We start from the raw sequence: 72,089 nt of genomic DNA, 5'->3' as shown, positions 1-72,089 counted from the left end.
AAGTTCTAGTTTCTTGATATCACTATGAATATTGGTCGCTTGTCCTTCAAAATCATCTACTTTACAAGATGGATATTAGATCTAGCTGGATAGAGCTTCTAGCTCACCCATCTTTCCTTCTATCTAACTATCAATGTCTTTAGTCAATTTTTATGATAAAGTACACTTGACATACAAAGTTTTCCCATCATGTTGGCATTTCCAAAGTTCCTTGATACAAGTATCAAGATTAACCAAGTCATTTTTAATATTTTGATAGATGGTGCTAAACAAGTTAGCATCATGGGAAATATGTGCCTTTTCTTCTGCAATATTTAACAAGTTGGTAAACTCTTCATCAAATGATTTCAGCACTACTTGTGCCCTCTATTCAATATCTGATTCGGTGTGTTGCACTACCAAAGTACTATGCAGTCTATTAGTAACTTCCATTAAGGTTTTCTATAAGCTTTTCACTTTCCTGATCTTCTCAATAAGCTTTGTCAAGGATGAGATCAAATCTATTTTATCATCATCATCAGTAACTAAACTGGCAAGAGAGAGCAAAGTGGATGAACTAGATGGTTTAGAGTCATCCCCTCTTTGTTTCTTAGCTGCTTCTTTTTCTCTTCTCTCTTCTTCTTCTTTCTTTTCTCTTTCCTCTTTTTCCTTTTCTCTCTTCTCTTCCAATCTCTTCTTCTCATCTTCCTCTATTATCTTTCTCATTTCTTCTTCTACTATTCTCTTCATTTCCTCCTCTTCCTTTCTTTTCTTCTCTTCCTCAAGCAATTTTGGCTTGGCCTCCTCTATTTTCTTCTTCAAGTAGCCTCTTCTCCTCTTCAATCTATCTCAGTTTGTCTTCAAAATCCTCGGTATCTGGTTCATTAAATTCAAAACCTTCAAATGGATTGGTATCATCAATGTTAATGGTAACATTGGTTTGATCAATTTGGATAGTTTCATCACTTACTAACACTTCTAAGGTTCTAGGTGCTAGAGGAGATGCTCCCTTTGACTCTGTCAATATTTGACTGATTGATATCGCACTCTCACTTCTTAGTTTATTTTTTTCACCAACCATAAATAGAAATGGTGTCAATTTATTTCTCAAATATGGTGCGAGCTAGATTATTCAACAATATTTTAATCTCTTCTTCATCATCGATCTTGCAAATAGTTCTAAGCATAGACATCTAAAATTCTAGATCTTCTTCCCTTGCAAGAGCCTTCTTCTAGATGAGTCTTTCGTAGACTTTTTGGTTAATTAAGCTCTTAAGATCCTTCAATTTCATATTGTTTGCTATAATATATCTCACAATAGAGATATCAATCTGATCCTTCTCAAAACTATTATACAAATCATTAAATTTGTTCATCTAAAAAAAGTTACCTTCATTAGCAATAGTTGTGTTGATTTTCTCTATCTTCGGCTTCCAAGGTTGTCGAGCTTTGCCTACTTATTGCTTTGATGGAGTCACTTTTTCTACTTTATTGATCTCTTGTTCTTCTTCCTCTTCATCACTAGAATCAACAATTGTCAAAAATGTTTTTTGTCTCTTTCCTGGTCTGGTAGCTTGTTGTTTTACCCTCTTTGTCTTAATAGTTATTGCTTCCACCAATCTCTCATATTTTCTTTTAGGCTCGTCGGGCTGCACATTTGACACTATTAGATAAAAAATAATTTGTTCCAAAGATTTTTCTATAAAAAATACTTACAAAGGTTGAACATTTAGTATTCCTTGCTTCATAGTTTTCCTTATAGCCTAAGACTCACTCTTAGTCATTCCAGCCTCTGATAGTGCTTTCTTCATTATAGATTATATCTTTTTGTGTGATTCCTTCTCCACAAATGCCTAATGAGTTGACTATGTGATCTCATCATATACACCAAATCTATATTATACTTTATCTTTCTCTGACTTCAATAATAAATCAATATAACTAACTATTGTATCATCATTCAGCTCATAACCCAAGGGATCAAGAAATGTTTCCTGAGGTTCCACTGCTTAAATATAGGTAAAGTCTATATCAACCAAAACACAAATTTCTTCTTTAAATCTATCTACAATTCTAAGTGCAATTTTGAATCTTTGTTTCATTTCATTCTGAAATGTTCTCATTATCAAGTTGCCACTATCCAATATCTTATCTGCAGGATGCCTTTTGCATAATTTTGTAATCTTTTCCATTGTCCATCTGTCACTTCTCATTATCTTGGTGATTGATAAATAAGGGAATATTTTAAGTACATGAAAGAATATATGATTGATCAATGAATGAAATCTAAACACACCATTCTTTGTTCTCTTGATCTTTTGTAGGTTTTCTAAAAGTTTCATTCTCAATTTTTCACCAAGATTCACTTGTTCCTTCTCTACACATATCTTATAGGCTACATAGATGAATCCAGTTGAAAGTTCATCAATTTTTGAGCTTGCACATATAGAATAGGCAATGATTCTACTCAAAAATCTTACATCATCTTGCTTGATGGTGTTAGTCACCATAGCCTTTCCATTATACACTACATTAGTATAGCTCTCAACTTTCTTCTTGACCATTTTCTCACCTATAGGTACATTGCCTTCTTTACTAAGACCAGTTACCTCATGAATAATGTCGGGAGAAATATCAATTACATTGTCTTGCATCCATAGTTTACCATCATGTATCCTACTCAATATGATCTATGTCCACTCATCTGTGTCTAATTCATGGTAGAAATGATATTTAAATAGGTCTAGTACCCTTACATGTTTGAAGTTGGGCTTCATAGCCATGTCATGATTGAAAACTAAATCCATGTCTTTATTCATGAATTCACTACCAATCAACTCAAACTTACTATTCAGATAATTTCCTACATCTTCAAGATATACTATGTTGTTTGGAGTGATAAATAATGTTGAGTTAGGGTTTCCTTTAGTAGGTTTTATAGAAACAACCTTCAACTTAGGTCTATCCTCATTCTCAACATTGTGCACTAGTGACATATCCATAATTCTATCAATCAAGAACTTTTATTGAACAAATTTGCAGAAAAATGATAAAATACCTCTTTCCAAAAATAGGGTTTTCTTTGAAATCACCTTAACAAGTTGCTTTTGAGTGCCCTTCACTTTGAATGAATTTGCAATGAAGTGAAAATCAATTATGTACTCCATTTATTCCATCAACTTGAAATTGCATTAATTATGTACTTTACAAACACAAAAAAGTTGTCAATTATGTTTTGTAATCAAATAACTGCTCAAGATCATCTATCTAATCTTCAGATGTCACCCGAGGTTTTCCATAGCTATTTTCCATCACGAAAAAACTCTCTGAACTTTGCATCATGAAATTCATTGCAAAAACATACTTTTCATCTTTTGTTACAAAATTAACCTTTACTATAATACCAGTAACTCTAAATTTCTTCATAACTTGTTTAGATGAGCTCCAAATTTCAAGTGAGATTAGGTACCATCTAAACATAACTGGATACACCTATTCCCAAATTTTCTACCTCTAATTCCATCTCTAGATGAAGTTCTCAAATTTTGATGTTGTGAACAAGCTTAATTCAACTTAGTTGAATCAAACTCAACAACTGACGATGATCTTCATATCTCATCATCATCTACCTTTTCTTTTGAGATATCCACTCCTTTCATAAATGCCTCATTAAGTTCTTCTCAAAGTTCACTAACAATATTTCTTTGTTCCTCATTGTCTTTGTTAGTTCCGGAGTTCCTTTCATAGTTCTTTCTATCATTTCCAATGTTTCTTCCATCGTTCCTTCTACTCCTAAAGTTTCTACCAGTGTTCCTTCTATCTCCAAAGTTTCTATCCATCCTATAGTACTTTGTTGTATGTCTAAAGTTGTTGCATAACTGAACATACTGGTGCTCTACTTCTAGGATTTTTATGATCATCAGGTGCATGACAATTCTGAGTAATGTGTCCTAAGTTGTTATTCTTATAGCACATGATATGTCTTTTGTCTTCATAAGATCTTCCTTCTCTCAATGTCCTTTCATTAGATCTTCTTCTACCTACAGGGTTAGTATTTCTAGACATTCTACTATTCCTTCTATCATTATCATACTTAGGTTTCCTACAATCAATTGCATTATGACCCATACCATGACAATTATGACAATAAAATTCCTTAACATGATTGCATGACTTATTAGTACAATCTCTTTTCATATGACCTAGTTCATTACATATAAAGCATTTAGCTCTAAATTCATGCCTAGTTTCCTTAGGAGATTTCACACACTTTGGTTCATTCAAAATTTCAACTCCTTGTTTTGCTCAATTTCTTCAGATTTATCAAAAGATTGACTAGATTCAATCTTATCATCAGATTTGTCTTTTTCTTTTGGATCTAATCTAATCTCAAGTTTCTTCGCAAACATATTAAATAGATAACCAAGACCAATCTTATCATAAGTAGGTCTCTGTATTGACATTGAATCATCAATTTTTTCTCTACTAGAATAAAGCTTCTCAAGATGTTGCTTGCATTGAGTTAATTCAGCTTTCATAATAGTATTGTACTTATGAAGTTCTTCATGATCTTCTTTAAATGTTTCAAACTTAGATGTTTTCTTTGCTAGACTTGCTCTCTATTTTGCATTCTCAGTCTTCAAATCAAACTCAATTTTGTTGGGATCATTTCTCAAAGTCAACTTCAGATTCGCAATCTTCAATTCATGCTTCAAGTTCTTGTACTCTATCTTTAACTTTGAATAATCATCATCATTAGTTCCAGATTCAGTAGATTCAAGCTTGGATTTGAGATGTTCAATCTTTTCCTTTAATTGACCAATGTATAATTTGGAGTCTTCATATCTATCCTTCAGCTTATCTCTTTATTCAGTAAGGAGATCAATTTGTTCAAGAGCTTCTTCAAGGTTCTTCATCAATTGTTCCATATCTATAGGGATCTTACTCAATCTATTAAGCCTCTTCAAAGTAGTTGTGCTTTGATACCAATTGGGGGACAAGGGGGTGTGAATCAATAATCCACAAAATTTAGTTGCCAACTGGATATTATTTCTTAATTTAAACCAAGCATAACAAAGCAATAAAGTAATGTTGAATAGTAGTAGTAACAATGCACAAAGTTAACTCATAACACCATATTTTGTTAACTAGGTAAACCCTAGCCAAGGGAAAACCCTGTTGGGGATGATACCCACTAGATAATATACTAATATATAAGTTCCTTTTAGAGGATGGACCCTATTAGGAGTCGATGAGAAAATTTTTTATAAGGACTCCCTGTTAGGAGACTTTGAATCCCTATTAGGACATTCCTACCCTGTTAGGAGTTGTGGTACAGTAAATGCAAGATGAGCCCACTGCCTAAACATGCACTTCCAATTACAAGAAGAGCTCACTGCCCAAACAAGTAATTAGACTTTTGGAATATAGGCACTATAACTTCTTCCTTGATTGATCTTTGATCTTCAACTTGATCTCAGATCACAAAATAGCTCATATAAAACTTTGCATATATCGCTTTCACAAAAGTTCACATATAGTCACAATTACAAGATAGCACTTGTAATCTGAATCACACTTCTTATCACAAAATGTCATTTGCATGAATACCATGCCTTTACACAAATTTTTTTTGGGTTAGCTAAGACCACAATCCACTTTTTCAATGTAGAGTAAACATCTAAGATGTCGGCCCTAATTGGACAAGTAATTATCTTGTAAACAAAATAATCCTTTCCTTTAATTCCACTGTCCTGTTTCATTCCAAACATGATTATCTCTGTTCCGTGTAGTCTGTACTAACTTCTAAGGTTATACACATCATCACCAACATGTGTACTATCTTCATCTAACATAATATGACATCAGGAACAAGTTATAAATAAAACAATACACCGTTGTAAACCAAATTCTATTCTTAGACAATTTCTTGATTACCAAACACTAAGTATCTTTATTTCTAAGGTTTCTTGTGAGCATGTACATCATGTGTTGTCATAAATGACAATAATTATATATCACTATTAGCCAATTTTCTACATATACTGCATAGTCCAACTTTCTTCATCTGAAGTTTGGAATATCTACCTTTAGGTAGTCTCTCTTTTCTCAAATATGCCCAAACCTTGTCTCCAACTTTGAAGTGGATTTCATTTCTTTTCTTATCAACATGTTCCTTGTATTTTACTATTGATCTCTATAATTCTTCCTTGACCTCATGTTGCACCTTTGTAATGAGTTCTATTAACTCTTCTCCTTGAGCATTGATTTTGAAATCAGATGGTACTTCTACCAGGTCCAATGGTCCCTTGGGATGAAGGCCATACACTGCTTGGAAGGGAGTCTTTCTTATTGATCTATTTGTGGAGTCATTAAATGCAAACTCTACTGTGGGTAAGAGTAGGTCCCAACTCTGAGCATACTACTTTGTGAGGCATCTTAGGAGATTTCCTAGAGATTTATTTACCACCTTAGTCTTTCCATCAGTTTGTGGATGGTAGGCAGAACTATAGGTTAGGTTAGTACCAAATTTCTTAAAAAGTGTTCTTAAAAAATGGCCTTGAAATTTTACATCCTTGTCAGATGCAATAGTTTGTGGTAAACCATGGATCCTAACTACTTCCTTGAATAAAATATGTGCAATATGACAAGCATCATTTGTGCTTTTACATGGTATAAAGTGGACCATTTTACTGAATCTATCCACTACCACAAAAACACTATCAAAACCTTGCTTAGTTCTAGGTAGCCCAATGACAAAATCCATTGAGATTGATTCCCTAGGTCTTGTGGGGATTGGTAAGGGTTGATATAACCCTCGATTTGTTGAAACACCTTTGGCTTGCTAACAGATGGTACAAGTCTCAATGAACTTCTTTATCTCATTGTTCATCTTTGGTCAATAATAGCTTCTTTTCACCATGTATGTTGTTTTGTCAATACCAAAATGTCCTCCTAGACAATCGTAGTGTTTCTCCCTGATGATATTTTTCCTCATTGAGCATTTGGGAATGCATAACTGAGATCCTTTGAATAGGAGTTCATTTTGAATCAGATATTCAAAGAAATATGTATGGTATCTTCCAACCATCTCTATGCAAATTTGAAAAATCTTTGCAAAATAAAGATCATCAACATATAAGTGCTTGATGGAATCAATTCCCACACTTTGTAGTTGTACTTCTTCAACTAGACCAACCCTTCTGCTAAGGGCATCAGTAACTTTGTTTGCAACACCTTTCTTATGTTTGAGTGAGTGTAAGATAAAAATCAGAATGAAACTAAGGATATTAATAAAGATTTGTATCAAATCATAGAGGGATTTGTTAATGTTACATCATGAGAAATTTTTTTGTATTTGCATGGTAACTAGAGGTGTTGTCATCAATACCAAAGAGGGAGATTGCTCAAAATGAAATTGCAATAATTGGTATGCTTTTATTGATGTCAAACCTATTGGATAGACATTTACTAATAGTGTAGAGTAACATATTAGTTGATTGATGAAGAGGATTTGAAAAGAGAGGTAACTAGATGAACTAGTGAAGTTATTGAGTGAAGAGGAGAAATATGTTGGAATTACAATGGACACTTGTTTAGTTAGTCTTTCACAAGATAATATGTTTTTTAATCATTATATGAAGTGAAAAGACATAGTTGAGTTGATGTTTAGAAGAAAAGACAAGAAATTGAGTAAAACACTAAGCTTGATCGAGTGACAGTTTCCTTATGTCAATGAAGGAGTTGAAATAGAAGATTAAGGAACTTAAGAGTTGGTTGAGTAAATAGTATTAATTGAGTATTAGTTATGATCGAGAAAGATGAAGAATAAAATATAGTCGTGATCAAGTGTACTGAAGACTAGGAAATCTAGTGAAATTCAAGTGAGACAGAACAATAGTGATCAAGCTACATAGTATTGACCAAGCAAAAGAACACGGCGATGACCGAGTGTCAACAAATTTATAATTTGTGAAAGAATCAAGTCTGAGGCCAACATAGTTGAATTTTTGGATTAGTCAAAATGTGTGCATGATAAGGGTTGATGAGTTGGCATATTGAATGCATGAATTGAGTTTGTTATGTGATTAAAGGCAAGGATTTGTTAAGAAGTTTCTAGAAGTATTAAGAAAGGAGTAAAGGGACAAAAACATGGATAAATTCATTGAATCTAACCTAAGCCTAAGATCTATAGTGATGTTTAAGCAGAAAAATATCAAAACTACCTATTTAAGGAGACATAAGAGATGTTTTCTAAGTTTGGTTCATTATTGATTGGTGATTTTGAGAAGAACTTGTGAAGAACAGAGTAGCAAAGGAAAAGTGTGAAGATTGGTGAAGTGCGATTGCTTAAAGGGTTGCCAAGCAAATCAGAGAAGGAGATGATAATGAATTCCAGTCAATGACTCAACAAATGAGCCAAATAGAGATCTAAATTTGCAAAGTGAATTGTATCTTAACAAATCAAACATGTTGTTATGTTTTAACCATTTTGGCAATCAAAATTCTTTAATCAAGGTTGACCTAATAGTGATTTTGTAAATCCTTTAATCAAGGTGGCATTCTAATGGAATGATCCAAATTCCTCTAACTAGGCCACTCCTACTAGGGTTATTAAATCCTTTAACAAGGTCACACCTAATAGTGTATATTGTAACCTTTAACGAGGTTATCTCTTAATCGAGCACACTTCAGAAGAGTGAAAAGTGGTAGCATGTTACTTGGTGGGTTTTCCCAAATTGGGTTTCCACATTAAATCTGGGTGTCATATATGTGTGATGTATGCTATTTATAGTGGTTTATTTACTTTTGTAGGAATATACTAAACAGAGAGTTAAATAATGAATGAATATGTTAAGTTGTTGATGAGTTGTTATATGAACCAAGTGATTTTATGAGACAATTTAGGTTGTGTGGAGTTAATAATTGGTACATCTGGATCTGAGGATAATTGATTCCTCCCCCGCTTCTCGGTCATTATAATATTCTAACACCTAAGGATAGCATCACATAGACATTTACCTATTAGAAAAATAAAAATATTTCTTTAAACTCACATTCCTCTTCACATGTTGGGGGATGGATTCTTTCCCACTCTTGACGTTGGCTACTAGAATTTACGTTAGTGTGTTATTTTATATTATAGCACTTTTACTATTGGTGTGTTTTTAATACATTTTTCGGCTCTAGGTTGTAGTTGTGTAAAGGTTCTCTCCCTTGCTATATTATTTATTTTAATCACAAACTTCTTGCAAATGTTGGCATTTTCAAATTCAATATATAAATTTCAAATGAATTGGATACTTAAAAATAGGAAGGTATGCACTATTCAAGCACTAAGGCCTCTTTTTTTCAAACTTCATGCTCCTTCCTTTCTTATTGTCCAATTGGTTTGATCTTTCTTATTTCTCCACTTTTGGTGATTTGGGCTACTAAATTAAATTGTAATTCTATTGGAAATTCCATAGATGAAACACATCCCAAAAAATCAACAAGTTTTTAAAATCTCATGATATTTTGGGCTTGTGAGTAATTTTGGCTAAGACCACCTTTTCTTATCAAGTATTTAGCAAAAAAGAGATGACTTTGAGCCAAAAATGATTTTTTCGCTTCAAATGGAAAAATAGGAAAAAGGAAAAAACTTATTGTGATTTTATTTTGTATGATTCATTTTTTTCCTTAAAAAAACCCACCTCCCAACCTTATCTATAGTCATTCGTAGTAGATGTAAGAAAATGAGTTAAGATTTGAAATGGCTTTTGATTAGATATCAAAGCAAAATTTAATTTCTTAAGAAAATCTCCTTTATCTTTGTTTATTTTTTAAAAGAAAATATTTTATGGTTCTAGTTTTTAAAAAATCAACAATAATCTTTCCTAAGTACTCTAAATTAATTTATAGTCACTTTTTAACATTTTTATTGATTTTTTCATTATTATTTTTTACTATTGAAAAAAAACTTAAAAATAATTTTTCATTTGAATCCTTTTGTTAGGATACAATTTTTAGAATTTTATATTAGATTAAATATTTTGGAATTTAACTTAGTTTAACTTAATTAAATTAATTTAGCATGTTTTCTATTTTTCTATTCAAATATTAACTTGTGTTTTCACTTTGTACATGTAGGTTAATTTATAATGACAGATAGAGAAGATTCTACAACTTGTTTAGTTTAAGATCTGACTAATTAATGTCCATGTCAATATCTAGATTTTGAGGCATTTTTTGTAAAGAACTAAACCCAAGGCTTGGAAGTATGTATATGAAGGATCAAACTTGGGTTAGTAAATTGTGTTAAATGTGAAAGTGTTTCATGAAGGTATAAAGTGCCTCAAGTCCCACCTTACAAACATTGTAAGGAAACTTGCAACCAAAAATATTACCATTTCCACATAACCCATAATGGATCTAACATAAATAAGCCCTTAAAATCCACATGCAATAGAATTGACAACATACCCACAAAATTGTGACACAAGATATACCTTGGGAAACTCTTGTTGAGGAAAAAATCTAGCCTCTAAAAGTGTCCATCACTATGTATTATTCAGCAAAAAATCCATTGAAATACAACCATGGAAGCCTTTAATGGCATAGCCACCACCAAGCAATCCATGTGAACAAGCATGAATCCACACATCCCATGCCATGCTTCCAACCTTCACAAATGCTCCCTTGGCTAACCTGTCAAACCTTTTCTTGCTCGACTTTTCTCTCTTGCCCCTTTTTACCTTTTTCCTTGCTTCTACAACTACCCGTATGGTTGCTTTTATAGTAGAAATCTCTCACAACACCATCAAGTGGTATTACATAAACCATGTGTTACCAGAACCCCATTGACCCACATTTTATGTTCGACATTTGATATTTTCCCCAGTATTAAATAATTACATAAAATATTATCACAATGTTACAATACAACTCATCAAGTATACCCCATGGGAATCTCTACATGTTGTACGTCCATCTAGGTGCTCCTAGGTGCAAAATTACATTATAAAATAAAATAATAATTAATCAATAACATTATGCAATGTGTACAACCCACATAATTTGAACTATCTCCCACTTGTTGTATCTATTTCATAGGATCAATCTATAGCCACATAAATGAACAAGGAAAAAATCCCTCCTAGAGCATCCACCATCATGGATCAAAGTACACCATGTGCTTCATACTAGTACCCGCAATAAAATCAAAGTATCCAACATCTCAAACATGAATGATCTCACCTCTTATTATGTCACTGCCACCAGACATACATAGAAGTCATCTAAAGAGAAAACCACCCAACCTGTCACATAAGAATTAAAAAATCCTATACCAACTATAATGAGAAGCACAAAAAACCTATTCCAAAGGTATCACATGTATTTGTAGCTGTTAGATATCCATATCTAAAATAGTACCCATAGTAACCATACCTTCAAAGGTATACCAAGTGAATTTGTAACCAACATATCCATATATAACCTGCATCCACAAGCCCAAAGAGCAATACATGCCACATATACCCCAAGAAGCTCCCACTACAGAAGATAATGGAAAATCTATAAGCAATCCACTCACAACATCTGATAGAAGTGAATCCATGTAGTATCAAGGACATCCACAATACATGAACTAATAACCTGCAAGAACAACTTGCATAAAAAGTCTCCAAAACTCTCCCAAATTCTTCAAAACTAAAAAAAGAAAGAGATAAAGGAACAACAATATCATCTCTCACATGACATACATGAAAACAAGCTAGTGATCACAAGCTCCAACCAATCTCAAATCCAATGTAAGTGAAACCAAACATCTAGGAAGATAACTAAGACCAAAGAGAAACCATGTAAATCATAACATGTAACATGTCCTTCTACACACACCTCTAAATGTAAATTGTGTCAAGTAAGATCTCCATAAAACCCCAACCAAGAAGCCACAAAATACCCAAACTGTACCATAGAACTAATCATGGATAGAAGCGTCTCACAAAAAAAATCAAACTCATAAACTATCCCTAAACCAAGGATTAACCATTCCTAATCAAAGGAATATGCCCATTATAAAACCATCTCCCAAACTCAACCAACACAACAACATATGCACAAGGAGATAACCAATGCTAAACCATCTCAAAAATGAACCCTCCAAAACTAACCCATGTACCATAGCTCAAGATCCATATCAATGAAAAACAAGCATAAATATAATGCATTTAAGAGAAATATTGGGCTATACCTCTCAAGCAATAAACTACCAAGTAGACCAACAATGGGGAATGAGAATGCTCATCAAGATATCCAAGTCTCCAACCAAGAATAATCTAAGAACAATCTCCTCTTAATTCATATTAGTTGAATGCCCCTCGGACCTCCTGTTGAAACTATCAACCATCTCAACAAATATATCTCTAATCCAAGAGAAATCAACATCACCATTATCTCTAAGTATCCATGAGCACCTATAACTAATTAATCCATGCCAACTCCAAATGCAATAGATCAATATCATGAAGTATCCATAAAATGATCAATGTACTCAATACTAAGAAACTAAACAAAGATCAATGTCAAAGTTCCAACCATGGCCTCGGGAACATAAACATGACAACATGATCTAACAGTCTCAACCAAAGTGATAACATGTTCTATATAAAGATATCATTACATATCACAACTCTAAACATGTATCAAGAGTATACCATGATATAATAATGAAACCATCATAATACCAAGGATAACATGTCAAATAAAAGCATAAACCACACCTGTACCAAGAACCCCATGAGTCCTCAAGGTGCAACCATCTCCATACACCATGGAGAACCATCTCCACTCACCATGAAGAACCATCTCCACATACCATGAAGAACTAAGTGCACCATGTAAATGTCGAATATGCTTCTACAACAACAAGATCTAAGACATCTTCCAACATCTTGAAATACTCAATAAATAAATCAATGCCATTAACTCTCACTCAATTGTGGTACCGAGTCACCCATGGCATCATAAACTTCATCTCCTACATGAAGATCATTTAGATCTACACACACAACTAAAGTGTCAGTAATAAGTGAAACCAAGATCTCCAAACCAAAAAATACAAACCAAATGAGGAACTAATCCTACACTGTCACAAGCTCCCACTAAACCATGTATCCAAGCTATCCATTATATCATGATGAAAAAACTATTCTCTAACCATGATAATCAACAAAGGCATCAAACCATCAAAAAACTCAAAGTGCATGTCATGAGCTCCAAAAAATACGATCTCGAATCAAGAATATATATATACCACCATAACCAAATCAAGAATCCAAACTAATGAGAACAAATTAATCACCTATACATAAAATTATGTCATGCCAAAATCCATGGCCTTATAATCACATCTATAAACTGAGCAGCTACCTCTCAAAGTGTTCAACCTATTAGCATAAAATAGTCAACCACAACCCTCCACCATAACTATACCTGGTAACAACATCGCATCCCTTCTACATGAAGACAAATCAGAAAATCATATGACCAAAGGCATAGACAACCCAAATACAAGCCACCAATCTGAATATGCATCAATAATGATAGATCAATGGGCAAAGACAACCTATATCCAATCCATTATTGCAACTTGTAAGTATAGACCGCTAACAATACTTCACAACTTGTCGACCCAATAAGTCGTCATACATATCCAAACCATATCATCATGAGACAACATGAAATATAATTTGAGTATACAATGACATCAAAACTTAAATCTCCAAAACATACAATGTCATAAACTTACAATGTTACCATAGTTAATATTATCATAAACCATTATGGATTAATATATCACCAAACAAATCATATCAAACTTGCACCAAATCTAAACCAATGTGTAGAGCTCTCCAAGATATTTTCATTGGCTATTTAAAGTCCAAAATCTAACTCTATATGCCCAAGTTATGCCCAAATTTATTCTCAAAATAAATTGTTATAATGATTTAGAATAATTGAGAGGTGGGGGTGAATCAATTATCCTCAGGTTCAAATGTACCAATTCTACTTTTAACATTCTCAAACAACCTAATCAATATCATAAATCAGCTCAGTCTATATAGCATATCAATAGCAATTAAACATTATTTAACTCTTCGTTCTATCTATGTGTGCTAACTAATAGTAAAATAAATAACTATAAAATAGCATGCATAAAACAACATCCACACATTTAGATAACACTTTTACACAAGGATTTAACATGGAAACCTAATTTGAGAAAAAACACCAAGTAACATGTTAATTTTTCACTCTTTTTAAGTGAGCTCGATTAAGATCCAACTCTATTAAAGGTTATACAACACACTATTAAATGTGAGCTTGTTAAAGGATTTCATCTCCCTGTTAGGAGTGGCCTTGTTAGAGGACTTTGGATCATTCCAATAGAATGTCACCTTGATTAAAGAGTTTACAAAATGATTTTTAGGTCAATCTTGATTAAAGGATTTTGTCTACCACAATGGTTAGAATGTAATAGTATGTTTGATCTGTAAAACTTACAACTTACTTTGCAAATTCAGATCTCCATTCACTCATCTGGTGATTCATTGACTGACCTTCATTCACATTTCCATCATGGATATGCTTGGCATCTCCTCAAGCATTCACACTTCACCTTTGTTGCTTTATTTTTCATAGCTTCTCCTTAAGATCATTAATCAATAACGAACTAACTGGAGAAAACATCTCTTATGCCTCGTTAAATAGGTAATTTTAATCTTTTTCCTCTTAAACATCACCGAAGATCTTGGGGTTAGGTCAGATTCATTGAATCCTTCCATCATTATGTTCTTTGTCTACTTATTGATACTTCTAGAAACTTTAGATGAAATCATTATCTTTGATCGCATAACAAACTCTCCTCATGCATTAAATACTCTAGCTCATCAATTCTTATCTTCCACGCACTTTGACTAACTCAAAATTTCAACTTTTTCAACCTCAAACTCAATTATTTACAAACTATAACTTTTATTTTCACTCGACAATCACTATGTTCTTCTACACGGTTGTCACTATATAGCTCAGCATACACTATTTTGTTTCAGTCAACATCAACAAGCTCACTCATCCATTACTATGCTTGGTCGCTACTAACCTTCCTTCATCAATTTGCTCGGCAATAACTATCACTCAACTTGAACTGTTTGTCCAGCTTCTACTTAAGTTTCATATTCTTTTGTTTTAGCTCCTTCATTGACCAACCAACACTAATACTCAGTCATGCTTAGAGTTTAACTTAACCCTTGTCAATTCACTTATTCATCTATTTCAACTATCTTCTTCACTTCATGTAATGATTGAAAAACACATTATCTTGTCAATGACTATCTTATCAAGTTTCCATTGTAATCCCATGCTACTTAACTTATTATCACTCATTAACATCACTAGCTCACCTTGCTATCTCTTATTTTCAAATCATCTTCATCAATCATAGATATGGCACACTACACTATTAGTATATATCTATCCAATGGTTAGACGGTGTCTTACCAGCAGGTTTGGCAACAATGATATTATAAAAATTATTCCAATTGTAATTTCCAACATAAACAGCATCTAACTTTTAGGCGCTTAAAACTTGACAAATTTTCAAAACCATGGAATCAAACTTACACCAAGTTGTGGTGCTCTAAATTAGTTGTCCAACAACTATAAAAAGTTCAAAAATTGATACCCTGAGTGAAAGGTATGGTTGCTTTACCAAGATGAATTTTTAACCATTTTTAAAGAAAAAAATTTTGTGACAAAAATTTTGACGACATTAAATTTGACGGTCATCATTGGCTAAAACTAAAAATAGCATTGCATTTTCTATCAACATGGCCAAACTATGGCATATTATATATCAAAATTTATGGAAAAGCCAACCTAGGTCTAATGGTGGGGTCTATTTTTTCCTAGGAGGTCATTCCTACAAGCTCCCCCTTAAAACCCTCATTTAAATGAAACATCCAAAAAAAAACCTTTAGACCAATAATTTCACATGCCCAAAATCTATCAATAACCCATTATAACAAAAACCTCAAACTCTCAAATCTGCAATAAACAAACTATAATACTCATTATATTCTTTCATGCATTCCTATGGATTCAATCTAGGGTTACAACAACAAAACCATAGCTCTAATACCACTTGTAAGAAAACTTGAAACCACAAATATTATCATTTCAACATAATTCATAATAGATCTAAAATAAATAAGCACTTAAAATCCATATGGAAGAGAATAGCAACATACCCACAAAAATGTGACACGAGATATACCCTGGGAAACCCTTGTTGAGGAAAAACCCAGCCTCCAAAAGCATCAATCACCATATATTATTTAGCAAAAAACTAATTGCAATACAACCATGAAAGCCTTCAATGCCATAGCCACCACCAAGAAATCCATGTGAACAAGAATGAATCCACATGTCCCATGTCATTCTTTCAACCTTCACAAATACTCCCTTGGCTAACCTGCCAAGCCTTATCTTGCTCAACTTTCCTTTCTTGACCCTTTTTTCCCTTTTGCCTTGCCTCTACAACTACTCTTGTGGTTGTTTTTATAGTAACAAGCTCTCAAAAAACCACCAAGTGGTATTACATAAACCATGTGCTACCAAACCCCCATTGCCCCACATTTAATATTGAACACTTAATATTTTCACCAGTATTAAAAACTTGCATCAAATATTATCACAATGTTACAATACAACTCATCAAATATATCCCATGGGAATCTCTACATGTTGCACGTCCATCTAGGTGCTCCTAGGTGCAATAATACATAATAAATTATTAAGAATATTATGCAATGTGTGCAACACACATAATCTCAACAAACATCAATAAGCATGATGTCAAATGTTGTCCTAGGTCCAATTAAGAAGAAAAAGAAATGAGTCATAATTTTGCCACGATAGGAAAAAAAAATTGCAAAGGGAGTGGACAAAGTTAGCCAAGGTAGCATCCATCTTTGCTTCTCAAGGTGATCTAGTCAACCTTGAAAAAAATGAAGTACTTTAGAATATAGTGAGATCTCTTCATGGCCCACATATTTTTGAATTATCCACCACCCCTGACATCACTTCAACTACTTGTATTAAAGCGTCAACATTAGTGTTGTCGTCAAGAAGTAATTGTTTTATAGCTAGAAACACTCCTTGAGCACAACCATCATTAAAAGCATTTGTGTGGAACATGAAATTCCATAAGCATTCAAGCATTGCATTGTTGATTTATGGTACATTAACATCTCTTTTTATGTGGTAGATAATCCTTCCTAGCATGATTTGGTTACCACATTGACAATTTTTATAAAATTCTCTAAGACACCTCACTTAGACTAGAATCAGAGGTTAGTCTAGTTTAATAAATTCAGTAATAGCTTATGTTGAGTTATAAAATTTAGATTGAATTTATGTTGTTCTTTCATTGAAATTGTGTATTTAATTTCACTTCATACTTGTAGGTTACTTGTAAAATGCAATTAAAGGACAAGAGATATGGTGGGAGAGCAAAGAATGGAATTACAAAATTATGTATGAACTACTTTTTTCCATGAGTATATGATAAGAACTACAACATCACTAGTTTTTTGATAGCTTGCAAAAAGTAGTGTGATTTTCTTAAAATTGGCAGATATCTCCAACAAATTAAAAATTACATAAAATTTCTCTCTAATGTTGGAGCAAGAAAATTAGTCTTGCAAATATGCTTAAATAGAGGACCATCTAGTTAAAGGATATCTAGGATTGGCTTAGCCTCGAGCAACTATAAAATCAAACAAGATCATTTCCACCATAAATCCCATTTTGGTGATCAAATAAGCTTACTCTTTGTTGGGCTTAAAAACTTGTCCCTAAAATAGGTTCCTTCTTTTGGTTAGCTTTAAGGGGCAAAATACTTACAACTGAAAGACTTATGTGCATTTGCATCACCCTTGTCTTTAATTGTTCTTTATGTGGAGCTCAGCTTGAAAAAGTTAATCACCTTTTTCTCCATTTTCCTTTTGCCTCCTCTTGTTGAGATTGGCTTAAATGAAAACTTCATTGGGTTGCCCCTTTTAGTGGAGAACTTTCTAAGACATGTGAATCTTGGATTTTTTCTCCATTGATATTTCATTATTTGCTTCCATTTGAGTGGTGGCCCACTCTAGTCTAATTTCAAAAATTTTGTGGGAGTGCATGCAACATAAATTCCAAAATGAAGTCAAATCACTCACATCAACTATTCAAAAAATTGAAGCCTCTATTTCTGAATATGTAAATGCATATTGTGTCAAGACCAAGAATACAGAGTTCTACTCCACCTCACATTCTCTTGTGTATTATATAAATGGGATCGCATCTCTCTTCCTTTCAAGTGTAGCCTTTTGAACAACAAGAAATGGATTAGTTGGAAGACTCCAAATTAAAACTTCATAAAGTTAAAGTTTGATGGTGTCTATAAAGGCAACCTAGACATTTCAGGCATTGGTGTTGCTTTGGAACTCTTAGGATGATATATTTTCTACTCTCTTTAAGAGAATCCCATATGGCGCAAATAATATTGTAGAGGCAAGTGTGGTATTGATGGGAGTAAAACTTGAAGCCATCCTCAAGGAAGAAAACTTGGTCATTGAAGGGATTCGCAAAATATTATTTCAGCTATTAAGGAATTTGAGTCCTCCAACTAGAAAATTAATTACTTTTTACATTAATTGTGGGGACTCCTCCTCCATATTTAACAATACCAAATCATTCATTGTTACACGAAAGTCAATGATGTCGATGATATCCTAGAAAGTAAAGATTGCCTACATGGGTTAACCAATTCAATCTCATTAGGCATGTGAGTTATAGATGGTCTTCTCTTTAATAATTCTATTATGTTTAACACTCCAAATTGATTCTTTATAGATTTGTTGCTTTTACCTTTCCTCCTTTTTATTCATCTTATGTTTGGAGGGCTTCTTTGATTCTTCTTTTGGGGTTTTTGGTTGTGTTGGGGCACTTAGTGGTGTTCAAATCTAGCAACAAGTGTTTTGGGGTCTAAGGGTTCTTGTAGTTGATCTAAATGATAGAGAGTTCATATATTCTCTAATTTTGTTTAGCACGCTTGTTTCTTATTTGCTCAAATTGTGTGGCAAGTGTCCCTTGCAATTTAGTTTTATCTTTTTGTCTTCGACCTAGGGTCTATTATGCTTCATAATTATCATTGCCCCTTTTGGCTCACTTTTGGATTTTTGGGTGACTTCTACCTATGTGGTCAAATTGTTAGGTCTGTTTCTTGCGGATTGGTGGGGTTGGAGTTGTTTGGTTTGCAGATGTGTTGTGTAGTGTAGGACAAGGACAAATTTGGATAGCTTTTAGTTCATACATCTCCTTCATATCTACATTATGACATCCTTTTTAGACTTGATCATACTTGGTGGTATGTACGTAGATTTTATCTTCCACTCCTCTAGATGGATCTATTTTCTAGTTGTGTGGGCTATATTTGTGCAATTAGCTTAAACATCACATTTTAACGACTCATTCCTAGGCTAAAAGTGTTAAATAGAGTTGACTATTTTTCTAGGCTTAATTTTTTCCTTAGTGTGTGATGTTTAAGGGTTGTCATATTTGTGGGATGAGTTAGAGAGCAGGGTTTATTGTTTTTTGGCAACATTTGATTTAACATGTTTTTATCATTTGCAAGAATTCTTGTCTCTTTGACATGCTCTCTATGTTGTTCAAATTATAGATATGCATGTCCTATTGATATGTGCGATGCAAACTTCTTTTTGCACTTCTAACTCATCTTGTTGAGTGTTCTAGTTGCCCCTATGTTTTATTTGTCCTGCTCTCCCTTTCCTTCTTTTTGCTCGGATTAGGAGTTATTTATTCATGTCTAGAATTGTCTATTTTTTTTGGCTATCAAGTCATCCTCTATCCTCAACCCCTATGCCTCTTCATGATGTAGTGTTTTCTCTTGGTACTCCTTTGTGGGTGGGCTCTTGTTTGCTCTTATCTTGGGTGGTGTCTTGTGAGGTCCCTCTCATTTACTTGTGCTAGTCTTTCTTTTTGTTGAGAGTGTCTTAGTTCAGAGGCAGAAATTATGGACGGCATGTCTATATTCCTTCTCAATGCTTAGCAAATCTATGGAATAGCAGTTTTCGAACCATTCTCAATTGAAGAACTCAAACAAGTTTTGATTAAGTAAAAACAAGTTTTGAAAAGCCCTGAAACCTTGTACAAAGGGACAAGAAAGATAAAATAATGAGGAACATAAAACAATTGTGGAAAACCACATGACAAACTAGAGGGACACAACCAAGTTTCCCACAAGAGGGAAAACTACCCAAGAAATCACAAACCATCAAGAATTACATTTTGGTCCCGACTTTTCAGAATGCAAAGACATCAAATGAGGGTTTGGAGGATTTTCCTTTTTTTCCTTTGATTGATGTCCAACCATCCTCCACCTTCCCAACGACCTTCTACCAATCCCCACTAACCCCCAAAACCCTCGCTGCAGGAGAAGCACTAGTAGCAAAGTTTTCAACAAAGTCAATAGTAGAAAAAGGGACAACATCAACATTCTGGCTAAAATCTGCCAAAGGGACAAATCGAATCAAGAGAGTCAGCAACAAGAGAAGTGTCAGCATTCAAAACCGTCGAAGGGACAGCATTCAAATGGCTAGAGACATCAGCATAATCCTCATCCAAATTAGCATGAGAAGAGTTATCTGACCTATCCACCTTCGTGGATACTTTCTGAACCGTATTGTGATCATCTGAAACCCCCAACCACCATGAAGATGATTTCTTCAAATGAACCTTGTCAGAGGAGCATCGAGTAGCGAGATGGTTGGTCATATGACATTTCCTGCATCTAAAGGGGATAGCCTCATAATCAAGAAGTTGAATCCAAGAACCATTTGGAGAAGCCAACTTTATCTTTTCCGAAAGCCCCTTGGAGACATCTATCTCCACAAGGATGTAGGCATACATTGTCCTATAGATATTTGGAAGAAGCTGAATCAACCATCAAAAACTCAAACAAGTTGTTATATATATTGTTCAACATAATGCTACTTGAATACATCTACATGATCACTGTGTCTATAAACTCCTCTCCTCTACCCTTCTTCAAGTAGGTGGTCATTTAGAGTGGTTTGTTATTGTTGATGATCACATTGTCATCCCTTATCACTGTGAGTGTGTCTCAAGGGCTCAAATAGTATCAATCCAAATGTAATCTTTGGCAAGCTTGGGCACATATTTGATCTAAGCAAGGATGTGAAGAGATGGGGATGGCTTAGGAAATTTTAAGTCTTATGATGCAAATGAAATCATTCACTTGTGAGCATTTTTCATGAGAACAATAACGACTTTTTCATCAACGAAGAAATATATACCATGGGACAACTTTGGGTCTGGCACATTTTGTCTCCAACATTGATGACATTTAGCTTGGGATTAAGGGCTTTAGTTACCCATTTATTCCTTCTATATGTGTTTGTTTCCTTGTGTTCACATGTCCTCGTGATTTTGTGTTTTTCTTAATTATTCTATAGTCTCTGTCGCATCATGTGATGAGAGAGAACGGACATTAACCCACCCGTGTAATGGCCTATATTGTTTGGTTTGTATTCTACCTCTGCATGTCTCTCTTCTATCTCTCTCCTCTCTCCTTTAGCTTGGGATTAAGGGTTTTAGCTACCCATTTGTTCTTTCTCTATGTGTTTTTGTCCTTGTCTTCATGTCCTCTTGATTTTGTGTTTTTCTTAATTATTCTATAGTCTTTGTAGCATCATGTGATGAGAAAGAATGGACATTAACCCACCCGTGTAATGGCTTATATTGTTTGGTTTGTATTCTACCTCTGCATGTCTCTCTTCTATCTCTCTCCTCTAGCTCTATATGTAACTACTTATTACTTAATATATTACATGCTAAGTGTTTTTCCCAAAAGAAAAAAAGAAAAGGAAAAAATTTGTCATCAAAGTGATAACTTAAAATGTGGTGCAAATAGTAATTGATAATGCAACAATGTATGTGGTGATTGATAGAATCCTCCAAGAGAAACACGAGACACTTTTTGAACACCCCGTGGTACATCTTTAACCTTCTTTTAGAGGACATGGGAAAACTAGATTAGGTCGTCCCATTGGTAGGAAATGCAAGGAGGATTAGAAAAAAATTCTACAATTGCCCTTGGACTTTTCACTTGGTGAGAGAACACCACCCAAGAAAAAGAGTAGGTAAGATCAAGAGACACAAAGTTTGCAACAATCTTCTCAATATTAAGGGGCATTCTTGGTTCATTGACATTGAAACAAACTTTCATGCCTCAAACATAGTTAAACTAAACTTATTCAAAAAAGTTTAAAGAAGTGGGTGTTGCACACATTGTCTTCCATGACCTATTTGCACAAAGCGCTTCAAAAATTGTGAAGATAAATTCTAAACTTAAATATTTCTATTTTTTTAATTTAAATCCCTCATTATAGAAAATTGTAACTTTAATATTTTTTTGTATTTTTAAAATATAAATCTCAAATCCCTTTATCCAAATACAAACCCCAAATGGACATCTTTAAAATGCTATCGATGGAGCTAGTGCTTCTATCAAAAATTATCACAAGATGAATTACCTCAAATTTGATCAAATAAAGTTGATTAGCGAAACAGAGAACAATCACCTCACCTAATCTATTCATGTGGCAAGATACTTCCTTAACCTTGATTTTCCTTCACATATCCTAATGAGAGGTCGTGGATAACATAATTGCATGCATTAGAAGATAACACTCAAGATTGAGTTGCGAAACCTTATTAATGCTAAATTGGTAAATTATCTAGAATCAAGCAGTAAGCCATTCTCTTCAGGGCTAGCTAAGGAGGAAGAACCACTCTCACCAAATATAACATTTAATCTTTCACATGCATTGCACAAGTTACAAATTTATAATTTACAACATTACAACTATTGATACATTGATAAAAATATATTTTGACTTGGTTTTTTTGCAACTCTTCAATGTGTTAATTTACATGTTCTTGGTGGAGAAATTAGAGTAGAAATACCTCAAATCTGTGAAGGTTTCCCTTTCACATTTTATGTCAACTGTGTAGTTCATCTAATTGTGAGTACAATTGAAACTAGTTTGGAGTTATCTACGCAAAAAAGATGAATAAGTTAACTCAAAAATGACTCAATGACCTTGTCTTTGTATATTATAAGCTTGAGTTGCACACATAAAAGGTAGAGGAAATATCAAATGATATAATTCATTTGGATGATATAGATCCTTGCAATGATTAGACAATGCAAGACCAACCTTCATTACTTACCATGGATGACATATGTGCTTTGGAGAAACATGCAATAGACGGTGGCTGTAGAATTGGATTCACATTGGATAACATTGAGGAGGATCAAGGAGATTGAGGATGGTGAGGAATCAGTGCTAGTGCTAACAAAATCTACTCCAAGAGGGGGAAAGCCATAACCTGCTATGCCAAGTGAGGCAGCATGACCACAATGAACTCTCAAGACTACACCCTCTAGTTCTACCTCTCCCATAGTTTGGAAGAAGAAATGTTAAATATATTGATTTACCATTTACCATTTACATTTCATTTTATTTAAAAAATAAGCTAGTTGAATATTTTTACAAACTATGAGACTATCCAAAACTTACTTTAAAATCAATCGAATATAACTAGACTCAACTTGTTTATTCTATACTCATTTATTAAACATAAAATAAATATCATTATTATTTTTTTAATATTTTAATACATTTCCAATTAAATTAGAACAATATTTTGTTGTAAAATACATTTTTGAGCCATGACAAGTTTTTGCCACTACTCTGATCTTTTCAACAATTTTATATGTTTCTTTTTCTTAACATCTACGAAGAGTAGCATGTGTTGGCCAATGTGTCCTTTGTTAGCTTAAGGCCCCCTTAACAACGATCAGATGTGCTTCTTGCCATTTCATGTGATGTTCATGGCATTATGTTTATATCAAAAAAGATGAATAAGTCAACTCAAAAACACCTCAATGACCTCGTCTTCATACAATATAATTTTCAATTGCACACACAAAAGGTAGATGAAATGTCAAATTATTTAATTTATTTGGACGATATAGATCCTTGCAATGGTTAGACAATGCAAGACCAACCTTCACTACTTACCATGAATGACATATATGCTTTGGAGATACATGCAATGGCAGTAGATCGGTTTCACATTGGATAACATTGAAGAGGATCAAGTACATTGAGGATGGTAAGAAATCATTGCTAGCAATAACAAAACTTATTCCAAGAGGGGGAAAGCCACAACCTCTTGTGTCAAGTGAAGCAACACAACCACAATGAACTCTCAAAACTATGCCCTCTAGTTCATCTCCCATAGTTTTGAGGAATGAAGATGTCAAATATTTTGATGTAGCATTTTACCATTTACATTTTATTTTATTTAAAAAATAAACTATTTAAATATTTTTACAAACTATGAGACTATCAACCATTTACATTTAAATCAATCAAATATAACTAGACTCAACTTGTTTCTTTTATTCCCATTTATTAACTTATCTCATCATTGAATTTGTTTTATTTCTTTTTTCCAATTAGATTGAAGCAATTTTTCCTTGTAAAATATATTTTTAGGCCTTGATAAGTTTTTGCCACGAGTCCAATCTAAATTATATGCTACTTTGTTTTAACATCTACCAAGAGTCGTTTGTGTTGAACAATGATATCCTTTGTTATCTTGGGGCTGCCTTCATGAAGATCAGATGTGCTTCTCGTCATTTCTTGTGATGGTCATGGCATTATACTTGTATCATTTCTGTTTTTCTAATGGCTGTGGGCTACAAGCAATATGTCTATACACTGTTCTGAACATTTTGCTGTGTGTTCCCCTCAGTGATCTGTTAACTGTCTATTTATTGTAATCTATTAATGCATTCTTTTCAATTTTAAAAAAATTGGAAAAAAAAAATAGTAATCTTTTTCCGTGAATTATTACAATATTCTTATATTCACCATTTACTATTCTCGTGGAGCACCCAGCAAAATGAAAAATTGATTTCCCTTGAGCAAGTCCTTCCTGTAAAACGTACGTAATTCCATTTTGTTTATAAGCCTTGTCTCTAATCTTGGAGATTGTGTCAGGTTTTAAATTAAAATCATTTGTAATAAATTGTTCGACTCGTCACTCTAAAATTTATAATTACTCGAGACAATTCCAACATTGATAATGCCTAACAAACCGATGTTAGTCATGCACGAATCAGTTCATAGCGAACCCATTGGACTTGAGTTCTTATGGTGCAAGCCTTTGAGGATCACGAGGGAAAAGAGATGTTTTGCGAATATTATTTAGTGCACAGAAAAGCATGACAACCCGTTCTAAGCCCACACCTGCGCCTCCATGAGGAACAGCACCCCACCTGTACGAATGAAACAATTTTAAATTATTGTGAACACTGAAGATAGCAAATCACCTCTGCCAAGTATCAAAATTTTATCCAGACTACATAAAAAGAAAATGAATCAAGATTTTCAAAATAAAAGTAACCCAGTTGATATGAGCATATCCAGACCTAAAAGAATCTATATATGTTGAGATCGTGCTGACATCAATACCGCATTCCTTTGCTCTTTTGGTTAGAAGCTCTGGGTCATGAACACGTTGGGCTCCTGAAATGATTTCTTCACCTGAACAATATGATATTAACAATAAAATACATCAAAGGATTGTTATTACTTTCGTAATAGGAACATGATGTACTCTGTCAATTGATGCCTGATAGCTCCCTCGGGAAATGAATAGTCAATATTAAAATGAGAGTGCCCAGTTGACCATTCATGTTGAAAGACGAGTTCCTGTGAACTACTACTAATAAAATAGACGCCATGAAGATTGAACCCAAATTACACAATGATGCATTGCTTTCACACAAATTGTACGATAATGAAAGATCTAGTGAGTTCAACAATAAAATAGTTTGTAAGAGTAAACCGATTGCTGAAGAATTTACAAATTTAATAGAAGTAAGCTATAACTGCTGCAGGGCACGGACAGATTTTGTTATTGTTTATATTACTTAAAAATTGTGGCGATTATGATATTGTTGAACAGTGGTTCAATAATGCTATGTTTATATTACTTTGAAATGTGATGACTATGGCATTTTTAAGATGAATAGTGGTTCCACAAAACTATATTTAAATTACTTCGAATGATAATTATGACATTGTCAAAATGATAATTATGACATTGTCAAAATGAACACTGGTTCAGTAATTACTAATTCCATAATAATGTTTTGATACGCAATTGAGTAATTTATAATTTGATGCACGTACATGTATGTGCTCAAACGTTAAACAAGTTTTCAGCTGACTACATTCTTGTGGACAAGTGGATGGATGTATCTTTTGGCTTCTAAAGAAGGGACGATGACTATCATCATGTAGAGGGCATAAACATTTGGAATGGGATCGAATTGCCATCTGAATCTTCTGGGGCCTGTAGTATCTAATACATCTAGGGTTTCTATGCCTACCATTGTGGACTGAGGTCTAGGTTTTAAGTTGTGAAACTCTAAAAGGACAAAGTTTTCTCATCCTCATGCATATTTCCATCGGTCAGCATAAACCCTTGTTTAATGAAGTTAACAATTAAGAATTAAAACATACAGATTAATGTGTAACATTTAATCTACGACTGATACTAATGCATATAAAATTAACAAATCAATACATACATATATGTGAATGAAGAATCTGTGTACCTGTGCACAATAAGAACTAGCAAGCACACGCATTATATATATCAAAATTCACAATTTAATCATTTGACTTTCATTCAATGTCAATTTGAAGCTAGTGAAGCTGGATGCTTAAACCACATTAATGATCATACTATATCAATTTTGTATGGGAACATAATTATCGGCTAATGAAACAAGTGCTCTCTAAGCATAAGTAATGATTTATATTTTGATAAATTTTGTTTTTGGCAACTAAAGTATCAACTAAACCTGATGCTCCTATTTGAGAAGGGATATTATACTGGAAACTTTATAATCGCTGCTGCCACTTTTGTTTGGAGGGAGTTATTTATATCTCAATGTTCTGATATTGGTTATAACAGTAAAGAAATGGAAACCAAGCTTATATGAATGACAAGGAGATAACCATTTCTGAAATGAAACAAAATGAAGTGAAATGAAAAGGAATTGTACAACATAAGAATTGAAACGACCACTTCAAGTTAGGTATCAAGTAAAAGAGGAATGATAGGTTTTTATTTTGGTCATTGTTTTTGGTTGTGTTTTGATGGGAAATAACTTCTTGTTGAAAAAGGAAGATAGAGGGAGCTCTGGAGATAGCTCGCAGCTACCAAAAGGAGATGAAAGAGAGACAACAATTGCTTTCATCCATATCGGGCATGGTTTAATCTTGTTAAAATCTGTCATTCTTCTTGAATACAAATAGTTTGGCAGAAATAAGATTGTTTGAAATGAATCTTTTCTTAAATGGCTAAAAAGTATGGGTGTAAATGTAGCAAAGTTCAAGAATGAGATTCTTGAAATCAACAAATATATCTTTGAATATGCAGTCCACAGTATTCTGGAAAAATCTTCACCTTTTTGGTGCTATGTCTCATTTGTTACCATTTCATTTCATTAAATGCATTATAGCTCTTGAAATTTGAAAGTTCTGTAGCTTTTCTTGAATCTGTATCAATGAAAAAGAGTAACCATAGAGGGGCAAGGTTTAGAACATTAAAAATGTATAAAAATTAAGTATGAAAACATCCTTAATGCTGTTCATGGGGAATTGGTTATTTCTTTTCATTCTGTACCATCTTCATGATTATGACCTAAGTGACAGGGTTCGCCAAATTTTGGCCATGACATTCGAAATTCGGCAAACCTTAAATTCCTACATAAAAATCTACAAACTTCGCCTGGAATTCGTACAGTAAATGGTGTGTGTTTTTTTATTAGGGCTTCTGATAAGAATTTTAGACCATTAGTGCCAAACGTCGAGTGAGACGGAGGAGAAATGTGGAGCTGAAGAAGTCGTAATCGAAGCATCTAACAGCCGGCCATTTCAATCGTTGGAAGACTGCTAGCAGCCATTCCAAGCCTGCAGGTCAACACAACTATTGTCGGTCATTTTTTAATTCGTCGATTTCCCAAGTCCCTATCAAACGAAAGCTCTACTATCCCAACGATGGAAAGGCACATCATTGAAGCGATAACCAAAAAAAAATTAAATACTTAATCTATGCATTTAACTTTTTTATTATATTTATAGGTATTACTTTATTTTCAATTTTCATTTTAATATTTTTCTTTTTTAATCTTGTAATACCAATATTTGATAAGTCTATCAAAAATTTTGATGAACTAGAGGTGAAATGTTAAACCTAGTCTTAAATATTGTCTCACACATTGTCAGAATGAAGTTAGCAAGTCAATATGAACTAGATTATGCCCAGTGAGCCAAACATGAGAAAATTGCTTTATAGCAGAGTGGTAAACAATGACTGCATGTTAAGTCATGTTTGCAGCTATGAAACCTTGACCAAGGTGGTGCAACGGCTTGCATGCGTCTATCACTTCAAATGATCTGGATTAAACCTTGTCAGAGGTCATGCTAGATAGGAGATAACTTAGTGTGTGACCAAGTAGAGTCGTGTAAGGTCAGAACACCCAAGCTCAGATGGTGATACAGTTGTTTGCACCATCATGCAGGTTAGGGCTGCCCCCAGTAGAAGGGTGTGCAATGAACCATTAGGTTTGTGGATAAAGGTAAAGCACCTCAATGATACTCTCCCTCTGAAAGATTTGTCAGATTACTTATGGGAATTCCAGATTTGACTCAGACTCTGTAGATCCCTAGACTCTTCTTCAGTTGTTTATTTGCATAATGTTTAATGGTAGACATAGAAATAGTGCATATACTTCTTTTATATTCTTGTAAAGTTATGTAATGATGCTTTAGATCATATTAAGAAAATTGTAGATATATCTTTAGTATTTTCCCTTCTCCCAAAAAAAACAACCTCAACAATTAGTTATTTGGGAAAGATTATATTTTAATTATGTTACCTTTCTTCAAAATAACTTAGCTTGTTACAGATTTTCAAGGAATGAATACCAAGTGGCCATTCATGTTCATGAGAGAGGTTATATGGATCAGTGTTCATGAAATATATCTCATGAAGAGTTGACACAAAGCTGTGAAAAGTTAGTACCAACAAAATAATATTAGGGACACTAGTCCTGGTAATTAGCTGCAAAATACAAGGAAATGTGTTATATATAGAAAAAGTGGGCAATAAAAGAGGCCTAGGGAAAGAAATAAGGGAAATATTTCCATCAACATATATGATGGAATGGGCCTACAGGAATTTCATAAGTTTGTATTTCAGTTTCTTAGTATACTGCACTGATTATTTGTGATTTCATTATTAATTCCAACATCTAACTTGGTCATAGGTCCATCAGAAGCCTTTTGATGAAATACAGTGCCACCATATTGAAAAGGCTCTTGAAGAAAAAGGAAAATATAAATCATATTTTGCAAACCAAGTAGAAGCATATTACTCAAATAAAAGATATGCAAAAAGGTGCCTTCTGTCGGTTAGAATATATAAGTAGTAGCAAGAAGTCATAAGGGTTCTGAAGCTGCATGAAGAACATGGCTGATACAGCATTCATTGTGAATGGAATACAATCAACAAAAAATGGTGAAATGGCTTTGTACCATAAAATCATTCACTGAATAGTTTCCAAAACTGAAACTCAAAATAGACAAGTAAGAGGATACACATATCAAAGGAAAATTTGTTCAAGGAAATGGTATAGAAAGTACCCCGAATAAATACATCAAATGAGTTACTATAGAGTGGATCATCCACGCAGGGCATGGTATAGAATGGTCTTATAGCCATCGGGTACCGATGAAGAATATAGAAGTCAGTGTCATACCTGAAACCAAAGAACAATTTATTAACCAATAGCCCAAATCTTGTAGCAAAATGCATTGTGCAATATTTACAGAATTTTGTGAGCTTACTTCTTTCTAACTAATTGTCCCAATTTTCTCTCAGTTTCTGTGTTGAGATCACCAAGTGGATCAATTTCTATGCCAGCATCCTGCAGTCAAAAGTGGTTTTTCCTTAAAAAAAATTTAAAACAGAAATGGTCCTCAAAAAACTACTTTTCTTGGAAGTGCAAGGATAAATCATTAACTCACATTAGTTAAAATTCTCCGACCCTCTCAAAGATACTAAAATATTACATGTAGAAAATTAAATAAAAAGGAACTACCATGAAATCTGGAAGTGAACATTTTACATACTTTATAAAGGGACTACCATGAAATCTGGAAGTGGACATTTTACATACTTTATAAAGGAACTACCATGAAATTTAGAAGCAGACATTTACATACTTTAAAACTAGAAATATCCTAGTAAAAATGATTAATATACTCTAAATTTAGAGAGAGCACATATAATTTTCAATTTATCATTCATTATGATGCAGAAGGAAGACTGACTGCCCACTAGGTTAATTGCAGAACTTGGGGTGACCCCAACTTGGTTCATACAGAAGAACAGGTGTGTATCCATTGTTTTTGCAGCTCTAAATTGCAATTTACAGACGATCTTATGTGGAAGAATAAAATTGAACAAAAAAATGTGCAACTTACTGTGTTATGGTAAATCAATGTTGTTATAATGAATAATGGAGATGAAAGCTCCTTATATAGATTTATAAGGATGATGTTTCTAAAAGAAACAATCGTGAACTAAAGACGGAAATAGAAACTAACTCATAAACTAAACACTAACTAAGATGACCATTAAAGAGATATTGCATTATTTTGATGCCCTTCTATAATGCCCATCGTCTAACTATTGTCTTCTAGTCACAAATTTTTATACCATTCTGCTGCCACTAAGACCCTCCCTGGATCCACAAAATGTTAACAGGCAAGAAGTATTAGCATGAATGCTGATGATACTACATTGGGGAGTATCCTGAGCATTGGAGAGTATTGATATGTTGCATTCATGACTGTGTTTGTCATTGATGTCAACATAGCATGGTTTCTGTAAAGACTGACTGAGTAGCAAATAAAGGTCTTGATGGTACGAACAATGGTTTGATTGTTTGGAGATGCGCAATTATGGACTTGTTTGGCACATTGTCCTGATGACGTGGTCGAGTTCATAGAGTCTAAGTCGAAGACATACGAAAGATGTACCTTATTTACAAAGAGCGATTCGGAGACAAAGCATTAGGAAAGCAAGTCCTGATGTTTGTTGGCTATCTTACCTCTGAGATGTAATGAAGAGATGTGTTGTCAGGCAGTGACAGAGGACAGTCAGCTGATGATGTCAGCAAATGCGCAAGCCTTAGTATCGCACGTGCAAAGTTTTCTGTAGACTATGAACCGACATTGCTATTGTAATTGTAGTTAATTAATTATCTTATTATAATTAATTGGTAAAGCCTCAAGGCCAACTCAAGGAATTATTATGAAGATATGGTATAAACGAAAGATGTTTTCCTTGATTGTAAAGGTAATGATGTGTATTGAGATTATTGTTGAAGTGCGAAGTGTGAAGTGTGAAAAGAAGCAGAGTGATTACTGAATGCATGTAAACAATCCAAAGAATTATTGGATGCGAGATTCGAGATCTGGTTGCAAGATCTGAAGGAGCAAAAGTCCAGTTGACAGGACAGAGATAGAGGAACAAAGTACATTTCAGTTCTATTATTCTGCAAGGAATAATACAAAGATCATTTGGATAGTGGGTTCATTGGTCTTGCCCTTGAAGCTATTTGGGCGGTGTGTCCAGCTATCTTCCACAACTCCTAACAGGGACTCATATGTACTGAATGTTGTAACAAACTCTGTCATATTCCCTTTTCAACACTAGAAATTTGGGCACCAATTTAATCTATCTCCACATCCGGATAGATTAATAACATTATTTAACAAGATGCCTACCAGTCACAATGGGAATTTAATTTAATTGGCTTCAGAACTTTATTAAAGCAAGTGGAATTAAGTCATTTTAATGGTATAAAGTTATTTACTTTATAAAATGACTTTAAGTGACTACAGGATGAAAAGGGAGTTTAATCCCACATTCCTTGCTCCTTGGTGTTTTTCCACACTTCGAGGCTATAAAGGAGAGTTTGCATTGGGATTAACAATATGCGAGAATTTATGAACTAAATACTCTTAAGTTCTGGTTGCATTTGATGTGACTGATCTGAGATTTTGAGGATGAAAAACCTCAAATCTGGAAACTCAAAAGGAGCTGGACGTTACCCCAAGCTTCTTAAATATTTTCAGTTGTTTATTTTGGGCAGAGGTCGGCAAGGCAAGAAACTCCAGTTCAGATGACAAGGTAAGTACCTTGGTCTTTGCATTGGAATGATAAATACAGTTGATATTATACAGGCAGCCGAGTTGATGCTTACATTTTGGTTTTGAGGAAACGGCATTTGGAAATCAGTAAATTACTTCCCAAGAGCTACATATTTCAAGTCGTTTTTTATCTTCACGTGCTTGGAGGAAAGTCAGGCTAACTTGGTCTGAGATAAGTCTGGGTCACGATATCAAACAAGGTCTGTTTCAAAACGCAGGAAATCTCCATTCTATGCTACCAGCAGGGTGTCATCTTAACGGTGAAAGCGAAGCTACACAACCATCATTCTACGTCCATAGTGAAATATTCAGTCGGCTTCTCCAGTTCGCGGGTTTTTACGTATTCTGAGCAGACAGTAGGAACATCTCGCGTGACTCCAAGGTAACGCTGCCAGACGAACTCGCATAGCACTGGGAGAGATTTAAGGGCATGAAAAAACATTATATGCAACCGCGGCCATCTCAGGAGGTGAGGTCCCTACACGTGTTGATACTGTCACATCGGGTAGCAGGGTTTTACTGGGCGTGTCGTCATGGACTGAGAACATCACAGCAAGAGAGAACACCTCCCTTTTTGGGCATATTAAGACTGAACTCGACATACCAGTAATCCAAGAACTCTCCAGTTAGACGGGTTTGTTCGCAACCCCCTTCTCCCTCTAATATTGAAAAAACATGGTTGACTGTTATTTTCAGCATATGTATTGTCTTGTTTACATACTGTTATGTTTGCAATGTCTGGTACTACCAATGTTTGAATCTCAGAATAATTATTTGGGCTAGTTGTATAGTGTTATTATACTCCAAGACCAGCTTCAGCAAACATTAATTTAACTGGTGTAATTGTTCTGAGTTTTCCTCCATAACCATTGTTATCAAATGTCTGCAAGTGGTTTGAATTTTAGTGCATCAGAATTTGGTAGAACCTACATACGGTGGTAACAGGACTGCTACAAGAGGTCTGAGAACTGTTTGACAAAATTACAGCGTGTACAACCAGTCACACGTTGGGAAAAAAAAATCACGTCTCAGAATATTACAGACTCCTAACAGGGTCTATCCTCTAACAAGAAATATTTATATTAGTACATCATCTTGTGGGTATCATCCCCACCAGGGTTTTCCCTCCGATAAAAGGTTTCCCTAGTTAACATATCTGGTGTTATTGTGTATGTGTATCTCGTTGTGGTTTCAGTTTATATTACTCATATGGTTAAGATTGTTTAAGTTGATAATTGGGATATTAGTTGGATAACTGATTCACAACCCCCCCCAACCCCCCCCCCAAATTATATCAGTAGACTATATATTCTAACAAGAAGCCATTATGTTGGGTCCAGGGTAACAAGCATATAACTCAATTTAGCCAAAGATACCAAGATGAAATTGAAACCAGACAACAGAATCCGAGATACGGATCAGCACATAAAGCATTATTTTTTAGGAAAAAAAAAAAGTAAAACCAAACATATAAATTTGAGGAAAAAAAATTAAACCTAACAGATAATTTTTTAAGCGAAAAATATATAAAAACATATCAAAGAAACTTTCATGAGACATAAATTTTGAATTTTTAGCATCTGTCACATATTCAATATCTGGTTATTGCTCAGAAGGAACATGAGATACTCATAAACATATACATGTATATGTAATATGTGTGTGTGTGTGTGTGTATGAAAAGAGATTATCAAAACTGATTATACAGAATGATCCGATCTGGTTCAGTCTCTGTCAAAATGCAATGATCGTGCTATCTGTGTAAGTCATGGAGATGGTTCTGTTACTCACTATTTTCCATCAACCGTGAGTTACATTATCATGTTATCATCAGTCTATATTACCGACTGAGATCAAGTTATAAGACATAAAGAACCCAATCATGATTAAAGTTATCTAGAGCACATTGTGATTAAATCATGACTAATGTAATTAAGGTCATCTCATGTAGAGACATGACCCTATCGGCCCAAAGGGCGCACATGACCATTCCCATGATTATATATATTGAGTGCCTTGATCTGCACTTATATATGTTAACCTGCAAATATTGAGGAAGCATCAGTAATACAGATACTCATTGAAAGAGCAAGAGACAAGTAAGGCATCAAGAAATCATAAAAAGCATTTAATCTATACCTCTGCTGTGATTGATATCAGAGTTGAAGCAATCTGATCTATCATTGTCTTGCAATTACTTATATGGTAAACTTCTACCTCTGATCTCACATTCCTTAACATGGTATCAGAGCTTGACTGGTAGAACGAGCATTAAACCGACTGTGACTGATTCAAGATCACTGAAATTTTCTTATTCACCACATCAACCATGGTAAACAATATCAGAGTTGAGGATGGACTGGAAGGTGTCTCTAACTTTGTTTCATGGAAAATTTGAATCACAGAAATACTTCAAGAACTTAAATTAGAGTCATTTGTAGAGGAAAACAAGAAAATACCTAAAGACGAAACAGAAATGATAACATGGAAAAGACGGGATAATAAAGCTAAGAAAGGACACCTACCACTTCAGTGGAAACACCAGTTGGAGGGACAAATGATGGACCTTCCTTTCTTACTGGATGAGGCAAACCATTGATGTACTGACATAAGGCCCTAATTTCTCTTTTTTGTTTCTCGTAACCCTCTTTCACCTTCTTCAACCTATGTAGAGTCATCAAATTCTTCTAATATTTGCTCTCGGGAGGCACAACCAAGATCTATTTCCGTAACATGGTATTCATCTGGAGCAATATAATTTTGGCTCTTGTCGACCGTAGGAGTCACAATCTGCAAGATTTTGGACCCCAATTCTTCACTAACAACCTTAAGTATATCTTCTTGCTTTCCCTTTCTTTTTTGATTGGTTTGCTCGGTCCAAAATTTCTTGTAATTCAATTGCCGGATCAACCTCCTTTTGTTGACTCATCTAAATTTGTTGCCTCAACCATTCTAGAATGGGTATACATTAGTCCCCTAGATTCACCACTTGCTCTTTCCTTTGGATTGCTCGAATGTCAATCTCCTCTTCACCTCCTGACTATCCACTGTTACTTCAGGAACTACGGCTTCAATATTTGGAAGATGTATTGCTATTGTAGGAGCCTCTTCCTCTAGTGGACCATCTCCAGCGTTCATCATTTCTCGCTCTAAGATTGTAGCGAGATTTTCCTCTGTAGCAATATCTTGATCTCTCCCTCTTTCTTGCGCGGACTTTTCATAGGCATTTATACTTAGTCTATCATGTACTAGCCTATCCAAATTTTCTTCTTGCTCAAATCTCCTTATGCTTGTCTCTACCTCCTACCTTTCAAATGTTTCTATCTCTTGAACACTTGGAGTGCGACTTGGAGAAGAGGGAGCATTTCCATGTTTCTGCTTCTTATTTTGAGGCTCTTGGATGACTTCCTCAATCCTAGGATGCTTCCCTCGAGATACCTCTTTCCCTTTCTTGGTTCCTAGATCCTCTACTGGAGTTCCTCTTTCTTCAACAGTCCCTTCAGATATTTGTCCCAATTTTTCATCCCTAAGTGGTCGGTGACCAAGCAACCTATATGTGAATCCATTAGCTAAGGAAACTAATTTTTCAAGCTTACACTCAATCCACCACTTTGTAAAACCCAAGACAGGCTTTGAAAGAGCTTCCAATTCTGTAACCTCTTTCCTTTTCCAATCATATGGCTGAGCTATCATTTTTGGACTGAATCCTTTTTGCATCACGTTTGGATCCTCCTCCATTTGATCAGGAACCCTGAATATGTTACATGTTCTAATAATGCTCAACGGTAATCTTGAATGCATCTTCTTTCTAATCTCATTCTCATCTGCAGCATTTGCCCAAAAAGGTCTTCAAGGTGAACTTTGTGTTGGTACTTTTATCTTGCTACTAATGTGATCTTGTTGTAGGGATCAAAATCATTCCTTTTCGGATGAAGCAAACAACGGAAGAAGTGGAGCTAATCTGATGATCTCTCTACAGCCTTTAGACATGGGCATACTTCAGTTTTTCCTTCTATGGAAATTGGGAACTGTAATCCCAACTTCTTCTTCCTTTTTTTAATCTTGTCATAGGTCGTAAATTGTCGAGTAAGCTCTAACAAGATCATATTGTTCGTTGGGTACCTAGGAAGTTTGTGTGGCTCCATGGAAAATTCCTGAACTCAAATGTATGAAAAGGTGGAAAACTGAATGAACCAAGCGCTGCAATCTTTGACCAACTTCATCGCACCAACTAACAATCTCATATGTAGCCTCTTTTGTAGTGTTCTCACTATGCACATGGCAAATTTATCATTAACCCTTATGTAGTCATTCTTTGAATATAAATGCAACTGCGGGTAGCATTCGTGAACTTTGAAGTGTTGGGTTCTACTTCCAATCGGTCCTTTGCATCGTAGTCCACCATAATTCATTCTCCCTGCTAGCATGTAGATGACATAAAAGCTTATGCAAAATCTCCTTGTTTGCTCTCGATTTATCAACTATTCATTCATATTGTCACTTATGAGCCCAACCCAATCTATTTTGTCACCTGCTCAACAAAATACCACATCCAAGATTCAAATCTATAAGAATGAGGCATGCCAAATATGCGACTCAGCATCATGATCATGTCACTATACTCCCTCTGCAAGTCGGGCCATACAATTTCCTTAGGAATCTTGGAATGATGCCATGTATTTTTTTTCAACCATCTTTTGTTGATTACTTCGTCACATAAATGGACTTTAGAGGTGTAGATTCTAAGTGCCTACTCCTGTGTTTTTGTGACCATCCTCAGGTAAGAAGGAATCCCAAACATTTCAAAAATGGATACTGGAGAAAAATTTCCCAGAATATTTTGTTCAGAATCCCTGATGATTTTGTTCCTAGGACTGTAGTGTTTGGTACATTCCACGATTAACTCTAGATGCTGAAAAGGAGGGAAACCAACTGCAGCAACAATTCCACTTCTCACAATTCTTGTAGCTAGGTGCATCGGATGATGGTCATTGTATACAAGCATTCTCCAATTAAACTCTTTCAAATCAAGGTTGCCAAGGCTTGTATCTCCGATTTCTGCCCACTTCGACATAATTTTGGATTTAGGATAGAATCCTCTCCTTTCATTCTTTATCAATTGTCTGTGTGTTTCTCCTATTCCCCCGGGTTCTACCATTCTTCCTTCCTGCAAAATAGAAAATGTCCACACGTAAGTATATGCAGAGAAAGCATAAAAAGCACATACAATTTGTCCAAAAGACAAAGATTTTGGATTTTTGTCAGAATTTCCATATTCCCCCTTGAGATTCACTTTCCAATTTCCACAAGAAACATGCAATTTTCCAAAACTCACCGAAAAGGTTCCTTTTTGATAAAATTCAAGATCCTCTGTCGCAAATTCCTAGAAAACTCCTCAACGATTTCAAAAATTTCTCCAAAAATCTTTTTTCAAAACTCTTTGAATTTCACTCCTAGTCTCAATTTGCTCTTCAAATTTTTGTGTGAGAAGGACTGAATGAAAGGGTTTCTTATATAAATCATCCTTCAAAATAAGCTACCTTTAAAGCTGTAGGCTAAAATTAGGTAGTTGTTTTATTTAGCCACTAAGGTTTCCATCTTTTTGTGCCACTTGTCGCTTTTTTGTTTGTTTTCAAAATTTGCCATTATTGATGTTTTTTAGCTTCCTTTCTGATAAAATTCAAGATCCTCTGTCACAAATTCCTAGAAAACTCTTCAACGATTTCAAAAATTTCTCCAAAAATCTTTTTTCCAAACTCTTTGAATTTCACTAATATTCTCAATTTGCTCTTCAAATTTTTGTGTGAGAAGGACTGAATGAAAGGGTTTCTTATATAAATCATTCTTCAAAAAAAGCTGCATTTAAAGTTGTAGGCTAAAATCAGGTAGTTGCTTTACTTAGCCACCAAGGTTTCCATCTTTTTGTGCCACTTGTCGCTTTTTTGTTTGTTTTCAAAATTTGCCATTATTGATGTTTTTTAGCTTCAGGATGAAGCTAAGTCTTCATTTATCCCATTTTGATTTTTGAATTTTCTAATTAATTAAATATTAATTAAAATTAATATTTAATTAATTTCCATGCTTTAATGCAAAAAATCAAATTTCTTTCCAACTTTTTCTCCAATATTTCTTTTTTGGATTATTCCTAAGTTTCCGGTTTGGATTCTGGTTTGAAATTCGCTCAAAAAAAAATTGGACTGGATTCGGGTTCATTTTGGGTTCATCCATATAATAACTTTTTTAAATTTTACATGTGTGTGTGTGTGTGTGTGAAAATATGCTGCAGCAAATAAGTTCATACACCACTATTACTACTAAACACAAAGACTAGCTATTGTGTCATCCGAATTGACAAACATTCATCAAGTTATGTCTTCCTTAAAACAGAAGTCAAGAAGAGTTTACGCAGCAATCTTGAATCATCTTGAATCCCAGAAATTAGACACTTGGTTAGATTCCTACAAATAATGATTGCTGCCCTGAACTGTAGGAAATAACATTGTAACTTGTGCATTCTGCAAACTTAAGTAACACCAAAAATTTCAGTCATGCCCATCAATATTATTCATCACCATAAGTCTGAAACTAACAAATTATCCTCTAATCATATCTTTTAATTGGAATTACAACCGCAACTTCCAGCTGGAGTGTTGGAAAAAATGGCTTTCACCGTTTGTCAACAATCCCAGTGTTTTCCATCATATTCTGCCAATTTTATTATGGTGCCAAAATAATGTTACCACATAAATTATAATCCCAGACTTCTGAACAACGACTAATAATTATGCTGATATAATATATCTAGCTATTGTATAGTTTGGTTTTAATATTTTTCTAGATGACTTAATTCTCCGTCAATTAAAAAATTACATTCATGAATATTCTATAAAAACATTAGTCTAGGCTCCTTATTTTTGTAGTGACTATCAATCTTCTTTGTTTCGGATGTGAACAACTAAAGAAAATTCGCATCAAATTCACAAATTGGGAAAAAAAATTGTTCAAATTCTGCCCGGGCTCTGCTAACATCTAACACATTCGCTACAAATTCCCCCAAAATCGAATAAGGTTCAAAATATCGAATCCATAGGGAATTTCCTAAGTTACCGATTCGGATGCGGATTCCAAAAGCGGATACGGTATGCAGGGATTTTTTTTTTTTGGATGCGGATGCAGGAGGAAACGTATATATATATATGTGTGTGTGTGTGTGTGTGTGTGTATATATTATATTATAATATTAACATATGCAACGAAATGCAAGAAAGATACAAAAACAAATCATTTGATAAAGCATAATATGACTATGAATCTATGATACTCAACAGTTAATTGAACCCTTAAACAAAATTCAAGATATTTCAAAATTCATATGATATTCATATATCAATATCAATATGTGCTTGTCCAACATTAGCATTTAGTCTTGACTCTTAAACAATAAGTTCAAATAGGTCATGTTCAAGATTCCAACAAAATAAAATTTAAAAACATGGTAAATGATTGAAGTCTGAAGATTCAATCAATCAGAGTCTGGCTCTGAATCATAGGGATTTGCAAGAAAATCCACATTCTCATTGTCATCTCCAACTGCTGAAAGATCATTTGAACCAAGCATGGTTCCACTTATGCTAGATGCACCACGTGCCACACTAACATCATCACCGTCTCCAACTGTAACAAGATCATGAAGTGTTGCATCCAAATCTGCACACTCAGGGGCTACATCCCAAAGCTTTGTTGCCCCTTCCTTGTAATGATCATTCTTACGTGACAAAAGACGCAAGTTGGTGTGGACAAAGACCAAGTCCTCAGCTTTCTTGGAGCCTAACCGGTTGCGCTTCACCGAATGGATAAAGGAGTATGCACTCCAATTCCTTTCAGCAGCAGAAGAACTAGCAACCTATATAGTTGTCACAAAACATACAAATGAAAAGCAAATTAATTTTATAGAATGTGTGAAACACTAAATTCTACAATGCAAGTGTAAACATAAAAATTTAAAACAAATTTACAAAACAAAATAAAAAACTTACTTGTGATAGGACTTTGATTGCAAGAGGTTGAAGATGTTTGAAAGGTTGACCATACATGTACCACCATGTGATAGCTCCCATTCTATTTTGGTCCTTTAGTGCAAATGGAGAATGCTTTAACCCCGAAGCAAACAACCCAAATTCTTCCCTCACTTTTTCATGCATTTCTTCCAGTGGGAAGAGTCTTGAAAGGGCTTTGTGGCACCCCTCAGCAACCTCCTCATCCGCAAATGGTGCAACTCTATCCGGCATACCAGCTATCTCCTCACTATAGTACCTAGGAGATAAGGCATATGCAAGTAGGTGCAATGGGGTAGTCATCTTATTCCAGCGATGGTTGATAATTGCTTGCACTTGTTTGCATATGGCTTCACATTGTGTGGGGTCACTCTCATGTGCTTGTATAGAATGTTTTACCTTCTCAACCATGGTGTCCATGCCATCATACACATCCCCTAAGCAAGGTGTATCTGTATCAGCAAAACGAAGCATAGTCATGATGGGCTCAGTGAAATCCAATACATATGCCACACGAGCCCACCAACTCTCATTCAAGATCAAATTCCTGATCCTTTGTGCTCTTTCTGAATTTGAGATCTTCCATACAACCCCATTGATGACCGATGACCATTTGACTTAATGCATCTTTTACCTTGAGGAGTCGTCTCATAATGATTGTATGAGATGCAAAACGGGTCTCAGCAACCTAAGCAAGTTAACAATATGCCAATTGACAATATAATTATAAATTTTAATTTTTAACTAAATTACAAAACCATGAAACTTAGTAATTTAAAAAAATTAATTTACCTTCAGCAACTCCAATTTGGAGTATGTTCTAAAAATGGATTGTGACATGTGGTGGTTGGTCACAAACATCTGTATGTCCTCCCCCTCTTCATATATTTTCTTCACCCAATCTACTTCAGTGCCAATCCTCTGCATGATCAAGTTAAGGGAGTGAACAGTGCATGGAGTCCAAAAAATATGGTCATACCGACTCTCAACTAAAGCACCCGCACCCCTGCAATTTTTGGCATTATCAGTGACCACCTGTACCACATTCTCACTTCCCACCATCTCAATGACCTCAATGAGAATTCTAGAAATGAATTCTGAATCCTTCACTTGCCCTTCACAATCAATGGCCTTCAAAAACATTGCCCCTTCGGGGGAAATTGCAATCACATTAATCAGTGGCCGGTTTCTTGTATCCATCCAACCATCTGACACAATAGTTAGACCCGAAGTTTTCCAAGATTTTTTGATTGGTTGAAGGTCTCTCTCTATATGTGCCCTCTCTTGTTGCAATAAAGTTGTACGCACCTTTTCATAGCCCGGGCTTGTGTAGTCAGCTGGTGATTCTTTGATTGCTGCCACCATTTCTTTCCAATATGGTGATCTCACCAAGTTGAAAGAAAGCCCATTCGCATAGAGGCAACGTGCAATAGCTTCATCAACGCGGTCTCTTGCCCCCATTTTAAATGTGGTGTCCAATGGGCCTCTTTTACGGGTTGAAATTTCCACTTCTTCCTCATCCTCTTCTGGCACAGGTACCTGCAAGAATGGGTGTTGGGAGGATGCCATTGGTTCAGTGGGTGTCTTTGGCTTGCTCTTTGAGGAAGGACCTTGATAGTAGCTTTTTTTTGATCTATTGATCAATGCATCAGCAGCTTCTTTTTCTCTTACAAATGAAAGTATTTCCGCGCTAGTCATCCCAGTACCATTTTTGCCTTTGCACATTCCAAATCCTTTGCCAGCAGGGTCCATAAAATGAAGCTTCACTCGAGAATATGAGCTATTGAAAGGTTTTCCTTTGTTACTTTGACAATAATTGCACTTCCAATAGTATGAGCCACCTCCTGAAACCTGTGATATCCGTGTTGTATATCTCCACAAAGGAGAACCTACATCAATTTTAAAATTATCAGTCCCTTCCCCTCCTTGGCCCCCCACTGAACTTTGACTAGCACTACCACCGGTATCCATTCTTGTCTAGTTTTTTGCAACCTATTTTATAAGAAAATAAATAAATTTTAATTAGTTCCTAACAACGATGAACATCAATGATCATGCATACAAGTGGAAAGAAGTGAGAAAAACTACTAAAATAGATACCAAAAGTTGCTTCTACATATCTTTCAAAAAAAAAAATTTGAAAAAAAACTTTAAAAAAATCTTCAAGAACTTAAAAAAATCATCTAAAACTCAAAAAAATTCATCTTACTCAAGAAAAGGATTCATCACTTACCTTGAATGGTTTAAACTTCTTTGAGAAAGCTATCTCTCCCTCTACAATCGATCCTCTTCGAAAATGCTGAACTTAGCTTCACAATGAAGGAGTGGCTGTAGGTGCAAACTAAACTCTAAAATGACTCTTGTGAATGCTTATATGTTGTCTTCTAGGGTCGTTTTAGGGTTTTATTGTGAAAAAATGCTTTAAAAAATGCTTTTAGTCACATGTTTCATAGTTTTAAGTTAAAATATACTTTATTTTATTAATTTTCCGCCTAACTCCCGCGGATGCGTCCAAATGCTCCCGGATTCCCTGCGGGTGCTGCCCGGAAGCCACCCGCAGGCATCCGGATGCGGGTGGAAGCTGAGCTGCCCGGAAGCCACCCGCATCCGGATGCCTGCGGGTGGCTTCCGGGCAGCACCCGCAGCGCATCCGGAGGCTTCCCGCATCCGTCCACATCGGATGCGGAAGCCAGGCCCTACTGGCACGAATCGGTATCCGAATTTCACAGGCAACAAGCAAATTTGAACAAAAATTGAACCGACTACGAATTTCAAGGAATCGAATGTCGAATTTGAGGATTTTGGAGTGAATATGGCAACTTAGGATTATTCTTTAAAATAACCAAATTAAATATCAATAAAATTAATATTTAATTTCCCACATAAATTCAAAAAAAAACTCCTTGAAAGAAAATCGTTTTTTTCTAATCCAACCTTTCCATTTATGAAGAATTTTCTATTCTTTTGCTCTTTCGATTTCAATTTGATTTCTTTCCTAATTTTTCAAATTTGGGATTTTTCTCAAATTTCCCAAATATTTCAACTTTTCATATTTTTCACACTTTTGAGATTTTTCACGTGACTGGATTTTCATCCTCGAGAATTTTTTATTTTTCCCCAAATTTCTGAATTTTAACTTATACAAACTTTCTCATTTGGATTCCAATTTTTTTTGCCCTTTGGAATTTTTAGGACATCTTGGATTTTCACGTTTTCCAAGTTTTCATTTGTTTTTAGAAAATTTCAATTTTTTCAACTTTTCCAAAACTTGGCTGATTTTCACTTTTGGAAATTTTTAAGTTTTTCCAAATTTTTCCAATTTTTTCCCATTCTTGGGATTTCTCCACAATTCTGAATTTTCTGAGTTTTCAAATTTCTTTGGATTTCTCCGAAACTTTTCTCATTGGAATTCCGAAATTTCTTGCCCTTTGGGATTTTTTAGGACGTTTTGGATTTTTTCTTTTTTCTTTTTACTGTACAAGATTGCCCCAAAAAAGAAAAAAATTGGATTTTTCAAATTTTAAGTTTTTTCAACCTCTTGAATTTTCTAAGATTTGGTAGAAATGTGGTCCAACATTATGGGAGAGCTGGGGGTTTTAGGTAAATCATGGATTCTCATCCAAAAGACGAAAATTCCACAGAAAGGATAAAACTCGTGCATTGCGATGGGAATTCGAAGGGGATTTGAGCTTGTCCAAGATTCCACTCCATATGACAAAATCCACAACTTCACAAAAATTGTCCTCCAAAATGTGCAAGAAGCGGAATTTCAAAGCTCTCATGGATTTTATCTGTGTCAAAAATAAAAATAAAAATCCTCCACTATGTCCAAAGTGCAGTTTTGAGGCAGTTAGGGATTCTTTGGCCATGGGAGATATTCCATGGTGGTATGGAAAACCCACTCCAAGTTATGCGGAGAGCGCATTTTTTAGGGCGTGGGGAATTTTAGATTATTTGACTTTCCCTGAGGTGTGTTGAAATGCACTCCACCTTGATCAGGAATCCAGTTGCTGAGTCTTGCATTGGCTGCAGATAGAACGTAAAGACCACTGAATGCAGGTGGGGAAGGCTCCACAGTAGATCATTTACAAAGAGGGAGGGGTCCCAGTCATGGGCGATGGGTGGCAAAAGGTCACAACAGTTGCTTTTGTTGACCTTTATATAGTTTGTTGCATGATTAAGAGTTCTGGTATAAACTCTTAATTTGCCGGTATATCTCTCCATTTGTGTTGTGTTCCATTAAACTGCAGTTTTAAAATAACCTGTGATTTCCTTTATTCGAACTGAGATCAACTGCAATCACTTATATGGATATGCAATCTCTTTCCAGATTTGTTCCAATATTCTTGTAATCCCGACTGAGATAAGCAGTGTTCCCCCTTTACTTTGCAGTAGATATAAGAATCACAACCTTCAATTTATTAATCATGTCAGACCTTTGCGTTTGCACTATTCCTAGTAATTGACTAGCTCTGTTACCATGTTAGTTTTCACGAGGATTGCTGCATTTGTAATGGCGCTGCCCTTTTTACGGTATGTGTTTTTCAAATGTGGCAATCACTTAAATTTATATGGAGAATGAAATTCGAATAGACATGTCCCATCAATGGGAGATGTCCATTCATAATGACAATCATTATAATTATATATATACAAATTTTATACATATATTGTCTCTTTCTCAAATATATAAATAATAATAATAAGTGTATGTATTTTAAGTATATATATATATTTGTGTGTGTGTATATATATATATATATATATATACAAATCTACACTAGAAATCATCCAACTGAAGCTACAGAACTTCAACATTTGCTAAAGGAATAAGTCATAAGCTTCAGATTTTCCTTGTATCCCTCCTACCAACTCTTCTCACAGTAAGACAAAATGGGGATTGTTCTTTGTGCATGTCTTTTTATGTATGGCCCAATATAGTCTTCATTCTGCATCACTGCTATCTTTTCTTATTGAAGGTTTGGAGTTACTGTGTCATTCTCGTGTTAGATCTACATTAGGGCTTTATATTTATACCAAGTTGCTGAATCAGAATTAGACATGGGTGTGTGGGTATTGTATTGGTATAGCAAAAGAAATTGGTAAGGTACATTCTGAGTATGTCCATATTATAAAAGTTTACAAATCACAAATATATACATATTTGCAGCCTAATAACAAATAAGTTCACAGTATCACGTACAATGCATATGTTATACAAAAACCACAGTAAATATTACAAATACTATATTGAATGCTAATTCCCAATTTAAAAACTTATTTCTGAATTTCAAAAGTTTGATAATAAATTATTAATATAAGCAAAAACATGCAATACCACAAAGATAGACATTGACCTGAACCACAAGATCTAACTAATATTTTTTCATTTGCCATTTTTGGAGATGAAATAAGGGTTATATAAAGCCCTGTTCATAACTTTCCAGCTCACGAGTAATATGAATGGAATACACAAATACAATGTTATCAAATTGGCCTTAAATCCAGATGAATGCTGTTACAATTCATAAATAACAAATGGGTTTGATTTGCTTGTAGGTTTGGCCAGGACATGAATTTGGTTGAAATTGTTCCTGCACTTACTGTGGTGATTCGGGCTGGCATTACCCACTTTGCTTTCTAGGTTTTACGTTCTTACCTTGATGGATGTAACATTGTTTGCAGCCAGGTTTTGCATATCATTATCAGCTCCAATTTTTCTAATAATTTAAAATGTTATTTTTTATATCCATCCAAACTGCAGAGTTACCTTTCTTGTGTTTTTGAACAGATCTTACATCTCTGTGGTGTAAAAGAGCAATTTTCCATGGTGGTCCTAATCATTATACATCTTGTTTGCTTGCTTGTTCTTAAACCTATCTTGCAGCAACCTACAGTCATTCAGATCTTAAAACCAAATAGTGCCAAAAGTTGCATCAAAGAGACTGTGAGTGTAAAAGGACAGCAGAGACACACGTACCCTTGGCTAAGACTTGGAGGCGAAAAAGTAAGCAATTCTCTCTCCCAGTTAAGAAGATAAAATTCTGATGCAGACAAGGATGGCATCCTTACTCCAGCCAAATTACTAGGCGGCCACAAGCAAAAAAAGGCAGACACCCTTCTCCCATTTTATTAAAAAACTTCACATCTCTTCCAATTAACACAAACAAATCAAAAAGTGTTAGAAATTAAAATTACATAGGCTGCATACCAAAATTAAGGCATATAATGAATACAAGTTGTACATGTACCATGGTTTGACAGACTGCATTTGGATCATACGAAACTCATCTGTGGGCTTAAGACCAACCACTTTTGGAGAACATGTGGGGACAGTAAATCATGGTACATTAGAGGGAACCCTTGGTAGTAAATGCAGCTTGCAAAGCAGCAAAAGTGGTTGTTAAAGAGTTCAGAAATCTAGTCAGGTGTACTTGTAGCTTTTGTTCTATGGATTCGGAATTAAATGAAAGGTTTCTTCCTAAGATTTTTCTGTGTTCAAAGATCACATATCAAAATACTTCTGTGTTCAATTATTACACTTCCAAAGTTTTGGTGTCCACTCTAATTGCCTGAATGGTTAATGAACGTTAATTTGATTATCAATTAACTATATTTGTGGAATACACTAAAGTTAACAACAAAAATGTCATGAACAAGTGAGGGTACAGTCCCAGCAATTGTCATCCTTTACACATAATTCAGATACTTGACCCTCCAAGTAACTAACTAGTTTAAAGCAATTGACCTGCTGCAATATGGAAAAGATCCAAGCCATCCTTGCCTATTTATTAAGAATTTGTGCCAAAGAAATGCAATGGACAGCTAACCATAGTGAGAACACCGAACACCAGAAATAGGATATGCTGCTCATATCCATCTAAATAGTGGAAGTTAACAAATCTACACAAAGGGACAGAGAAGCCTAGTAATCAGTAAAGTGTCCATTCTATCTGAGTATGGCCCATACGTAGCTTTGGAAATAAAACAGAAAATAATGCAATTTATATATGTATATTCTAAAACTCATAACAGATCTTCAATAAAACAGAAAACCATGTGCTATGGCATAAAAAGCATCTTTCAGATTTTGTTTCGAGTAAGATTGAATTGGAAACAATTTCTCTACGATAAAACTAATGACAAATAAGTTGAATACCTTGAGAATTTGTACACCTTCTGCAAATGTAAGGTGCAATGTTTTCTTCAAGTACTGTAAGACAAATGTAAGCATCAGTTAGTGACATTTTTCCTAAAACTGACAAAATTGAAATGAAATTATATTCATCAAAGTTCTTTTTATAATATAACAAACCAGTTCTGTCAAATAGAATCTACGCCCAACTAATATGACCATTAGCTGACCCAGACTATTTGGTGTTGTAGACTGTATCTTTATTTTCACAGAAACAATAAAGTCGGATTTGAAATTTGTCAAAGAAGGAAATCCTACCTTAAGAGGTTCAAAGGGATACTGTTGATCGATAGCATCAAGTTCCTTCTTGCATTTCTCATTTAGTCCATCAAAGATAGAAACAAATAGCTTATCAATAATGTCCAATACCTGCAGTCCATCAAAGATAGAAACAAATAGCTCAACAATAATGTCCACTAATGTCAAAGAGACATTTTTTTTTGCATATCAAAACAGTAGAATGCATGCAAATGGTTGTTCATATCAAACAAGTTACAACACCTCAAAATAATGCTCCTTGATCTCCATCTCAAGATCAAGGCCTGTAAATTCACATAGATGTCTGTGGGTAAAGGAATCTTCAGCCCTGAAGACAGGACCAATTTCAAATACACGACCAAAATCTGCACATATAGCCATCTGTTTGTGTAGCTGTGGTGATTGTGCTAAACATGCCGATTGACCTTTGTAATCCAATTTAAAGACAGCAGAACCACCTTCACTAGCCCCTGCTATTAACTTTGGCGTATGTATTTCAATAAATCCTTCAGATATCAAAACCTGACGGAAAAGCTGCACCATGCAAAGAAACATGGTAGTTTTCAGAAATAAGATGTAAGCTGGTTTAATCTATAGAACAAATCAGTCACAGAAACCAAAAATTAACACAAAAATACACTATGTAGACATTTCTAACTGTTTCCATTTTCATCTTATAAATTTCCCCCCTCCCCCATCCCCCCCCAGGGAAATTCTTCGCTGGACGTTAGAGCATTTCCCCATTTAAATAGGGGAGAGAGACAGGAGAAATGCAATACATTGAAAATGCAACACATTGAAACATATTTACTATCTATCTGTATCTGAATTTGTTAAACATCAAAAATATGTCAAGACTACGAATTATTGTTATTGTCCACTAAAAATAAGTTTCAAAATTGGGAAATCAAGTCCTGTTAAAAAAGCAGGGCTGGGTGAATCCAGCATCCAAGGCTTCAAAGGAGGTAAGGTGGTCTAGTCCTATGGAGGGATGGATAAAATAAATTTTAATGTAGCCTCAAAAGGTAATCCTAAGCCCTTTAGTATTGGCATTGTAGATAGGGATTGTAATGGTTATTTCAATGCAAAGTTGTTATTTTTGGAAGCTTGCTATTTTTAATAAGTTGGTTGATCGAGCTCAGAACGTTCTGATTTCATCTACGGAGGTTCATTTTAGATATATCAGCCTACCAGTGTATTTGTGAAGTAATTGAGAAATTTTGGTACAAAAACTTCAAAATTAGTTTTGAAGACCTCAAAGGCTTTGAACGGGGTCCAACCCCAGCTGACAAGAGCTTACGCAAGTCAAGCGTTGTAGATCTGAAGGTGTTGTTTCCAAAAAGGGGTAATCATAGTCAACCAGGGCAACTGTTGATGAGTTGTGTTGAGATTAGAGAGAAAGAAATAACAATTACATGCAAATATAACCAATATCATAAATGAATAATGCACACAAAAGAAAACACAAGACACAAAGATTTAACATGGTTCACTCAATCACTGGGCTATGTCCACCAAACAACAAGTCCAATATTCATGTTATCCAATGATTTCAACCTGATTACAATTTGCAATCCCTTGCAACTCAATACTACTGCAAGAAGGTACCAAATCATCATACATCATAAAATCCTAACCCTAAGCCATTTTATACAATATTTATGCCGCTTACAAAAATTAGGGCTAGAATATTCCATCCAATAGAAAAATTAACTCTCCACACCTTTTACAATAGAAAATTCATGTATGGCTTTAGGGGCACTACCCCTCAACCCCACCCTGTATCGCTACAAGGGATGTGCCATGGGCACTGCCCTTGACCCTGCCTTGGGGGCTGCCCTAGGAACCCACAAGGGGCATTGCTCCTTGACCCCAAGCATGGGGGCATTACCCCCAAAACCCTTGTAGAAAAATCAAGGGGGAAACCACGTAGAATGAAGTGGGAAAAATTAACCTCTAATTAGGCTCTACATAACAACATTATGGTCTTTGGAAGTTGTACTACCTAAAATATAAAAATGAAATTGTTTGGGCTAACTCTAATGTAATATGAAAATAATAATAATTTGGGGTTGGTTGGCCTCAATTCTTGGGCTAAAATTCTAGAACCTTCTTGGGCAGTGGAAAATTGCTTATGTAAAAGAGGCCCGTAGGGTTGTCTAGGCCATTTTTGAGTTGTTGGTGGTGGCTCTAGCTAACAAGATATTATAAGGAAAACGCCCCTGCAGCTTTGCATGTTGTATTTTTGAAAATTTGTAGTTTCATACTTTTGGAGAAAATAAAGAGCCCATTTTTTGTTCTTGCAAGTTGATAATCCTCTATTTGTTTTGTGTGTTTGTGTTGATAAGGGGAGTGCCCTTCATTAGGAGGTGTCCAGAATACAACTGGAGGGTGTAATATCCTTACTGGGACTGTTATCAAAGTCTGATGTGTGACTGCTCAAATAAATTGATCCATTGTCTCCAAAGAAAGTTTTTGACCCAAGAAGAACATTATCCTTGCATTGATATTTAAATTCTATTACAACTGGTAACACAAATTTCTAATTGAAATGAAGTAACAAACTGGAAATGTGTTATTCATTCAGCAACAGAATTAAATGAAGCAACTCATAACTCCCTTAAAAAGACGTCTTACATGCAAGAAAGGACGTGATAGAAGAGACCTGAAAATTGGTGTACCAAATCCCGTTTTCAATGATAGGAGTGTGCCACCGTAGGGGAGATATCCACGTCTGCTCCTATTTTCTCCAATCCGTAGCCTATCCTGCGGTTCTCAAAATGCTCTCCGCCTTGGTTCTAGTAACCTGCACTCTATCACCACCCGAACGTGTTACTCATACATACCCTATCCTGCAACCACATCAATGTTGGGACTACAGTGGAGTTCTCTGCCGCTAGGTAAGGGCCACGGGTTGTAATTGCCAACCCCAACATGGGTGTCCCTGTTGTTCAAGTGGAGTCTAGACGGAGGGCCAGTCCTCTATTCTATCGAATCCAAATGGAAGCAATACTTCAAACTTCAGATAAAATTGGCATATGACCTAAGTCTTGTGTGCTTACGACCTATTGTTCTCCAGGTTGACGTCTTAAAGTTGTCACCCAATCCGCTGATTCTCGTGCTCAATGCTCATGAACTTCATATCCGCAGAACCTTCCCTTCGGTTAACTGTACTACCTACCCTATCTATCGTGTCCTTAAGAATGATTCATGTATTCTGCCACTAATTTCGGGACTAACTATAGTAAGGTGAGATGTTGGGGCTACGTCCAGTCTCTCAATTCTTCTTAAGGGGTTTCGTCTTTAAGAAAACTAATCGCATTTAAGCAACCAAGATTATCTTTCAGTATATTGGTATATTTCATGGTCTCAATCCCAAGGAAGCTCGTTGCTTTTATAACCTCAATATGAGGGGAAGTACAAACAGCTAGGCAATGTGGGATAAAAGTCATTTCCGTCCTTTAGTCACTTAAGTTACTTTTGTTATAAAATGACTTTAAGTCATAAAGTAGTTTTATAAAAATAAAGTGACTTAACTATAGAAAAGCTCCTCAACTTAAATATTTCCCCAACGAAACCAAATTAGCTCCTGTGACTAGCTGGCATCCTCAAGATTAATGTCGTTAGTCTATTCGATGGAAAGATAAACCAACAAGGCGCCAATAAGGCCTAGCACGGAGAAGGGGACATTACAGAGGGTGATTCTCTCATCATTATAAATGCTATCAAGATTGCTAATGTTCAAGCATAGCTCCTTCAGAAGTATGTGTAATCAGTAGTCCCCATTTTGAGCAAGTTCCTACAATTGTCCATGTTAGTTCATCATGGCGACCCTTGCAAGCTCATAGTGAGTTTTGAGAGTCTTGAGGTATACTTTCTATTTATGGTAAGTCTATTATTACTATATTTGGCAATGCAATGGTGGCATTGGCAATTAGTTGCCATTTGCATTTGGTTGATGCATTTTATTGTTGGACCTCATATTTATTAAGTTATTTATGAGGTTTCATTATTATTAAAGCACTTTACGTTACTTATGTTATAATATGGAATTGTGAAGATGAAGCCTCTTAAGTGAAAAACGTCTTCATGAAGCCATGTACTAGAAAAGTTATTTATTTATAAGAATTAGATGGAAGCTTCTAATTAATGGTGTGTTGATGAAGCAACTTTAATGAAAGGTGTATTGGTGAAGCCAAGTGGGATTATAAAAAGATGGCTTCATGAAGCAAATAGATCATCCAATTGTCATTTGCTTTTTAAAATCTCTTGAGAGGGTTTGCTTGAGTCTTGCTAATGTAATTCATTGCTTTAGTATAATGAATTTGATCTGGTTTGCAAACTGAATTGTGGTGTTTTCTCTACTGTGATCTCTGTTACTGAGAAGATGAATTGCTACTGAAGAATTGGGTAATCCCTAAGTCCACATTTTGCATCTGATTTCTTGGTGTTTGGTAATCAGTTTTTGGACGCCAAGTTCTCTCTGGTTGGCATAGATTTATCAGCATCATTGGTGCTTAATCATTCTGAATATAAACATCATACTTTTATGACTGAGGTATTGATTTTTCTTCTGATATTTAGAGGACAATTGAGGGTCTAATTTACCCTGCTGGCAGTCTTTTCTTTTGGCATCATTAGAAGCTTATGTCTGCTGCAAACTCAATGCCAATATTGGCATTAATCCTTGCTGCTGATACTCTCTCTCACAGTGGGCTTCTGGCCAGATATTTTGGGCACCTGGCATCTGTGATTGGTGCGCCTGCTGTGTGGATTTCAGTGTCACATCTGGGCATCTCTGTTGGGCCCATTCTTCATGTCTCTAACGCCAAGCAATCGTGGAGTGTGGAGCTGTAAGTCAGGAAATGATTCCTTTGATTAAGGACAAATTTCACTGCATTGGGCACTAGTATATCTGCAAGTTAGGCCGTTCATCTCCTCTGATTGGGATGCCAGTTCTTCCGCCATTCAGTTACCAGTTTGATGTGGTACATTTACTCGCAGCATTTATTCAGGTTCACTGTTATTATGGATAATTGATTCTGCAAATACTTATTGTGCAAGGGCAATAAAAGATGGTGGAAATTACTCTCTGTTATTTGTAGCTATTCTGGTATCACATTTTAATTAAGTTGTGTTTGTAAACAGTAGTTGAATAGGCTGATAATCAACAACATACTGCAACGGCAATAAAAGATGGTGGAAATTACTCTCTGTTATTTGTAGCTATTCTGGTATCACATCTCAATTAAGTTGTGTTTGCAAACTGTAGTTGAATAGGCTGATAATCAACAACATACTGTTATTCATTCAGCATTGTAAGTCCACTTCTTGCACAAAATATTGCATTCTAAGTCATTGTTATTTTAGTATTCTGAGTGACCAAAATTACACATCTCAAAAACTGTAAAACACAAAGAGAAAAACGATATAGAAGCACAATATCCCAACTTGTTCACATTTTTTCAGCTTTGTCAGTTAAAAGCCAGCACAGGTTCTTTACAGTATGTGTGGTCTATACAACGGAATTAGCCAAATTTAAAGGGTTCCAAGTCACCATTGTACAGCAGGCAGGGAATGAGGTGGCGGGGGACCTTACATAAATGGACAGCCATCGTTCATAACGAAAGGGGGTACAGATGGAGGATTTTCAAAATCTACAACCTGAGGTATGACTTCATCTGCGTAAGGTTGGCGGGCATTGTCATTCATGATTGTTTCAAGGAAATTTTTTTGGAATGGGAGTCTATGAGGGTCGCTATAAGAATGGGTGTTTGTTTGTTACTAGTTACAGTGGTAGCGATGAAAGCAACACTTACATTGCTGTCTTGTAGGCAGCAAGCTGCCTTTTCTGGACCAGTTTTGGTCCAACAGTTGAAGTGGATGTTCAATTTTAGGGACAGAGGATTTGTGGATGTGGTGATGGAATTTCTTGGAGGGGAGTTTGTTGATGCCAAATATAGGTACAGGTCAAATATGGATGTGATTTCCATGGTTTTGGCATGGGTTCTGGAATTGGCCGAAAGTGTGGAGGTGGTCAAGTGGGCTATGCAGTCGATGGTGGAGGTAGATATGATGTATGTGTTGCTTGCAGGAGCTTGATGCTTTGTTTACCTTTTGGTAGTGGGAGGGGGTTTTAGTGGCACAAGGGTGGTGGTTAGGTGGTGTTAGGGTGGCTGGTTCCAATGGCTTTTTTTGGCCAGGATTTTGATGCAATTACTGAGTGTACATTTCCATGATTTGTTAATAAAATTCTTCTCTATTACCGATAAAAAAAATGGGGAATAAAAACTTCAAAATGTAAGACCTATAAATTAATAGATGTAAAGGTCAAAACTAATAAAGAAATGGGTGCAAATGTAGAACAAGCTACAAATAGTCACACCGTAAACCAGAACCCACGACTTGTTGATAACAGATACAATTAGCATTCTGCGATAAATATTACATGAGTTTCATGTCCCAATAGAACATTAATTATTGTCAAACTGCCATATACAAAACATTTCAAAACAAGATAGGCAAAAGCTCTATACAATGAACATGCCAAGATGGACTGAGTTTGATATTAACGATATTTAGTCCAAATTCACATTTGAGCTTCACCTACATGTACGGAAATGCACCCTTGCAATATTTTTGACAATTTTTTAATCTTGGTTGAGTTTTTTAGAATTATGGCATCTAAGGAGTAGAGCTATCCCATCCTAAATTTTGATCAGGAATTGGAAATGCACTGCGAGCAATCAACTCCATAGTATATGCACAGTGCCAAACTTGAGAAAGGGACTATATCTTCTCAAAAAAGACATGCACAATACGATAAAACTTGACAGCATATATAAATGTTGGCAAACAGGTCAGCTTATGAAAAACTGAAATTTTTTATGAGGCCTTATGAAATGCTTTGAGAGAATAATCTGCATATTTGCATACAAGTCTAATCAAATAATCAGGAAACAGCTAGGAAAAAGGTAATAATTTAGAATCCTTAGTTGATGAGAAACCTATAGAGACTTCTGGTTAATAAGACCTATGAATGCAATAGAGTCGGAAAAAAATTAAGAATTGTACATCAAATATCTTTACCATTGACACGTGTGACTGGAGACGAAATATTCCCTGATTAGCAGGTGTGCGCAAATCAAGAACCCTGTAGTTTAGCCTGGTGTCCTGGCCCACACTCACAAGCTGCTCCCCAGTCTGCATTTACAACCAAAATAAGAGATTAAATCACTCTTAACAACCGAATAAAGGATTTAGGCACTAATATGTAAATCAAGTATCATGGTGCAAAGAAACAAACATTGTGATAGAGCTGACAAAAGTCTCTTACTGATGATGCTCAAACTAAAATCAGAAAATGAAGCTTGTTATGATCTTTGTGACTTGAGATAGAAAGAAGCTCAAGTCAAAAGTCAGGTTGCTAACATCGACATAAATTTATTATAGATTATTAAAACATACATAGAGATGGTACTTAATAAGTAAATGAAACTGAATACATGACTCCATTTAGTTTTCACAAGTCATCATTTGACCCAGGCATAAACAACCATTCAACAATTAATCTCTTAATAAAGCATATTACAGTTTAGAGTGCTGCTCCTGGCTTCAAACAACTGAAAATTTATATTATGCTTTGACCAACATCTCACTGGAAATTAATAAATAGATAGAGATATTGAAAATGTGCAAATGACTTTACAGTAAAAACAACAATCAGACCTGCTTTGCTCTCTCAAACTCTTTCTCACTCCGAGCTGCATCTTCAAGATTTATGGGCAAAGTTGGAACCGATTTGCTAATACAATACACTTTCTGTACTTTTATTTCCACCTGCATTCATAAATTTGCATCCATAAGAAAAGCAAAAAACATTACTGCATATTGTTTAAATGGTGAGATGACAAAATGAGTATAAACCTAAAATTAAAACAAGAAATCACAGCAAGGCCACTTGGTGGAAAGATGTATCCCCGTACGATTATTTGGTAGAAAAGAAACAACTGGATCTAGAAGGAAAGACCGACCTTGAAGCCCCTACGATATTAAATATGGAGTAAATCCTTAAGTAATCCTAGACAACATCAAGGAATTAGGTGTATCCTCCCCCCATAGGGCATGATAGTGCTAAGGCTGCTTTGACACCAAGCAAGGGGAGTGTTGAGCAGGAGGAGTTCAAGAGTTTTGTCTCCGAGTGCTAGGAGAGATTCCACAGAGAAATAGGATGAGGTTCAGGGGTTTGGAGCCACAAAAGGTGATTGGAAAGTAATCCAAAATAAAAGGAAGAAAATTGATTTTGTAGATCATAATGTTATTATGGATCACACTCTTATAGCAATTATATAGTATTCTACAATAAGGTTATAAAACTGTATATATTATGTGCTGTAGAAAGCATATCCCGTCTGAAATAATTATAATCTAATAACTATTAGAATATTAATTATTCTATCAACTATAAACTCACCCTAATTCAAAATATAAAAGCTCGCTGAGCAATGAACATTTTTCTTTACAAGGGCACAAAATGCCAACAAATGATTAAACATTCAATACAAAACCGAGAAGCACTACCAGACAGGCAATATATGATCAGTATTAAAACAGAAAAACACAGAAAACTTCCCTAGACACGTTCCTTTTTCCTTGTTTTTCCTTTTCCCTTTTCCCTTGAAGATTTCATGGGTTGGTTTATAAAGTAGTCCTAAGGTTTGGACGTCGGGCCCTTCTACTTCTCTGCTTCCTTTTCTGTAGCCTCTCATTCATTTAGTCTAGCAATGCCTCCAATCTATTTGGGCTTTTGTCCTCCTTGCTAGTCTTTGCACTCCAAATTATGAATGGCCATAAAGAGCCTTCAGAACTGCCATTCCCCATATCCAGCAATGAGTCCATTACCTAGGATGGTCATAGCCATCAACTATTTCAACACAAACAACTACTCTTCCACACAATTTTTTATATCCCATTTGACATGTTCTTTTGTTCCCAATTCTAATGCCCATGCGAGAAACATGGAAACGATATCCACATTAACACGGTATCAAAGTTCAATTCGCATAAATTCCTCTCCCATTAAATGTCAGTTATCTAGAGGAATACCAGTTAATTAATCTTGAAGTCTCCTTCCAAACACTTCACTGAGATATGCCCAAGAAATGTGAGCTGCTACTTGATAGAAATGAGAGTAAACTAGCCTCCATTGGAAACCACACACAACACTTCAATCCCAAACAATGACTACCACCTCCTCTTCACAGGGCTTGCCCTCCTCATTTACAACATGGTAGAGAGACTAGATGTTCTCAAATAAATCCCATACCAACCCCCATCCCATCGACTCAGGAATATGCTCGACAATTATGTTAGCTACCTGATGGTGGTGTACAACAATCTTGCCTGTTGAAATTCAAACCTCCCACACTTCCTTTGATGCTCCTTCCATTAATTCCACTGTACATTTTGACAACACATCGACCACCTCATTGCCAGCCCTTTACACGAGATATTTTAAATTATTTAAAAGAACTTAATATTTTGCAAGTTAATTTAGTGCCCATTTGGCAACGGGAATTAGACTGGAATAGGCATCATCAAATTCCTAAAATTTCTAATCCTTCATTTAGGTGCGCCAAATCGGAATTCAAAATAGGAATACATATTCCGATTTTAGGTCAAAACAAGCATTTGCTATTCCACCTAAATAAGACAAATTGGAATAGCAATTCCTATTCTAGTTTTTACTTAATTAGATTTGATGAAATTTTCAGGTCCTTGTAAATATTTGCACTCGAAATTGGATCATTATCATTGTATTTCATTCTCATCGTTTTTCATCTGCTTGAAAGCATTTTGTCATTCTTTACTAGAGATTTGTCATCGTGAAGTTCTTCAGAGACTCTATCTAAACTTGTATGCTAAGCTTGGGGAAAACATTGGAGTTGTATTTGTTTCCCTCTCTAGCATGAACAGATTAGGAGTCCTAAATTTTCAAATGTTGGGTGAATAACCTTTTATTCCATATGGCAAATTATGAGTGTTGCTAGCACTAATATTTAATTCTTTCCTGTGGCTACCTTAGGATCGCTCTAACACCTTTGTTCAATCAACTTTTGGCTGTGTTTTGCGAAAACATTGTATTCTTATTTAAGTTGGAACCCTGTAGAATGTGTAATCCCAGTTTATAGATAATATATTAATATTTGTTTAGGAGGATAGAGATAACCATGGAAACCTTATTTTTTATTTCTTGATTGTTTTTTATTTCTTAAATTCAACCCAATTCTAATTTCAGTTTTGGTAGCACCAAACAGAGTGTGGAATAATAAATCCAAAATCACAAATGCATGAATAACAAATCCAAAATAACATATGCCTATTCCCAATTCTTATTCTTGTGATTAAAGAATTTATTCAAAGTCCATGCCAATGTTTCCCCTTTAATAAAAGCAACCTAAGGGACCAAAAGATAAACAAGTTAATCTGTCTTCTATAATTTCTCCAAGTTACCCCTTTTGTTGTGGATTTGCATTAGTAACGTTAGTCGCCTGTCTTTTGTATTCTTGTCTCATCAAAATGCTCCTTCATGTTGTTCTCTTGTAAGTTGTCCTTGTATTGGCTACAAATATCTTCATAGGCTACATTCTTTGATAAAATGCCACTCTATTACCACCACCCCTTTGCTGCAAAAAGTAAAGATTCTTTCCACCCACTCCTCTTTTTGTAACCTTTCATCTACCAATTTCACAACACAAGTTATGAGAGCTGATCCTCAATTGAGCAATTAGAATTTTGGCCTTTTCTTTAATTGCGGATCTTAAATACTCTATCACCATGATACCATGTGGGATTAAATTCTTTGACATAAAAGGCTTTTTTTCAACCTATCTGATATGTCCACATGGCAGCCCTGAATTTCTCTAACACCCACTCTTTTATCTCTATGTTGGTGTTTGGGAACTCTATGAGATTAATGTTCCACTAGTTCGACCACTTGCTCTTTTGTTTCTACCATGTTTTTTTTCCTCTGTTCCAACTCCTCATTGACCACCATCCTTGGCCAGCAATGTTTATCTATAATTCCCACTTTTTTTATATAACTTAGCACGCGAATACTGCCAAGGCTTCAACCGGAATCATGCTCGCCTCTCCTAAGAGGATCTTGTAAGGAACCATAGACTTGACCTTGATGTTAATGGTAATGAGATGCTTTTGTATTCTTTTTGTTTGTCGCCATTTGTGATTTAACATGTTACTCCCCAAACCTTGCACTCGTAAAGAATAACCGAGATCACCAAAAGGCCACAAACAGTCTTTGTAGTCTTCCAATCCCACAACTCTGCTTTCCTTGATCTATTTTGGAGAAGGTAAGAGGTCTTCCATCCCCCCTCTATTCTTTTTGATTTGCATGCCTCCCAACTTAATCTATAATGGAAGTCAGTTCCTAGATATTTGAAGCGCTTCCCTCAAATATTAAGGTATGCAATTGCTCTTGCTTTTTCAAAGAAAAGATCATGACTTTAGTCTTAGAGGTATTGACTTGCATTGCTACCTCCAAGCAAAAGATCTCCAAATTTCCCAAATGCTCTCTCAAACCTTGAGTGGACTTAGCGATACGGATAAACTCATCCGCATATAGAAGCAACCTTACAACATTACCTACCAACTATATGCCTTCCCCATTGATCTTGTTTAGCCACTCTTCCAACTTATAAATGTAAAGACCAAACAAAGTACGGGATAAAGGGTGCCCTTGTTTGACTTGAATGTCGCTCCCAAAATATTTAGACGTGCCCTCCCTAATTCTGATTTTGACTCTAATCCATTCATACATCTTATAAACAACCACCTTGGACTCTTTTGGAACTTCCAACTCTTCCAATCTATGTCATAGGTTATCCCTAGGAGCAGCGTCAAAAGCTTTCTTAAAATCGACAAAACAGCAAAAAGCCCTCTCCCTGTTTCTCCCATACACTTTCAATGAGATATCTTAAAGTGATGCAATGATCAATGGTGGAGTATTTTGGTCTGAAACTTGCATGTCCCTTTGCACTTTTATCCTCTTTTTCTACCCAATCACTGATTCTACACTCTAACATAGTCCCATAGAGTTTACCTAGAAGTGGATTCATCGTTATGGTACAATAATTGGAGGGATTGTTAATGTCCCCACTCTTGTGAAGAGGTATAACCATACTGGTGGTCCAATCAATTAGAAAGCCACCCTGTGTGACCTTGTTAAAAATTTCTTGATGGGTGGAGCCACAAGCTCCCTGACTCGCCCCCCAACCCCCCACGCATTTTTATAATTCTGACTGCAAACCATCGATATCCTAAGGGATGGGTGCATTGGTCGGTAGGGAGGGGGCACCTCACATCTAAACCCAAATCACCTTTTTGCTAATTCACAGGCTAATATTTATTTATTTAGAACTAGCTACTAGTGTATGACAAAATCCAGAAATCTTTTAAGGCCAGTTTGAATGTCAGGGACTTGAAAAGTTAAAATGTTATCTAAAATAGACAAAACTAAAAATGGCCTTATGTGCCGAATTTCTTCATATCATTCAAGGTGAAATGAGACTTCATAAACCCACAATCGTTTAAGGATATACTACTGAGTTATATTCAAATGTCAGATTAATATGAAACTGTCGCAGCTTTTGCAATTTTGTTATGTGACATAGAGATTCGCAGTAATATATGTCCAGTTCATTTTTGGGATGCAACGCTCACAAATCATGGAAGGTTAATGGAATAATTCTTACTTAAATGTCATGAAGAATAATCCTAACTGCTGAAATTTCTTCCAGTATTTTAATTTAATGCTTATTTAAAATTCTCAAAAATTCAGAATGCGATAAGGACCCTAGGGCTAAATAGTCCACGAATCCCAATCTGCAAATGGCAAAACAAAACTTGGATCAGCAAGAAAATACAAAATATAAAGATCAGATGCTCTCTGGAGAGTGAGTGGAGTGCGAGACAGAAAAGAAAGCAAAATATGGGGAGGAACTAACGAAAGATCTGAAATCAATAGCACATGTAAAGTATGATACGAAAATTCTTGGACATGAGTAAGCTACGCCAATTGAAATGGCTAAGTAATTTGAACTCAATGATGTTTAATAGAATGTCCTAAATATTACCCCAATCCCTAATCAATAAGAAAAAGTCGTCAGATTTATACAGTACAAGTAATACAAACGAAATACTGAAAGAACAGAATTAAAAGTAAACCTGCTGAGACGCCCCTTTGATAGGTTTATCGGGCACTGTTACAGTCCCTTGTACTTCAATAATAGATTCTTTGCTAATTGTCGTCGCAAATTTAACCATTCCTTTACTAACAACCTCAGGAGCTACTGCCACGACGCACTGTACGGTAAATCCTGCTTCTCTCACCAACAAAAACGCCATCTTATTACTTACTCCTCTAATGGTATGGGCACGGCCTCTGACCAAAACCTCCTTTTCCTTATATTCTTCAGTTAGAGACCCTACCTTCGTCCAAATCCGGCCACTAATTTCTTTAGATTGAACGGCCTCAAAGGGCAAATCGCCGTAGTTTCCAGCCAACGGGTCGGATTCTTCTACGGCAGTGGCAGCGGCCGCCGCCGCCAATCGTCGCTTCTCTAATCTTTCAGCCTTTTTGTTCTGTTTGGCAGAGGCACTTTCCTTCTCTTGCTTAGCGCCATCTTTCGACCCTTCGGAGCCAATGTTGATGTTTTCGACGCCATTTTTGGTGGATTCTACGGCGCTAGACTCTGCATTTTGAGGAGTATCCATATCGCTGCTCTTTTTCTGGGATCTCCGACGCCAATTGCCGTAAAATTATGATGTTAAACCGCTGCTAAACCCTGGTCTTGAAACAAATGAAAGCAACGCATTCAACCCTAAAAATTTAACCGAATGCAGGCTTTTCTGACTATCTGTCACATGGGTGAACAATGCAATCGAATAACTTTGCAAGCACTTTCGTATCGTAGAAAAAAATATGGGGAAGAAAGAAAGATGAGGCGGCCCCTTGGGCAAGCACTCGGTATTGGTGTACCAGTTGTTTACCTTGTCTCGGTTTTCATAATAATCCGAGCCGCACAACATATGCCGTAATTCTTCGACGGGGCCGGACGGACATAATTGCCGTTTTACAATTAAGGTGAGTCACTGTTTTTTCACTCTTTTATTTTCTCTCTTTTCTCTCCACCTTTATTTTCACATTATAGAATGAGTACAAGGTTATAAGAAGCTATGATCTATTTTGAGATAAATAGACTTAATTTGTGTAAGGCATTTTTTTTTTTAAATAAATATTTTTCCAATCTAAACACTATTTAGACAATAAATTAAAAATATTTATTTTTAAAAGTTTATTTTTTATCGATAATAAAAAAAATTATATTGATTTCAAAAAAAGATTGCATTCGGTTATTTTGTTATTAAAGGATAGAGCAAATCTAATCAGGAAACTAGTAACCCTGACTGCCAAGAAATTAGGACAATGACACAATATTGAAATTACATCAAGCTCATGACCCACCCAGACCAAAATTTTGTCAAGCTACAATAACCAAACAAGACCATTGGTAACTAAACATAGAACCCACCCATTCCACATATTACTTGACCTAATTTGTTGCTTCAACGTGAGAGAAGTTAGAGATTTTATCGCCCAATGTCGCAACAAGCATACCACTCCTTGTAGAATCACCAAACTCTAGTGCACGATCATCCAACAATGATACATCCACTCATGTTAAAGCCTCACTCTCAACCAAGGAAGATGCACCATGAGCCTTGTCCATTCTACAACCCTTCTTCACTGAAAGTTGATGACCCACCTGAGGACAGACATTGTTATCAACGGGAGCAAAAGATTTGATTGTCGTCACCTTCCTCCTATTAGACCCAGCATAGCACCCAAAGTGCAAGCCTGCAAACGGGATTGCAGGAAGAAGGTTAGTTGCCACCAACCTAGGGGAGTTCCTGAAGAGCAAATTAGAAGCGGTTGAAGCTTGCCAAAATCCCCACCAATTCAATGCCATGGTCAGAAGCCAATCATAGTTTATGCTCTATACACGATGTCCTCAACTCCCACACCCCATTTGGGTTCCAAACATTCTCTTGTCGACAAAAGAACCTCCACCTTGGATTCCTCCACCATTAGAGCCAAAGCCACAAACAATGAAGAAAGGTTGAGATGGAGTGAGGCCTCCAATTTTGGAATAGAAATTCCTCCCCGAAGATGAGTTTTATTGCTTCCCAAAACAAGTCCTCATCAATTTTAAACGCATTGCACAACCTTTTCACTAATATGGCTCCTTTGAAGGTCAAGATTTGGCTTGTGGTATGCAAAGAGAAATCCAAAATTCATTGTCTTCACCAAACACTCTGCTCACACAAGCACTCAAATTTAGAGAAAATTGAATGGAAAAGGTAAGACAAAGTGATTTTAAAATCACAAAGAAGCCTCTGAAAGGATCAAAATCTAATGCCCAATTCATCTTGACTTGAGTACACACACAAATCTTCACACATGCCCATTGTCACCAATGTTATGGTAGCCTTACTTGTTGCCTCCATTTTATTATGGGGAAATTCCTATAAAATTATCATTAACGATTTGTCAATGGGACTTTGTTTCACATCCTGTCAATAGAGTAACAATTATCACTAGACTGGAATGTTTGACCAACATCGCCTAAAAGAATGAGAAGAAAAAACTTTCCACTTCCAAGCTCCTTGTAAATCGGGTCTTAATCGTGCAAGAATAGGAAAAGTTGGATAAGGAGGTGACTGCTTTATAATAAGGCAGGTTGGAGCTTTGACATTTTCCTCTGTGTCTTGGTTTAGCAATGATCACTCGAACTAGGTTGGAGAAATATCTCAAGATGAAACCAAGGGATGCAAAGAAAGGAAATAACATAAATAAAAGAGCCTACTGAGTTGGAAATTTAATCTATCTATGGTCTATTTTTGCGCTATTATTATCAACAACACATGCTAAAATGGTGGGATAATGTAGATACATGCTTGATCCATCAATCTAACACATATAAGTGTTGCAAATGAAACTGATACTAAAGCAAACAAAATCATTTAGTTTTATCCAAGTTAAGGAAGATAATAGCAACAAAATAGAAAGATCTCATTGTTTTTGAAGATAAACGAATCCTATAGCAAGCACTCCAAGATTCTTCTACTCAAAACATTGTTTATAAACACCAGCAAGCACTAGATGAAACAAAGATGATATTGCTTTCATTAATGAATTAAATGTGTTACAAAATGGTATGGATGATAAAATCAACAATTTTACTGACCCTAGGATAGTTGGCAATCCTCTTATTTATAAATGAGTATTTATGATTTGAGCGAGAAACCAACTTTCTGCCCTAACTCACTCACCTATTGCTTTTACTACAAAATCTACTCCTATCTCTACACATAAATATATGTGAACTGAGGAAATCACACTTGAAAAGCCATGAAAATAGGGTGGAAAGAAGCGAAGAAATAGGAAGACGAGGATTTCCCAAGGAAAATATGATCTAAAATGTGATCTTCACACACTTTTTTTTGTCAAATCTTTGTCGTTGTTGGCTAATAGACTTATTAAAAAAATATTGCTCATTTATTTGTAAAGTGGATGTTAGTATTAATGATATCTTAAGTCTAGTTAAACTATTAGTTACATATAAGTGATTATATATTTATTAATGCAAGTGGGAAGCTAATAAATAAGTATTTGTGATTTTGTTACATTCTAAGAGAAGTTATGGTTGAGTTCACTATGTAATTGTCTAGTTAAGAATATTTATTATTATGAGAGAAATTATAAATAATTTAATTGTAATTATAATTTCAAGTTTGAGGTATCTCTAGTTGCATTATGAATTAAAAGGAAAGTAAATATTAATATTAGACTTAAATATAAGTCATATTTTAGAAATAGAATTGATTTTAATATTTTAATCTAATAATATATATTCATGTTATTAGTTCTTGTCGTAGGCAGGTTACTAAAGCTTTCGTTTAATCCAAAGTAATTTTTCAATCGGTCAATAATGACCAATAACATAGAATTTTCCTATTTGTTTGTATAGAATCAAGTTTTAACATTATAACTTATTTAAAGCTTATTAAAATAATTTAAATTTAATAGTGTTTAATTGCAACTATATTAGCTGTCAACTAAAAAGGTAATGAAAAAAATCCTATTTAAAAAATTTAGTTGAACTAAAATAAATTGACACAATGAAACATGGACAAGTTATTTTATTGCAGCTTTAAGATGTAAAGTGCATCTTTAAGGCGTACACTGGCTTCAATAAATGAAAATAAAAACCTTAGAGATTTTGGTGGATTTCTCCAGTCATTCTTATATTGATTATTAAAAAACTTCACTCTTTCACTGTCCTTTTTTTTTTGAAAATAAAGGGGTAAAAACTTTATTAAAGATTAGAAAGCACTAATACAAAGAGATCGAGGACCTAAGGTCCCAAGGAAAAACAAAAGCCCAGCCCCAAACAGAGATAAAATAGCCAACACCATCATTTGTCATCATTCTCAACCTTATCCTCATCGAGAATGCTCCTTAAGCCAAGACAGAGCTCCTGAGGAGCCAACTCCCAACCTCAATTCTTCATCCCTCAACATGCTCGGAAGCCCATTTTGCCAAACAATTAGCTGCCCTATTCCACTCCCTTGGAATATGGGCAAAAGTCACAATTTCCATCAAAGAACTAACTTGCAAAATCTGTTGCACAATCCTAGCCAACTGTCAATTAACATCCTCCACTTTATGTTCAATAAGCAGGTTGATCAACACCTAGGAATCAGATTCACAAACTATTCTTCTCCATCCTAGAGCATGAGCTTTCTCAAGAGTGGCAAGAATAGCCAACCCTTCCACCAGGTTAATGGTTTGAATCCCATCATAGATTGAAAATATAAAAATCACTGAGCCTAGATAATCTCTACCAATCTTGTCGATACCAGCCGGACTCAGATTGCCCCTTGAAGATCCATCAGTATTGATCTTCAAGACCCCATAGGGGGGAATCTGTCATTTTCCAACCCTGTCAATTTTTTGCTTCTCACAACTCAATCTCTTAGCCCTGGATAAGGCCAAAGAAGACCCTGAAATCCCCAATCTCTCCACCAACTTAGTATCTCGTTCCCCCAAAGGTAATTCCACTACACACTTAGCCTCCATTGTCTCTTGAACCATGCCCAATAACCTCTGCCAAATTTGTTGCACTTGTCTCTGTTCTCCACGAAAAATCCTTCGATTGTGCTCCATCCAAATTTGCCACAATAAGAAGATAGGCCCCACAAACCACACCTCCTACAGAAAAGGATCCATAGAAGGGGGGCAACCCATCCCCTGCCAAAACTCAATCAAGGAGGAAGTGTGGACGCAAGGAGTTGACCAAACACCCCACCAAAAATGCCAGAGCTGCAAGGTGAAAGAGCAAGGAAAGAACAAATGGGTAGAGTCCTCCTCATTAGCCCCACACATAACACAAATAGAAGAGTCATGGAATACTCTCTTTCGAATATTCTCCCAAGTCAAACACTTATTCCAAGCCAACATCCAAATAAAATAATTACATTTTGGCCAAGATAGCTTGTTCCAAACCATCTTCCACCACTACATTTCAGGCGAAACCATCTTATGAGACATCAACCTGTTGTACCTAGAGGCTACCGTATAGGTCCCCTTACTCTTTCACCATCTTTTTCACTGTCATTATTCATCTACATATTTTTCATCTATATTTATCTATTTCACATCAGAATTCGATGACTATAGATATTGTTTCAGATTTTCACTGTAAAAGCCTTTGCTTTCCTTTTGCAAGTTGAAAAAAATCTCCATGAATTTGTTTCGTTTGCATTTGTAGGCTTCACTTATACTCATTGAACTTATTTCTTAAATAACTTTGAATGCATTTTTTTGCAGGTCCTTTTCCCATTAAAGTCGGCATTCAACACTAGAATACTTTTATCAGTCATACTTTTGCCTACAAGAGATCAACACCAACTAATTCAATTAATCATTGCTCAGGTATAACTTCAAGACTCGAAAAGAAGAAAATTTGATTTGGATTTTATAATATATATACATATATGTATGTGTATATATATGTACATGTATACATATACATATACATATATATGTATACATATATATATACATATATATATATATACATATATATATATATATACATATATATATACATATATATATATATATGTATATATATATATATATATACATATATATATATATGTATATATATATATATACACATATATGTATACGTATATACATATACATATGTATATGTATACGTATACATGCATATGTATATGTATATACGTATACATATATGTGTATAGATATATATGTATATATATATATATACACACATATATGTATATGTATATGTGTGTATATATAGATATATATACATATATTAAAAAGAGGAAAATTTGATTTGGATTTTATAATAAAAATATGTGTAGAAAACTTAAAAGTTATAGAAGCATATGAAAACTTTGAGTCAGCTGATATATATATATATATATATATATATATATATATATATATATATCAGCTGACTCAAAGTTTTCATATGCTTCTATAACTTTTAAGTTTTCTACACATATTTTTATTATAAAATCCAAATCAAATTTTCCTCTTTTTAATATATATATATATATATATATATATATATATATATATATATATATATATATATATATATGTATGTATGTATGTATATATATATATATATGTATATATATATATATATATGTATGTATATATATATATATGTATATGTATATGTATATATATACATATATATGTATATATATACATATGTATATATATAATATACACACACACACACATATATAAGCTGACTCAAAGGTTTCATATGCTTCTATAACTTTTATGTGTACACACATATATACATATATACATATATAGATGTATATATACATACATATATATATATATATATATACATACATATATATATATATATACATACATATATATATATATATATATACATACATATATATACATACATACATACATATATATATATATATATATATATATATATATATATATATATATATATATATATATATATATATATATCAACAAAGAATATAATTGTTTCCACATAACCCATAATAGATTTGAAATAAACACGGAATTAAAATCCACATGCAAGAGAATAGACAACATACTCATAAAATGTGACACAAGATATACCCTAGGAAACCCTCATTGAGGGAAAAACCCAGCCTCCAAAAGCATCCATCATCATGTATTATTCAGCAAAAAATACCATTGCCATACAACCATGGAAGCCTTCATGGCCATAGCCACAATCGAGCAAACTATGTGAACTAGCATGAATCCACACATCCCATGCCATGCTTTCAACCTTCACAAATGCTCCCTTGGCTAACTTGGCTAACCTGTCAAGCCTTGTCCCGCTCGACTCTAGCCTTTTGTCTTCTCCTTGTCACTCTCTATCACTCTCTCTCTCTACAACAACTACCCTTGTGGCTGCTTATATAGTAGCAAGTCCCACAAAACCACTAAGTGGTATTACATAAACCATGTGCTACCTAACCCACTGACCCCACATTTAATATTGGGCATTTAATTCTTTTCCTCAATATTAAATAATTACATGAAATATTTTCACAATGTTACAATACAACTCATCAAGAATATTCCATGGGAATCTTTACATGTTGCACATCTATCTAGGTAGAACATTACATAATAAAATAAAATAATAAAATAACAATATTATGCAATGTGTGCAACACCCATTATCTCAACAATCTCCCACTTGTTGTATACATTGCATAGGGTCAATCCGTAGCCACACAAAATGAAAAAGAGAACAATCCCTCCCAGCACATCCACCATCATGGATCAAAATACACCAAGTGCTCCATCCTGATACCCGCAACAAAATCAAAGTATCCAGCATCTCAAACATGAATGATCTCACTTCCTATTATGCCACTACCACTGGACATACATAGAAGCCATCCAAAAGAGAAAGCCACCCAACCTGTCGCATTAGAAGATCACAAAATCTTGTACCAACTGAAATTTCAAGCACAAATAACCTGATCCAAAGGTAATCACATGTATCCGTAGTTGTCAAAATATCCATAGCTGAAATAGCACCCACAGCAAAGTGCCAAACCCATCCAACTATCCATACCTCAAAGGTATAACAAGTGAATCTTATATCACCGACATAACCAATCTATAACTTGCAATCACAAGCCTCAAGAGCAATACCTGCCACATATATACCAAGAAGCTCCCACTGCAAAAGATAATATCAAATCTATAACCAATCCACTCAACACATCTCAAAGAAGTGAATCCATGTAGTATCAAGGACATCCACAATACGTAAACCAATATCTTGCAAGAAAAAACTCTCATAACAAGTCTCCAATGCTCTCCCAAGTTCGCCACAACCAACAGAGGAAAGAGAAAGAAATAACCATGTCATCTCTCACATGACATGCATGAGCACAAACCAGTGATCACAATCTCCAACCAATCTCAAATCCAATGTAAGCAAAACTGAACATCCAGGAAGATAACCAAGACCAGAGAAACCATGCAAATCATAACCTGTATCATGTCCTTCTACACACACCTCTAGATGTAAACTGTGCAAGTATGATCTCCTCCATAAAACCCCAACAAGAAGCCTCAACAACACCAAAACCATACCATATAACTAATCATGGATGTAAGCCTCTCACAAGAAGATCAAACTCAATAAACCCATTCCTAAACCAAGGAATAACCATTCCTAATCCAAAGAAAATGCCCAATATAAAACCATCTCCCAAACTCAACCAGCATAACAATATATGCACATGGAGATAACCAATGCTTAACCATCTCTCAAATGAACCTTCCAAAACTAACTCATGTACCATAGCTCAAGATCCATATCCATGAAAGACAAGCATAAATATAATGCAACTGAGAGAAACAATGGGCTATACCTCTCAAGTTGCAAACTGCCGAGTAGACCAAGAGTGGGGAATGAGAATGTTCATCAAGATACCCAAGTCTCCAACCAAGACTCATCTAAGAACAATCTCCTCTCAAGTCTATATCAGGTGACTACCCCTCGGACTTCCTGCTGAAACCATCAATCGTCCCAACAAATACTTCTCTAATCAAAGAGAAATCAGCATCACCACTCTCTCTAAGTATCCATGAGCACCTGTGACTAATCAATCCATGTCAACTCCAAATGCAACATAGCAATATCATGAAGTATCTAGCTTATGATCAGTGTACTCAATACCAAAAAACTAAACCAAGATCAATGTCAAAGTTTCAACCATGGCCTCAGGAACATAAACATGACAACATGATCTAACCATCTCAACCAAAGAGATAACATGCTCCATATGAACACACCATAACATGTCACAACTCTAAACGCGTATCAAGAGTATACCATGACATAATAATGAAACCATCCTCACACCAAGGATAACATGCCAAATAAAAGCATAAACCACACCTTTTCCAAGAACCCTATGAGTCCTCAAGATGCAACCATCTCCACACACCATGAAGAAAATCATCTCCACATACCAAGAAGAACCATCTCCACACACCATGAAGATAACCAAGAACTCCATGAGTCCTCAAGATCTAACCATCTTCGAACACCATGAAGATAACAAGTGCACCATGTAAATGTCAAAGACGCTTCTGCAGCAACAGGATCTAAGACAAACCTCCAACATCTGCAAATACTCAATAAATATATCAATGCCAACAACTCCCACTCAACTGTGGTACCAAGTCACCTATGGCATCATAAAATCCATCCTCTCCAAACCAAGAAGATATAAACCAAACCAGGAACTAATTCTGCACTGTCACCCCATCATTGTCACAAGCTCCCACTAAACCGTGTATCCAAGCTATCCATGACATATGATGAACAAACCATCCTCTAACCATGAGAATCAACCAAGGCATCAAACCATCAAAGAACTCAAAGTGCACATCATGAGCTCCTCAAAAGAAAACCAAATAACCATGATCCTCAACCAAGAAGATATACCACCATAACTGAATCAGAAATCCAAACTAATGAACATCAAAGATGTACCTGTATATCCAATCATGTCATGCCAAAATCCATGACACCATGATCACATCCATGAACCGAGCATCTGGCTCTCAAAGTGTCCAACCTGTCAGCATAAAATAGTCAACCACAATCCTCCACCATGACTGTACCTGGTAACAACATCTCATCCCTTCTACATGAAGAAAATAGTAAATCATGTGATTTAGGGCATAGACAACCCAAATCCAAGCCACCAATCTGAATATGCATCAGTAATGAAATATCAATGGGCAAAGACAACCCATAACCAAGCTATAAATGCAACCTGTAAGTATAGACCGCTTACAACATTGCACAACTTGTAGACCCAACAAGTCATCATGCATATCCAAATCCAAACACTGATAACCATATCATCATGAGACCAATCTAAGTATATAATGACATCAAATCTTAAATTTCCAATGCCATAAACTCACAATGTTACCATAGTCTAAATATATCTATAAACTATTCAGATTAATATATCAACAAATAAATCATGCCAAACCTGCACCAAATCTGAACCAATGTGTAAAGCTCTCCAAGAGCTTTCCGTTGACTACTTGAAGTCCAAAATCCGACTCTGTATGCCCAAGTTATGCCCTAATCCGTGCTCAAAATAAAGAACATCTGACTTTAGGACTCTTAAAACCTGAAAAAATCTCAAAATTATAGAAACAAACCTACACCATCTTGTAGTGCTCTGAATTAGCTTTCTAACGCCTGTAAGAACTTTGAAATCCGATATTCTGAGAGAAAGTTATGGCTGTTTTACTAAGACAATCTTTTTACCATTTTCAGTACGATTTTTTATTTTTTATTTTTTTCAGTGACGAAAATTCCGATGGGATTAAATTTGACGGCCATCATGGGCTGAAACTAA

The 72,089-nt window shown here is 35.2% G+C and overlaps 1 protein-coding gene across 1 annotated transcript; it reads right to left on the bottom strand.

Moving 5' to 3' along the window:
• Positions 1–25,110: 25,110 nt before the first annotated feature.
• Positions 25,111–62,038, bottom strand: LOC149569118 (aspartate--tRNA ligase 2, cytoplasmic-like). Its single transcript, XM_089821903.1, has 10 exons — positions 61,227–62,038; positions 55,713–55,823; positions 55,074–55,187; positions 48,228–48,518; positions 47,985–48,095; positions 47,691–47,744; positions 30,105–30,184; positions 29,901–30,016; positions 25,610–25,724; positions 25,111–25,456 (listed from the first exon to the last, which is right to left on the bottom strand). Exons 1-10 carry the CDS (start codon positions 61,773–61,775, stop codon positions 25,330–25,332), a joined length of 1,668 nt encoding a protein of 555 aa, XP_089678029.1. The 5' UTR covers positions 61,776–62,038; the 3' UTR covers positions 25,111–25,329.
• Positions 62,039–72,089: the final 10,051 nt, after the last annotated feature.

Source organism: Cupressus sempervirens, chromosome 3 (assembly GCF_028749045.1).
Source record: "Cupressus sempervirens isolate cs-2001-9-10 chromosome 3, ASM2874904v1, whole genome shotgun sequence".
In the NCBI taxonomy this organism is placed as follows: domain Eukaryota; kingdom Viridiplantae; phylum Streptophyta; class Pinopsida; order Cupressales; family Cupressaceae; genus Cupressus; species Cupressus sempervirens.
This window is presented reverse-complemented; position numbering and strand designations above follow the sequence as displayed.

What these genes read in the sequence shown, in the direction of transcription:
- LOC149569118 (XM_089821903.1), bottom strand. Translation starts at nt 61,775, where the DNA reads ATGGATACTCCTCAAAATGCAGAGTCTAGCGCCGTAGAATCCACCAAA. An exon ending in ATCCCTTTGAACCTCTTAAG is followed by an intron (nt 47,745 to 47,984) that starts GTAGGATTTCCT and finishes TTTGTCTTACAG; the next exon opens with TACTTGAAGAAAACATTGCA. An exon ending in ACATATATAGATTCTTTTAG is followed by an intron (nt 25,457 to 25,609) that starts GTCTGGATATGC and finishes TCATTCGTACAG; the next exon opens with GTGGGGTGCTGTTCCTCATG.